The sequence below is a fragment of the Pipistrellus hanaki genome (genome assembly GCF_964339955.1).
Source record: "Pipistrellus hanaki genome assembly, chromosome: 2".
NCBI lineage: Eukaryota > Metazoa > Chordata > Mammalia > Chiroptera > Vespertilionidae > Pipistrellus > Pipistrellus hanaki.
The window spans coordinates 132,829,726-132,901,349 of NC_140504.1; the positions used below are offsets into that span (position 1 = coordinate 132,829,726).

The following is a 71,624-nucleotide window of genomic DNA, read 5'->3' on the forward strand; positions in this document are numbered from 1 at the left end:
GTTTAGGCTCCGAGCACCTTAGGTGCTGTGGGAAGCTTTCTCGGTGATGCACCGGCCCCGAGGTGTTTCTTTGGGCGTTGGCAGGTGCTCCCAAGGTGAGAGGTGGGCCTCTGGGGCACTTCTCCCCGCTCTGGTGCTGGGCTTGCCTGGCACTGCATCTGCTTCCCAAGGTGTCCTGCTGCACTCGTCCAGCGCTGCTCAGGGCTCTCCTAGGCGTTGTGCAGGGCCTCACGCTCACTGCTCCGGGCTTAGACTCTGGAGCTAGACTGCCTGGATTAGAATCTCAGCTAGCTAGTTATGTGACCCAGGCAAGTCACTTGACCTTGTATATCTTAGTTCCCCATGTATACAATGGTGAAGATAACAGTTCCTACCTCATAGCATGGAGGAGATTAAGTGCATTCATATATATTGTATGTTGTATGTTTATGGCTAGTGCCCAGTAAGTCCTATATATAAGTTATGATGAAACAGACAATAAAACACAAGTGCTCTCTATAGCAAGCTTAAGTGCAAGATGCTTTAGGAGGACACAAGATGGGTGCATAACCCCGACTGAGGAGAAATTCCCAAAAGACATCATGCTCTAAACAGAGACTTAGAGTTTCAGTTAGTCATAGTAATAAGATGTAAGGACAGGAAAAAGAATGTTCTAGGGTGACGAAACAGCACGTGAAAAAGCATGGAGGCAAAAGTCCATGCTTTCTTTGGCAAGTTTGCTTCATTTTAAAAAACAGTAACTCAGTCACTAAGTAACAGTTATTACAGAATTTGTAGTGTGCCTTCTGCCCACTGAACTATTCATGTCCAAACGGCAAAGAATTCAGAGTCAGATCACAAAGAGCAAGTCTGAACAAAATTCATCTCTAAAGGTTAGACCAACAAAGTCAAAATGGCTCACATGGTCTCTATTTACTTTCATTCAGAAACCAACATTTATGAATCTCAAATTTTAGGTTAGTGGGATCATTCTTGGAATATTTCTGATCTCTGGAAGCCCTAAGACATAACATGGTGCAGTCTTGGCTTTTACTATCCCCTCCCACCACCGCCACCACCACCAACCCCCAGCACAGAACCTTGCACATGGTAGCTACCCAACAAGGGCCTGTGTCGTCTTTTTCCTTTTATATTCAAATACACTGAATTTTAGTTTGCATCTTGATTTTTTTTTTTTTTAACAAATTCTTTTTCAATGTGAGTGTTAAGATGAAAGCTGCAATGCCCACTGGTTCTCTATCCACTCGGCTTGTAGAAAGCAAGTCTGAGCCTGCCTTGGAGTGGCACGCTGATCTCCGGGGTGACCTCACTGCGGAGCTGTTTTATAATCAGCCAGCAAACCTCAGCATGAACTGAGAGCAGAAGTTGGAAAGACAATAAAAGTACAAGCAAGCCAAGATTGTACAAGTCAGTCCAGAGAACCAGTGAACCTAGGATTAGATTTCAGGAGTTAAAAAGGGCAAAAAAATCCTTTTCAGAAGACCACAGAAGCCTATCCAGATTAGTAAGATTGTTAACTGTGGTTCCTGAGATAATAAAAGGGGCAAGGGATTTTAAAACTCATCTATTCAGGGATTTTAAAACAGGTTTTAACTGAGGAACCTTTGCTCAAATGAAATATTACCAAGGTGTGTAAACAAAACGCACCAGGACAGAGCTGCTCTGGCTGAGGCCAGGTCTGGGCCCCAATGACAGCTGTTGCACCTCTACCCCTGAGAATTTCAAAAAGCACTCATTTTAGTCCAGTGGTCGGCAAACTCATTAGTCAACAGAGCCAAATATCAACAGTATAAATAATTGAAATTTCTTTTGAGGGCCAAATTTTTTAACTTAAACTTCTTCTAACGCCACTTCTTCAAAATAGACTTGCCCAGACCATGGTATTTTGTGGAAGAGTCACACTCAAGGGGCCAAAGAGCTGCAGTTTGCCGACCACTGTTTTAGTCTAACCCACTGCCACTGCCATTTTAGAAAAGAAAAACCTGAAATTAAAAAGGAAAAAAAAAAAATACTTATCTTGTTCAGGACCACACAGCTAGTTGCTAGCAGAGGTAAAGGAGTTCCTAGGTTTGCTCACTCCAAACTCAGTGACGCTTGCACTAAACCACGCTTGCTGACGTGGAGAGGGTGGCTGATGAGAAGTAGATGGCACTCAAGAGGAGGAGGATTATCCTGTCAAATGCACAGAGGAACAGGGCAGGACAAAGGCACGCGGTGGCTACTAGCTGCTGGGGAGCTTAAAGATGCCTACTTAAAAGAGAAGATAGCATATTTCATCTCTCTGCTGTATCACCAGCCTGCAGTGATTAATTTGCACAATTAAGTCAACAGACGTGAACTGAGCATCTGCTATTAGGTGCTGGGCAGTATGCTGGGTCCAGCAAAACGTGAGTAAGCCACAGTGCTTGCAGTCCAGTACTGACATCCATACAGGGTTTCCAAGAATGAAAACAGGAGAGGCAAACAGGAGAGGAGTATCATTTCATTGGGAGACAGCAGAAACAGAGGCAAAGGCACTTATTTGCAGTTTAGAAAAACCACCAGGTGGCGCTGTGAAAATCCACAGCAGGAAGAGGCTTCCACAATGGTGGAACATAGTGCTGAAAGCAATGGTGGTTTTCATTAGGAAAACCAGTATGGGGAATGGCAGCAATAAAGGAGGGCAGGGGGCCTCTGCTGGTTTCCACGGTTCCTGGGGAACTGCTGGAGGTGGTGCCACTGAGTTAGATAAAGAACATGTGAGGAGGAGAAGCCAAGATGGCGGCCTAGGTAAACACCTAAACTGCTGCCTTATACAACAATTTCAAAACAACAACTAAAAACCAGAACGGACATTATCCAAAACCACAGGAAAGCTGGCTGAGTGGAAATTCTACAACTAGAAGGAAATAGAAAAGCTCACATATCAGAGGAGCCACAAAGCACTGATGTACAGAGATGTGAGCAACAAGAGGAAAGGCAGCTGAGTGTCTGGCTGGTGGGAGGGGAAAGGAAGCACCCGACTGCACTGAACTCCAGTTCTGACTGCACTGAACCCCAGCTCTGGCCAAAACTCCGTGGACCCAGGCTCCTATGGGTGGGATCTGGACTGTAGAGAAAGGCAGATTGAGACTCAGAGACTCAGGGGAACTGCTTTGGGAAGGGGTCTGGAGGCACGCAGAGAGGTCTGACTGCAGAGGTTGTCACAGCCTCTCCATAGTGGAAGGAGTCAGAAGCTCCTGACTGCACTGAATCCCAGTTCTGGGCGAGCCCCTGGGGGACCCACGCTCTTACAGGGGGAATCTGGGCTGTCAGGCATAAACTCAGGGGATCCATGGAAGGAAGATATCTGAAGGCACATATGCAAGGGCAGGGCTGATGGGAAGCCAAGACTGTCTGCTCAGCCCTGAGATTCTGCCCCATTCAACCTGAGTGCAGAGGCTTTTGCAATTTTGCAATTCTGATCCTATAAGGGTGTCTCCAATACAGAATGTATCTAGGCATAGACATAGCTGATACTCACAGCCAGTTGGCCTGGAGGTCAATTCCTCCCAGTGATACTAACAACAATCAAGACTTAACTACAACAAGGCTGTACACACAGTCCACAAAGGGGAGCACCAAGAATGTACCACCTCAGGTAACTGGGGAGGCTGATCCACCTGGCCAGCAAAAATGCAGAGTCAAAAAAACAGACCACAAATGAAAGAAATGGAGGAGAACAAAAGACTGAATATAGAGTTCAAAACCACGGTTATAAGGTTTTTCAAGAATTTCCTAGAAAAGGCTGATAAATTTAATGAGACCCTCGAGGATATGAAAAAGAACCAACTAAAAATTAAACATACATTGACTGAAATAAAAAATATTATATAGAGACCCAACAGCAGACTAGAGGAATGCAAGAATCAAGTCAAAGATTTGAAATGCAAAGAAGCAAAAAACACTCAACTGGAAAAGAAAAAAGAAAAAAAGAATCCAAAAAGTTGAAGATAGTGTAAGAAGCATCTGGGACAACTTCAAGCATACCAACATCAGAATTATGGGGGTGCCAGAAGAAGAGAGAGATCAAGATACTGAAAACCTATTTGAAAAAATAATGACTGAAAACTTTCCCCACCTGGTGAAAGAAATAGACTTACAAGTACAGGAAGCGCACAGAACAACTAACAAAAAGAATCCAAAGAGGACCACACCAACACACATCATAATTAAAATGCCAAGGGCAAAAGGCAGAGAGAGAATATTACAAGCAGCAAGAGAAAAACAGTTAATTACCTACAAGGAGCTGACTTCTCAACAGAAACTATGCAGGCCAGATGAGAGTGGCAAGAAATATTCAAATTGATGAATGGCAAGAACCTATAACCAAGATTACTCTACCCAGCAAAGTTATCATTCAGAATTGAAGATAAGATAAAGAGCTTCACCGATCAGAAAAAGCTAAAGGAGTTCCACCAAACCAGTATTACTATATGAAATGCTGAAAGTTATTTTTTAAGAAAAGGAAGAAGAAAAAAGTAAAGATAAAAATTATGATCAACAAATTCATATCTATCAACAAGTGAACCTAAAAATCAAGTGGATTAAAAATCTGAGAAACAGAATAAACTGGTGAATTTAATAGAATCAGGGGCAAAGAAAGGGAGTGGAATGATAATTATCAGGGGAAAAGGGGTAGGAGGGGTGCAGGAAGAGACTGGACTAAAATGGTACACCTATGGATGAGGACAATAGGGGGGTAAGGGCAGGAGAACTGGGTGGAGGGGAGCTAAGGGGGGGGGGGGGGAAACAATTGTAATAATCTGAACCATAAAGATTTATTAAAAATAATAACAATAAATAATTTGTTTTGTTTTGTTTTTAAAAAAAAAATGTGAGGAGGGAAGCAAGGAGCCAGCATTAGCTGTCAAGAGTTCAAGGTCGGCCGAAACCGGTTTGGCTCAGTGGATAGAGCCTCGGTCTGCGGACTGAAAGGTTCCAGGTTCGATTCCGGTCAAGGGCATGTACATTGGTTGCGGGCACATCTCCAGTAGGGGGTGTGCAAGAGGCAGCTGGTCCATGTTTCTCTCTCATCGACGTTTCTAGCTCTCTATCCCTCTCTCCTCCTCTCTGTAAAAAATCAATAAAATATATTTTAAAAAAAAAAAAAAAAAAAAAAAAAAGAGTTCAAGGTCGCCGAAACCGGTTTGGCTCAATGGATAGAGCGTCGGCTTGGGGACTGAAGGGTCCCGGGTTCGATTCCGGTCAAGGGCATGTACCTTGGTTGCGGGCATATCCCCAGTAGGGGGTGTGCAAGAGGCAGCTGATCGATGACTCTCTCTCATCGATGTTTAGCTCTCTATCTCTCTCCCTTCCTCTCTGTACAAAATCAATAAAATATATTTAAAAAAAAAAAGAGTTCAAGGTGCTGGTGGGTCCTCCAAATAAAATGTCCAGCAGGGTGATGGGTGCAGGGATCGGAGGGTATACACAGCACAGGGCTGGGCCGGGCTTCAGCTTAACTAAGGGGAAAGGCACTGCCTGTTTCCCCTGTGGGTAGAGAGCTTGAGGACCTTTAAAAGTAGAGTTTACTGAAATTGTGCATTGGATGTTTTCTTTTCCCTAAGTTATCTAATAGAATCCAAACCCTATCAACTTTTACCACAAGTTAGCTGGGGAATGCAACCACACCCCAGAGAAACTGGCTTCCTCTCAATTAAGAAGCAAATTTATTTTAAGCGATAATAACAATATACGACATTGAAAAGTATAGAGCATCTGTCCAATTTAGCTTTGTCCCATTCTTTTATGGGATAAAATCATCACCATTCTGCAACTGAGAAAAGTAAGAGATGACGAAGGTACAAGTGCAGTTGCCTAAGCCAGGGAACCCTGTACTTACTCAGCATTGAATTAGGTACATGGGTAGTCATTCAATCAACATGTCTTCACTAAGTAGCCTCTGGCACTGAGACACAACGCTCAAAGCCATGGGAGAGTAACATAGAAGTCTAAGAAATAGCACACCAGCTCCAAGAACTGGTCATCCCATTGGCTAGAGAAGCAAATACACAAAGGAAAATTTAAGGACATTTGTGACCAACGTGAATAGAAATTAAATGTCACAAAAGTTCAGAGGCAGGAAATAGAAGGTGTAACCAGAGTAACGAGGAAAGGTTCCATGGAGAAGAGGTGCCCTCTAAACATAGTGCACAAGGACGAGCTGGGTTTCAATATGCAAATAAAGGAGAGGGCAGGTAGGGTGGAGGGAGAGAATGCACTGGAGGTGTGGCCTGGGTACCGCCCAGTGCTTCAGACACAGAGAAGAGGAGATTCTGCTTGGAGCAGAGGGTTCACACGTGGGAGTGACCCGAAACAGGACTGAACGGAGACTTGCTGGCCTTAACCCCTGCCAGGCCTCATCATGGAGGTCACGGGCAATCCCAGAAGGGGCTCTGAGCAAAAAGGACATAGGGAACTGGTGGGGTGGAAGGGGGGCAGATAACCAGTCAAGGCTGCTAACTGGTCACACCCTCGGGAGAAGTGGGGCAGAACCAAGGTGAGGTGCTTCATGAAGAGAGCATGAGGCCATGAAGAGAAGGCTGTTTGGGATGTGGAGGTGGGAGAACAAAGGAAGGCTGGAAGGTTGTTCAGAAAGGAAAGGCACAAAGTTCAGCTGCCCTGAATGCAGGCTTGTGGGCAAAGGCAGACTGGAGCCCGGAAGCTGGCCTGCAGAGAATTTGGACTTTACCCAACAGGCAGTGGGACGCCCTGAAAGTGGATGATAAGTGGACTTACAGATGAGAAGTGTGTGAGGAACACTTGGCAATGATAGCTCCACTGGTGATCTTCACGGCGTTTCAAACAGGTAGTAAGGATAGTGGAGAAAGACCAGAGAAAGCTGCTGAGGCTGGGCAAAGGGGGAAGGAGCAGGCACAGGCACTGTTGGAGGTGGGCATTTAGCAATGCGACAAAAAGGAACAAAACTGTGAGGAGGGAAACAAGGGCCTGACTTGGAAGTCTGAATGTCTAATGGAAGAGGAGGTGTGAGGTTGTGAGCAACCACCCGCAGAGATCTCCCACTTTCATGAACTGTGAACCGTGCCGGTGTGACGTCTATATTGACAGCACGGAACCTACCCAAGTGTAAGGATCCACTACTCTTGCTATTTGTAAAATCCTCTTTACAGACTCTGAGTATAGTAAGAACTTCTAAAAACATTCTTAAATTGTGATAAATTGTCTTTACAGAGAAAATAAGTAAAACATATTGGTGCTGTTTAAAGAATTACTATAAAGGTGAACTAACCCTTGTGTGACCTCCCTCAGGTCAGGAAATAAAATGTTGGTAGCACCCCAGAAGCCAGCTGTGTGCACCTCCAATTCACAACCCCACCCTCACTCTCAGAAGTAACCACTCTCCTGAATTTTTTTACTACAATTTTCTTCCTTTACTTTCTACTTTTAATACTTGCATATGCATCCTCAAATGGTATAGCATCATTTTATCAGTATAAATAAAATCATACCATGAGATTAAAATATTGATAAATGAAATAAAACAGCACAATAGTGTGCTACTGGATAGAAGATAGAACAATGTAAGAGAATTGAAAGACTAGAAACAGACTCAAGTATGTATACAAATTAGATAATATCTATTTCATATTCTTTATAAAAAATAAATTCCAAATGGAGTCATTTTAGTGTAAAAAAATGGAAATAATAAAAGTACTTAAAGAAATAGAGATGGCCGAAACTGGTTTGGCTCAGTGGTAGAGCGTCGGTCTGCGGACTGAAAGGTCCCAGGTTTGATTCCGGACAAGGGCATGTAGGTTGGTTGCGGGCACATCCCCAGTGGGGGGTGTGCAGGAGGCAGCTGGTCGATGTTTCTCTCTCATCGATGTTTCTAGCTCTCTATCTCTCTCCCTTCCTCTCTGTGGAAAATCAATAATATATATATATATATATATATATATATATATATATATATATATATTTAAAAAAAAAAAAAAAAAAAAAAAAAAAGAAAGAAAGAAATAGAGATGTACTATCTTTAGGTGGAAAGGCATTTCTAAGCATAACACCAAAAGCTGAAGCCATGAGGACAAGTGTCAAACTTGTCCATAAAGAAATAAAAAGCTTCTGTAAATCAATAAACACAGCAACCAAAAATAAAACACTAAAAAGGAGAAGATTTATATGACGTAAGACCAACAAGCAGCTCCGTTGGTTGGAGCATTGTCCCATACACCAGAAGGTTTTGGGTTCAGTTCCTGATCAGGGCACATACCTGGGTTGCTGGTTTAATCCTCGGTCTAGGCATGTGTGGGAGGTAACCAATAGATCTCTCTCTCAAAACACAACAACAACAACCACCCACAAACAACAACAAAAAAGTATATACCCTCGGGTGAAAATTGAAAAAGATAAAAAAAAGACTAACAATGCTATTATGTCTTTAGTTCTTACAAATCAGCAAGGCAGAAAAAAAACACTGAAGTAGAAAAGTGGCTGGGGGGTTATATCAGTTTGCTATTTCCACAAATGATTAATAATAAACACCCCCAGAATTTAGTGGCATAAAGCAACTTTCATTCTCACTTACGACATGCAGGTCAACTAAGGAACTAAGGTATTTTGGGCATTGGGCTCAGCTGGGCTTGTCACAAGCTGAAGGTTGGGTCCAGGTCTGTTTCATGTTTCTCATCCTTTAAGCCAGCAGGATGCCAGGCATGTATATCTCACAGTGATGGCAGAAAACCTGCAGCTCACTCCTCCATCCACTCAATAGCTTCTAATGAGAACACATTTCTCATTCTATCTTTAAATATTGTAATAGTGTTCCTTCCTTTATCTCTGAATCTCAATCTTTATAACAAACCTTTGCTTTCCCAGTTGCCAGTTATTCAAAAAAAGTCCTCTTTTTTTGGCAAATGGGTCAGTCGTTGGGAAATAACATGCTCCAATTCAGTTCCTTCACTTCACAAATGAGATTCTGACAGGAGAGAAAGTTACCAGCTTTCCTGAGTTTCGTTCATTGCTTATCACTTGAGCCCCTGCCCCTGGGCTCCTGATTTCTCAGCAGTGAGGGTGAGGGATTTCCAACCCTTCTGGGGTTTTTTAATGGTAATTCTTCATTTAACAGCAAACACACTATCCTGACTTCAGTTCGTGTTCATCTTGGGATGGGGTCATCACCAGGGACAGTGAAGACAAGGTTACCACATTCCACTGTGCACTGAAGTTTAGACTTGGTCCTACAGTCCACGGGTACCCATCCACATCTGGCAAGTTCATGAAAACCCAAAGTTGGCTCAACACTAGTCAGATTTACAACACAACTTGTACGGAATAGCAAGTATTAGCAAGCTGTGAATACATTTCTTTCATCATCGAGTATTTCCTCAGGGATTTTGGATGAATCTCTAAAGAAAGCAGCCAGCATACCATAAATTATGTAAAACTAGAGGCCCGGTGCACGAAACTTGGAGGGTGTCTCTCAGCCCAGCCCGCACCTTCTCGCAGTCCAGGAGGACATCCCTCGGGGGATGTCCAACTGCAATGGAGGCAGGAGAGGCGCTCACCAGCCATGAGCCTGGCTCAGTGCTTCTGGCTGAGTGGTGGTCTCCCTGTGGAAGTGCACTGACCACCAGGGGGCAGCTCCTACATTGAGCGTCTGCCCCCTGGTGGTCAGTGCACACTATAGCGACCAGTCCTTCTACCATTGGGTCAATTTGCATCTTAGCCTTTTATTATATAAGATAATTTACAGAACTAGCTAAAACTAAAAATTAATAAGTATAGTCTCCTTGCTAGAAAGTTTTATTAGTCCCAAAAGTCTTGTGCTTTTAGAGTAAATCATGCAAAATAATTTAATATATCTGTATACCGTATTTTCCGGCGTATAAGACGACCCTCTAATTTTACAGTTAAAACATAGGTTTAGGCCTATATTCGCTGTATAAGACTGCCCCCCACTTCCGAGGCAACACCAGTTCTTTTTTTAATAGACTGCCTCTCTGACTCTGGCCAATCTGAGCAGGCTTTTTACTAGAACACAGTGTCGTCTTATACGCAAGAAAATACAGTATATCTGTTCCTATGACAGCTAACATTTATTGAGCTATATGTGTCATATACTATGCTAAGAATTTTACATACGTTTATTGTAAGATTTCCACCAACTAATAACTATATGAGTTGAGTGCTAGAATTACCCTCAATTTATAAGAAAACCCAAGCTTAGAAAGAATAAAAAATTACCCAAAAGCATGCTGCTGGCAAGTGTTGGAGCCAGGATTTGAACTAAAGTTGCCTGATGCAATGATCTTGCTTCCCCAACAATTCTACTGCAATGCTTCTGTCACCTATCATTTATCTATGACTATGATTCTCAAAAATGCATATCAGAATTATGAGTTTTCCCCTATTTTTAATCTTCCTAGAACTTAATATTTTTATATAAAAGTGAGTTTTAAATATGTGTATCATAATTATGGGTACTCTTTTATGTATGTAATTGAAAACTGTAGTTAACACATTGCCCAAATGTGTGAACACTTGTATCCATGTATATTTAAAAATTATAGAGTGATGTTGTCAAAGATGAAAAAAATTTCATTACATTTTCAGTAGAGTAGTACCTTTCAAATGTGGTAATAAGAACAGAAATGGCATTAGTCAGGGTTCAATTGCAGGAAACAGCCACCGCTCTATTTTAAGCAGAAGGTATGCTCACAAAATTGAAGGTTGGGAAAACAAGCTTTGGACTGAGCCTCCAGAAATAACTCCCAGAATGACACTGCTCAACTGTCCGTCCAGGAGAGCTGCTCTTGTGCCACAGTAGGAGGGTGGACAATCCGGAGACTGCCATTGAACCTGCCGAGTTTCAGAGCTTATGGCCATCACTGTGGTCCAGGGATCAGAAAGTGGCCTTAACTGCTCCCTGGTACCTGTGTTACAGAATTTGCCAGACGAATTAAAAATATGCAGGAGTACTGGAGACACAGGGAAACCCCATTTATTTTCAGATGTTTCACGTGTACTAGTACAGTGACTCAGGGGAGACTGTTTCTCTCCAAATCCTGAGCAAACCAATACGGAGGAAGCTCTCCCTTTATACCCTTTGGTTTCTTTGTCCCCCAGATATGGATGGACTTCTGGACCTTTCACTGGCTTTGCATAAAGCCCAGTGTGTTGGGATGGGGGCCTTGAGACCACACCTAAAGGCGTGGCCTGGCGCCAGCGCTGACAACGGCCTCTGGGGGTTGTGGAATGTTCACACTTTATGGCCTCTGTGAAATGGGAGTTCTTAGGTAAACAGGTCTTGCAAGACCAGATAATTAAGGAAGGGGCAGGGACTAGATTATAGGCTAACAGGAATGTGCATTCAGGCTGCTAGCACAGATTCAGTTTGCTAGCGCCCCCCAAAAAATGTCTTATTTTTCCTATCACCTGCAGAACTGGGGATAGGACATTGGAGCGGGCTGCAACAAAACTCAACAGCTGAAGACCCAGGAAGATGCTCTGCATTGCATTCCTACCTTGAAGTCTAAAACTAGTAGCTGGAATTGATATAATCTAATGTGTACTAGAATGAGAGCTGCAAGGGATTGAGAGTTACAGCGTTTAGCTTCCAGGTTCTGTCAGACAGGAAAGACACTCTTGGAAGGAATTTGGTGATTGAGTGCCATTTTAAGATTTCCACCACAAAGCACATTATTAAGTAATTTCGCATGGAATTCCTATGGCTGTGAGACACTGTGGTCTATGTCCCACTGCAAACCAACACCTCAATTGGACAGCAGTCTCCGGTGCTTCATGTAATGCTGTCTAACATGTGTCACTGAAATTGCTACTGACACAGTAACCGAGGGAGAAAAAACTTGGCTTGTGAATTTTGTAAAATGTGTCAAATTACTTTGATAAGAGCTTGTTTGTCTTCAGGGATTACATACTGCCAATAGATATGTGATAGCTACCCTGATTAAACATGCTTTAAGGCCCAAAGGATATGACAAGAATTATCAATGTTCTTGTCTGTGTTTATACAGACTAGAAAATAATATTGTCTAATAACATGAGAAAATGCATATGTACAATATTAATTTTAAACAGATGTAAAATTATATAGACAATGATTGCAATATATCATAAAACAATAAATCTTATTAATAATCAAGAAATAATGAAATACCACTTACTGCCCGTCAGATTGGCAAAAATTGACAAGACAGATAAATACCTAGTGTTGATGACTTTGGGAGGAAATGCATTTTAGGTTTGAGTGTAAATTGATTCAGTGGTAGCTGTTAAGTTAGAAAATGTGCACACCAAGACAGTGATACTTACACCTAGTCGGAGGAGCTTTTCCCCTCCCCTCCACTCATTCTTACCAACTGGAATTCAACTTTTTAAAAAATAATTTTTTTTATTGATTTCAGAGAGGAAGGGAGAGGGAAAGAGAGATAGAAACATCAATGATGAGAGAGAATCATTGATCGCCTCCCTCCTGCACAACCCCCTCCTGGGGGATGGAGCCCACAACCCAGGCATGTGCCCTGACCAGAATCGAACCCTGACCTCCTGGTTCATCAGTAGATGCTCAGCCACTGAGCCACGCAGCCTGGGCTCATCTTTCTTTTTAATGGCAGTTTGCCTTTTAATATAGCTGATTACTCTCAACAAAAGTACAAGTTTCTTGAAGAGAGCTCAATAAATGTTCAATCTGAGGTGCATACTAAGTCTACCATAAGTGAAATTTAATAGGAATAAATAATCTGAAGAAAGGGACGATAAAATATTTCCCCGGTCTCGCCGGTTTAAGTGTTCTCTTTCATCAGAGCTCATCTGGAAGCTACCTACTGCTGCATAGGACATGCTAGAGGCCTTGTCTCCGGAACTACAGTGTGAGCTCCTCATTGGCAAAGATTCTCCCTCTTTGACTTCACACACTGCCCGGCCATGGCTTTATGTCAACAGGCCTTTAATTAACGACATGAAAAAGGGGCCTTTTGGAGGAAAGCCCTTGAGGAAGGAGATGGGCCAAGAGGGGAGCACAGCAAAGGGGCGGGGCGCCTGTGCACTCACACCGGCTTCTAAGAGCTGAAGGCTGCGGGCTTTGCAGTCTCGGTGCGTCCCGCCGGGTTTTTAAGAGGCGCGAGAGGAAATCGCAGCGCGGCCGCCCATTGGCTGCGGCGAGACCCCCGTGCCCTCTTCGGCCCGCGGCCGATGGGCGCCATCCTGCGAGCCGGCCTCTGACCGGCAGGGGGCGCCCTGCGAGCGGCGGCTCCGCCCCGCCCCGCCCCGCCCCCCGCCTCCCGGCGCCACGCCCGCCCCCGGCCCAAGGCCAGTGCCTCGCGGGCCCGCGGCCCGCAGCGCGCTGGCCGCCCCCGCCCCACCCCGCTCCGCCCCGCCCGGCTCCGCGGCGGGACGGGTAACGGTTACGAAGCACTTTCGCGCCGCGATTTCTGCTTAGTCATTGTCTTCCAGGAAGCGCTGCCTCAGTTGGGAGCCAACTCTCCGCGGCGGCCGCAGCAGCCGGAGCCGCAGCCCCGGCGCGTCCTTCCTCCCGGGCCGCCGCCGCCGCCGCCGCCGCCGCCGGCCTCCCCGGGCCCGAGCGCAGGCCGGGCTCCTGCCGCGCGGGGCAGGCAGCCGCGCGCCCGGCTCTCCGGCCTCGGGCGCCGTGTCTGCGGGGCGGCCTCCCTCCCCGCCGGCGGCCGCGGCCATGGGCACCGACAGTCGCGCGGCCGGGGCGCTCCTGGCGCGGGCCCGCACCCTGCACCTGCAGACGGGGAACCTGCTGAACTGGGGCCGCCTGCGGAAGAAGTGCCCGTCCACGCACAGCGAGGAGGTGAGGGCGGCCGGGCGGGCGGAGACGCGGGGCTCCGGGCAGGCCGCGCGGGCCGGGCGGCCCCGGGGCGGGCGGCGCGGAGCGCACCTGGGCTCTGCCCGCGGAGGAGGCTGAGGCTGCGGCCCCCGCCGCTCGGGACCCACAGCTGCTGTTGGCGGCGACGGGTCTTTACAAACTTGGCAGGTGCAACTTTACCCCGAGCGACGCCTCCGCCGTGCGTGCCTGGGGCTGGTGTCCCGACTCGGAGGTATCGGGTCCCCTCCGGGCCGCGGGGTCAGAGGAGGCCAGTGCGGCGCCCGGCCCTGCTCTCCTCCCACGGCGCGTTCAGGTGGATGATAGTTTAGAGACTCGTTTCTTTTGAGAATTCAGATGGAGTAGTAAGTAACCCACTTAGCCTGTAGGATGTGGACAATAGTTTCTCTGTGGCTGTGAGACACATTGACTAAACACTCCAGTTGGGCTTTGAAACAAAGTATATGTTTTTCTTGCCCAAGAGTAGTCTCAGTTTCTTTGCCCAAAGACTGATCACTGGTTTGAAGTGGCGGCGGTGAAGGTGGAATCCTATGCTCCTTACATTTCAGAGCGGACAGTAAGTAAGTCATTGACTCCGCACGAATGATTGCGGAGGCATATTGGTGGTATGGGACAATTCCATAACAGACAAACGAAATAAAACTTCCATTTAGGAGCTCTATAACTTTGAGAAGGTTACTCTCTCTGACTGATAGCTTTAAAGTTGCATAATATCTTCTTCAGCAGGCTGTTGTGAAGTTGAAACTATATGTGAAAACGCTCACCATGCAGGCATTTTATCTCCCTTATTTTCTGGTTCCATCGGGAAGATGAATATTTTTTTAATATATTATTGATTTTTTTACAGAGAGGAAGGGAGAGAGAGGGTGGAGAGTTAGAAACATCGATGAGAGAGAAACATCGATCAGCTCCCTCCTGCACACCCCCTACAGGGGATATGCCCGCAACCAAAGTAAATGCCCTTGACTGGGATAGAACCTGGGATCCTTGAGTCTGCAAGCCGACACTCTATCCACTGAGCCAAACCGGCTAGGGCAAGATGAATATTTTCTAATAATTGTTTATTTTTCTATTACAGTTGACATACAATATTATATTAATTCCAGGTGTACCACATAGTGATTAGACGTTTATGAAGTCACTTATGAAGTGATCACACAGATAAGTCTGGTACCCATGTGACACCAATAAAACAAACCTTGATTAAAAGAAAAAAAATGCCCTAAACTATATCAGAATGTGACGTTAACAGTTGTGTTCCTAGGCAGTTTCTGCTGTTTAATATAAGATATTGGTGATAAACTCTACAGCAGCACATGACATCCATCCAAGTATGTGCCAGGCCTGTGCACAGGTCTGGTATTTGGAGTGAGTGTTGTCCAGAGATGAGAGCACTGGTTGTAATTTAAAAGGAATCAGAATCCTGTACCATACTGTGTCCAGGTTCCAGCTCAGTTTGCATGTCTTGTTTTGTTCAAGTTGGACTATTTCTCCCAAAGATAAATATTTCTATATTTAGTTCTAGACCTTTAATTTCCTCCAGTGCTGCTGGCTCAGTATACTATTTTACATGTATATTGATAATATTAAGTGAAATTTTCTCTTATCTCACTACAACACACTCTAGAGTAGTGGCTTTTTACTGCAAACCCAGTAAGAAATGCATTTATCTTGCAATACAGTTATATACAGACACACACGCACACGCACACACACACACACACACACACACACACACATGCGCGCGCGCATGCACACTAGTACCTTGGTTGGCAAACTGGCTCAGGAGCCACATGTGGCTCTTTGGCCCCTTGATTGTGGCTCTTCCACAAAATACCACAGTCTGGGTGAGTGTATTTTGAAGAAATGGCCTTAGAAGAAGTTTAAGTTTAAAAGATTTGGCTCTCAAAAGAAATTTTAATATTTGTACTGTTGATATTTGGGTCTGTTGACTAGTGAGTTTGCTGACCACTGTACACATATTGGAGATGTGCCCGCAACCAAGGAGCATGCCCTTGACCGAAATCGAACCTGGACCCCTCAGTCTGCAGGTCGACGCTCTATCCATTGAGCCAAACATGTCAGGGCGACCCAATTCTTTATTGTAATGGTAGTTGACCAGTTGAATTATATGCTATTTTTTAAACTCTTATACAACTGCAGATTTAATGATACACTACATTATAATGATACTTATCTTCAGTGATACTATGTAGGGGTGTGTGTAGTGGGGGAGGGGTAAGAATGAAGAAAGCAAAGAGCAAACAGTACCAGGTTAATGTTCAGTTGATACAGATAACATGTAAAAGATTAAAAATCACTAGGGATATGATATAGTCAATGAATTTCTTCTATTATTACATTGGACTGTTCTATGACATTTTTCAGAATCCAATATTTATTAACGAAATGGTTTCAATGCCTGGCCATTTTGGCTCAATGGTTGAATGTTGATCCATGAACCTTTGATTCCTGGTCAGAACAAATGCCTGGATTGTGGGCTTGGTTCCCAGTAGGGGGCATGCAGGAGACAGCTAATCGATGTTTCTATCTCAATCCCTCTTCCTTCCTGTGTCTCTAAAATCAAGGGGGGGGAGAGAAAAAAATAAAAATAAATAAATAAATATATATATATATATATATATATATTTAAAGAAATGGTTTCAAGAAGGGAGAGAATACCCAGAAAATAGATTTACCTTCCTGAATTGGAATTCACTAGGAAAGCCTTAAGTATGCAAACGAGCCATTCTTCCAAAGGAAAATTTCATCAAATTCTCCCCTGGTTTGAGCCAAAGCACTCCTGATAGAAATATTAAATTACAATCTGTCCTGCTGCCTCAGCTTTTACTACTTTTTTAAAAGAATATTGACTTGCAATTATCTGGAATAATTATCAACTAGTTTTTATCTACAGACTTAAATTTTATTATAAATATACTTTCTATAAAGATATAAACCTTGTAAACTGAATCTATGTGGATTATTGTATTGTTGTGGATTGTAAATCTTAACATAGGTGACTGAGCTCTTCAATTGATAAACCAGTTGTTCCTTGTAATTATCTGCACTAAGATATAAGCAATAAAGTGTATATATCAGTTTCTATCATAAGCACTCATAGATCAGATAGTCTCTGTTATTGCTATTAGGAAAGTGCTTTTGCAATTCAGGGACCTGCTGCTAGATACACGTTTATTTTTTCATTGATTGTCTATAGTAGGGGTGTTGAACTCAATCAGAGAAGGGGCCAAAATCTAAAATCCAGCCTAAATCGCGGGCCGAATGGTTTACTGAACAGTCATAAACTGACAATGTCATAAACTGACAGCGGAGTGCAGTGATGACAGCACGGTGCGGGCCACATTGCAAGGCCTGGCGGGCTGGATTTGGCCCGCGGGCCTTGTGTTTGACACATGTGGTCTATAGACTGCAAGGCACTGTGCCCTTGGATAATTATAAGGCAGTGATTTCAAACTGCTAGTGTTGCCCATTAGTAGTCATAAGTCAATTTAGTGAGTTATGGAACAGCATATTTTTTCTAATTAAGAAAAACAAACAGTGCACTTGGCATGTAGTGAACATAAATATTGTTTTTGCAAATTTTCTATTATATGTATGTAGTAGGTGCTCCAGAGGTGAATTATGTCTTGCTTTACCACTATCAAATAAGTTTGAAGTATACTGACATAAGAGATAAAAGAATATAAACACTTGAAAGAATTTATAACATACCATAATGTTAGTATAAAATTTTATTTGCTTATATAAGAAAACATTGAAGACAGGTTGGACAGTCTGTAGATAATGTCTGTTAGGAAATGACATATGAACTGACATGCACATTGACTTCTGTAAGATACGACTGTGGTGGTTCTCAGACTTCAGAGGACATATCAATTGCTAGGGATGCTTGTTAAATAAAAGTTCTGCCTTATAGCCGAAGCCGGTTTGGCTCAGTGGTAGAGCGTCGGTCTGGACCGAAAAGTCCCAGGTTCGATTCTGGTCAAGGGCATGTACCTTGGTTGTGGGCACATCCCTGATAGGGGGTGTGCAAGAGGCAGCTGGTCGATGTTTCTCTCTCATCGACGTTTCTAGCTCTCTATCTCTCTCCCTTTCTCTCTGTTAAAAATCAATAAAATATATTAAAAAAAAAAAAAAAGTTCTGCCTTATAGAGTGGTTAAGCAGGTCTATTATGAGGCTTAGGAATTTGAATTTTTAATAAACACCACAGGTGAGTCTGAGGTAGTAGTCCCTCTGGCCACATTTAGAGAATCGTGTGTTTGTTTTTGAGGACTATAACAATAGTTAATATTAGTTCTAGTCAGGCTGCCTGGACATGAACCCATGTTTCTCCATTATAAATGTTACTGATTTTTTTGTTTGTTTCTTTATGTATGTTTTTACGTCTTAACAGTTTACTTAAAATTTTATTGGTACAAAAATACTTTTTATATATATATATATTTTTTTTTATTGATTTTTTTTACAGGGACGAAGGGAGAGAGATAGAGCTAGAAACGTCGATGAGAGAGAAACACCGACCAGCTGCCTCTTGCACACCCCCCACCGGGGATGTGCCCGCAACCAACGCACATGCCCCTGACCAGAATCGAACCTAGGACCCTCCAGTCTGCAGACCGACGCTCTACCACTGAGCCAAACTGGTTTCGGCCAAAAATACTTTTTAAATAATTAGATTACTGCTTTAGGTCATCAACATTTGAGAATTAAGAGGAAGATAAAATAGATATAAACTTACCTTTGTTATAGAGAACAAATAACCTTGTAGAACTAAAATTTTGGTTTGCATAGCATTTCCTATTGATGTCTTTTTCTACTTATCAAACCAATACATTCTTATTTTATATGTACAGAAAAGTGTATAGAGTTTGATTAACAGTTTCAAAATGCATTCCTTTTGCAGCTTCGAGATTGCATCCAAAAGACCTTGAATGAATGGAGTTCCCAAATCAGCCCTGATTTGGTCAGGGTGAGTAAAATGTGGGCCAAGGAATCATGTAGTCCAAAAGGGAAGGGAAGTAAGCAGGAAATCAGTTTCCTTAGTTTTAATAGGGAAGTCAAATAGATAATTAGCATAAAACTCCCTGTGGCTGATATTCTGAGATGGCAGTCTGAGTCAGTATAAGCTTAAGCTTTAACAGAAAATCTAGACTGTGTAGTCAACTCTTCAACTATTCAAGATACTAGGATTCTTTGTACTTAATTCCCACCAGAGTTTTCTCATAATGTATTTTGTTCCAATTTGTATTTGACTTGATAAAGCAATAACCATTATTAAGTACAGTGGTGCCTCGCATAAAGAACGCCTCGCACAGCGAACGCTGCACACAACGAACTTCATTTCATGATTCATACAACGAACTTCGTTTCACACAACGAAGTCGCCCGAGCTTCCACGACCGCTTTGCCCGAGCTTCCACGATCGCTGCCGATGTATTGCATCCTTCCGCGCAGGCACTGCAGGCAGTCGTTAGTCACTGCGCTTAACTTAAGCACGTATCGCGGCAATCGTTCTTCATTACGAATTAAATCACGCACGTATCACGGCAGTCGTCCTTTTAAGTTAAACTCAATATTTTTTTTATATCATGGCTTCTAAAAAAAGCAGGAAGGTGATTTCTGTTGAAATGAAACAGGAAATGTATCTAAATAAAAATAATAACAAAAAATTTATCTTTTTTTATGTCATCTTAGCATATTTTATGCTACAGAACGAATTATTTTTTTTAACATGTATTGTTATGGGAAAACGCGTTTCACATAACGAACTTTTTGTATAACAAACTTGCTCCTGGAACGAATTAAGTTCGTTGTGTGAGGCACCACTGTAGTTTTGATTGGTAAATTGCTTTCCTAGAATATCACCCCAATAATATAGTCACTAGAAATAATTTTTTAAATGTCATTTTCTGCTGAAACAGTAAGGAGCTGTGTTTCATTAAATGTCAGTATATAACAATATACAGAACACTTGGCTCTAAACCACTCTTTGGGATCCATATCAGCCAAAGGTATATAACAAATCACACACAGACTGCTTTAAAAGAATGGAGGAAGTTGTATGCTGGATATACTTGATCCCTGGGCATACTGCAAGTTTTACAACTTGATAACTGCTAGACATGCATTGATTAATGCCTATTATCAGTCTCTGTTTCTCTAAAATTACCGTTTACCTTATTTATGCATCATTAGAAAACACTTACTGACCAGGTATTGTAATATGCTCATGACTTGTGAGAAAGACCTCACTGTTTACTTTGTTTGAAATGTTTGTGATTAATGAAGAAAGTTTTTAGCATGTCATTATTCAGAATGGATAATAGTATTTTTCATTGGTTTCTTTTCTAAGTAAAATTACTTACGGTATTAGTGGTTCTAACTTTTTACATTCTCCTGCCCTCCGCCCCCATTTATTTGTGTATGTGTTGTGATCTGAGCACCTGATCAAAATGAGACACTTTTCCCCAGAAAATGAACTCACACATACAGTGTTTTACCTGCATTTCAGGGCTTTCCAAACATTATGAAGCCCATTCAGACCTCAGGTAAAGAACCCTGCTATCTTTTGGGTTCCCTGCTGCTAAAGAGCTTTATGAATAGTAGAAAATATATAGCTTATCTAAAACATTTTATATTTATTGTAAACATCATGTGTTTATTATAGGAGTTTCCAGATGTCTTGGAATGTACTGTACCTCATGCAGTTGAAAAGATAAGTCCCGATGAAAGAGATGAAATGAAAGTTTCTGGTAAAGTCTAGCTTTTCCAATTCGTATGTCATACAGCAGAAGTGATAGTTTTTATTGGGCATGGCAACAAGCTTTTCTTTGCTTCTGGTAATGAGTGACTTGGTTACTAAGTGTGATACATAGAAATTTTAATGTCAGCTCTTAGAGGGTGTTACAGGAGGTCAGTGTTGGCTACTTCAGTGGAGTCACAATATAACTTTACCGTACTGTTCTTCACAGTCATTTATTAACTTACATTCTGGACTTCAGAGCAGTGGGATGACTAAGCTGGAGGAAATGGAATGAATAAAGGGGAGTCTTAAGAACACTGTCTTCCCAAAGAAGACATAAGCCCTCCCTTCCTGGTGGGACCCTGCCAAACAGTGGCTGGGATGGCCTGGGAGTATAGAAGTCTGGGCAACAAGTTTCATGGAGAGAAATAAAATACATATTATACCCATTCAACAAGTGACTACTTGCCAGAGACTGTGTGAAGCTCAACAAATGAAAAGGTGCCCCGTTCTTGCACTCAGTATAGTCAGCATAACACAATAATGAAAAGCTTGAACTTGACTAAATTGAAATTTCTGGATGTGCAGGTTATTGACTCGGATCATCTTGGGTTAACAAAATATTTAATCTCTCTGACTCTGTTTCTTCATCTATAAAATGGGGATGCATCTGTTTCACAGGCTTATTTGTAAGTTACATGAAATTACAAAAGCATTTACCACAGTGCTTGGCATAAAGTTAAGTGCTAGGTAGCTATTATTTACTACCATTTGTGTTTGTTGTGGTGTTTCTCTTTTTTTTGTGTCCCGCACGGAAAAACAACAGGTTCCTGAGGGGAGGAGCTGGGGATTAAGAAATTAGAGAAAGAAAGAGACAAAGAGGCAGAAATAGATTTATAAAGCTGGGAGCCAGGTGGGTGCCATCTTTCTGATGGAGAGACAGTCACACTCACCACAGACAACACAGCATATTTATTGGCTTCCAAAGGGGAGTTTAAGGTCAAAAGGAGTTTTGGGTGTGCCCAGATCCTATTCATCAAAATCTGGGTAAGCTCCTTATTTTTTGGTATAAGATTTAGCATATCAAGGCCTGGATGAGTCAAGGTCCTATTTGTTCCTCATTCCAAGCACATGGATTAAGAAATCAGTACTGATAACAGGATTCTGCCAGTGCCCTCGGGCTCAGCTGATAAGAATTAAAAGAATGTCCAGGTGCCTTCTCAGGCGTCTCTCCACAGTTTGTGTTGTGGTTGTTTTTTCTTGGGGTCGGGGATGGACATATGAGATGAGATTTGTTGAGTCTTACTTTGTACCAGGCATTGTGCTTGTCCTTTTTTATTGTGTTTCTTATAATTCTCAAAACACTTCTATAAGGTAGGTCTGTCATCATCATTGCACAGGTGACATTAAATAACTTGAAAGTTGTCATACAGCCAACCCAGTAAGTGGTTGAACCAGGAATCCATCCAGACTCCAAAACCCATTTCTTTCTGTTAGTTTCACATTGCTGTTTGTCTTGAAAAGGAAGTGAAAACAACATTTTCCCTGTGGTTAATTGCACTTCATTATGGTTTAGATCAGCGTTTTTCAACCGCTGTTCCGCGGCACACTAGTGTTGCCTGGTGTGCCGTAGGTGCAGACAAGACAAGAATTTTATAATTTTTCACTATTTTGTTTACTTAATATTTCATAATAAAGTAATTATAAAATACTTTCTTTGTGTTTATTTGATTCCTATTCAAGAGAATTACTTTATATATAGTCAATATAGGCACAGAGTTAAATTTTTTAACATTTTCTAATGGTGGTGTGCCTCGTGATTTTTTTCATGAAACAAGTGTGCCTTTGCCCAAAAAAGGTTGAAAAACACTGGTTTAGATTCATCCTGGATCTCTTACAAGTTGTCCTTAGTTCCCGGAGAGCTTCAGTACCCAAATTCTCCCCATATGAATAGCTTTCCTCTCTCTACTCATCTAAAAATGCCGCTTTGAGAGAGAGAAGACCATTTCAAATGTCAGACATTAATGGTCAGAGGGACTGTGGTGGGGAGGGTTTGCAAAGAGTATGATTATGGGAGCTAAGGTTGGACTAAGTGAAGATTGACTCACCTGGCAGAGGAGCTGTGCTGGCTTTTAAATAGAGAACGTGAGGAAAGCGGTGTTTTAGGAAAATTATCTAGTAGTGGAAAGGAAAGGAGAAATAAAAGAAATGTATAAGGAAAATTTGTGGTATACTGATATGTTGAATCCCAGGCATTTTATTAGCCAGTTTTCTATTCATTCTCCTTTTGGATTTTCTCTTCCTACTAATCCATTTATCTATTTGAGTGAATTTAGTTTTTTTTTAAACAGTGAATTTACATCAAGTAAATACAGACATGTAAAGTTGAGTTGATCTCAACCAGTGGCTCAGTGGTTGAGCATTGAGACCTATGAACCAGGAGGTCACAGAGAGGATTGTTTGCTTTCCGATTTCTTCTCATTACAAGCAGTTTTAGTCTCTCTATATATTATAGTTTATTGGAGAGCATAAATAATATGCTCCATTAATGTTTAATTCACTAACTGTACATTTTGAGTAAAAAGTTTCTATTTATCTGACCTACCTTCTAACTAATGGGTAATTAATATTTGCTTTTTTTGTTTTGACAAACGTATTTGTTGGCAACTAGCATATAATTTAAAAAGTACAGTGAGAATATACTTTTATGTCTTAAAATGAAAACTATAAAATAATGTTACTAGAAAAGAAAAAACAATCCATTCAGAATTATCTGTCATCTTAGTATTGGTAGCAGTATTAATACTTTATAGTACAATGTTACCCAAATGTAGTAATCAGTTTTATTTTCTTTGTTACCCAGCAAAACTGTTCATGGTAGCATCAAATTCTTCATCATCAACTAAAAATGCAGTTGACATGGGTAAGCAAAATATTAACGTTTTATCTTTATAGTGGACTTTAAATTAGTGTAGGTGTTATATTAGTTATATCTTTTTTACAATTTATCTTTAGTTGAAAGTGTTACAGATGTCCCCTTTGTGTTTTTTTCCCCATTGAACCCCTCCACCCCGTCCCACTCCTCCCAGACCTTCACCACACTATTGTCTGTGTCATGGGTTATGCATATGTCCATATAAGATTCCTGGTTAATCACTCCCCTCCACACCCATACCCCAGCCATGTTCAGACCCACATAAAATAGAAAATGAACTCATTCCAATTTTACCTTTTATTTTAAAAGATTTTTTTAAAGTTGAATTTTTGAGAGAGGGGAAAGAAGAGGGAGAGAGAAACATCAATGTGAAAGTGAAAATAGATCAGCTGCCGTGCACGCCCCCTCCTGGCATGTGCCCTTACTGGAATCAAATTGGCAACTTTTCAGTGCACAGGATGATGCCCAACCAACTGAACCATACCAGCCAGGGCAGCTGATTTTACATTTTAAAGTGCTAACCTAATTTTCTAAAGCTTCTGTAGAATCATATTAAATCATGGAGGGTCATATTTTGATATATAAGAGGAATATAAAAGATGTAACATTTAACTGTTAACTATGTGTTTGGAAATAGAAATTTTCCTTAATCATATTCTTTGCCCTTTTAATACTATAGATGAAATCAAAACAACAACAAACAAACAAAACATTTTTTACCTATTTTAGTACTTGGTTTAGGTTATTGTATTATTACAGTTATTCAGTATCTACCCCATTCCCCCCATGTATTGATTTAATATATTCATCACAGGGGCTCAACCAGACTTAATTTAAGAAACAGACACAAAACAAATACAGCACCACAGCTAAAGATACAGGGTCCTATACAGAAATCAAGGCAAGGACAGACTATCTAAAGAAAAAATAAAAGGACAGCAAAGAAGAGAGGCTGGACAGCCCAGGTCAGGGCTCTTGGCCAGAGACCTGCTTTGTGTAGGTTTCTTGCAGGCACTTCTTGAAGACTGTGGGGTTTTCCAGAGCTCTGCAGTGTGCGTGTCCAATGGACTATCAATGTTGGGTTCTCCTAGCAGGCTTGGATGGAGAGCAGGATGGTCCTGATAGAATACAGAGCAGACCACTTGTCCTTTCGGTGTCCAGGCAGATGTTACCCTGGATATCTACGTGGGGATGAGGGATTTCACCGTGGGCACGTTTTACTGGTAGTCACTGAGGAACTCCAGGGAGAGCTTACCCCTCAAGGCTTCCTGTACTGTGCTAGCTGTTCCCACCCATTAGAAAGGGTTGTCACATTGAGAGAAGGCAGAAGTTCCTTTGTCACCAGACACCATAGGGGTCAGCTCTTGCTCACTCGGCCCGGCCCGGGCAGGGCCCACACTGGGCTCGGCTCCTTTACAAGCTGCAGTGACGCTGGTGGCAGCTGGGTTGCGGTTCTGGGAGGCCATGCGGGCAGCGCTGGCAGAGACATGGGAAGTCTGAGAACTCGACTGTAGCTGCTAGTATTTTTTTCTTTTAAAACATTCTTCCAGTATTTTCATATGTTGAATACTTAAATAATTAGCTCTTTAATAAAACTGTGGAGTACACAATAATCATTAAAAATAAACTCAAATGATGTTTAGAGAAACTAAGAAATTATTAGTATTTACCTCTATAAATATAGATTAAGACCATACATTCAGTTTTTCAGTCTCAAATTTATTTTTTGCTATGACCACCAGTTGCAGAATATTAGGTCAGAATTCTCATGATCATCTCTGTGAGATACTAGTAGAACTAGAGAAGAAAACGTTATAAAGCTAAGGAAGGCACCAAAAAATCTGGCACCCAGGAAACCAGAGGGTTTGTTCTCCCAGAGAGAGGTGGGTTCCCCAAGAAGAGAGAGGCCAAAGAAATCCACTTACCTGCGGAAACCGGTTTGGCTCAGTGGTAGAGCGTTGGTATGCGGACTGAAAAGTCCTGGGTTCGATTCCGGTCAAGGGCATGTACCTTGGTTGCAAGCACATCCCCGGTAGGGGGTGTTCAAGAGGCAAGTGGTCGATGTTTCTCTCTCATCGACGTTTCTTGCTCTCTATCCCTCTCCCTTCCTCTCTGTAAAAAATCAATAAAATATATTAAGAAAAAAAGAAAGAAAGAAATCCACTTACCTGCTACATAGACCAAGTAGGTGAATGAACACTTACACTTTCCTTTTTTAATCCTCACCTGAGGATATGTTTTTATTGATTTTGAGTGAGAGAAACACCAATCGGTTGCCTCCCATTTGAGTCCTGATAGGATTAACTCTGCAATCTAGGTATATTCTTGGTCCGGGAATCGAACTCAAAACTTTTTGGTGTACGGGGCAATGCTCCAACCAACTGAGCCACCTGGCCAGGACTGCACACTTAATTTTTTTTAGAAAATGGAAATATTCTAAGGAACAGATAAATTGTGAAACGGAGCAATCTCTTATATAGAAAAATAGTGAATATATGGACAGAATTCAGTGGGATGTTTGAAGCATTAGAAATACCTGTTTTATTATGTAACTAACATTTATCCTCTGCGTTTTCCTTCACATCAGCCTGTTCAGTCCTTGGAGTTGCACAGCTGGATTCTGTGATCATTGCTTCACCTCCTACTGAAGATGGAGTTAATCTTTCCTTGGAGCATTTGCAGCCTTACTGGGAGGAATTACAAAACTTAGTTCAGAATAAAAAAATTGTTGCCATAGGTACCTCTGATCTGGACAAAACACAGTTAGAACAGCTGTATCAGTGGGCCAAGGTAAAGGACAGCTAGATCACGAGCACTAGGGGGGAGGGGGAGGGGGGGTTTCTCTTACAGTCTTTGTTGTATTCTGTTGTGTATCGTGCATATAGTGGACACTCACTGTGGAGTACCTATTCCAAATGTGGAAGTTTTGAGACTGATTTTATATACAGAATTGGATTTTTTTTCCCCCTCAAATATATAGGGTGTCTCAAAAAATACGTACACAGTGTTTATTAAAATACATTTCAGTTTCAAAATTGAAATTGAAGTGTGTATACATTTTTGGGACACCCTATATGTCTAATTGAACTTAATATTAGTCTCATTTAAAATGAGTGACAAAAACACTAGAAAATGTGTATTGAAGCGTTCATAGCCAAATGAATTAAGTCAGTTTTCTTCTGTTTAATTATGTGATTAAAATATTACATTTTTCATGAGCTATTATTAAACCATGGTTCTGATTTCCTAAAAGTAAGGGGCTATTATATATAACAAATATTTTGCTGACTATTATTTAAAGTTACATTAGGCTTAATTTATATACTTGATAATGGAGTCACAAATTAATCCCCCCATGTTCCTCCTCTCCCCTCTCCCCACTATCTGGCCTAATAACATACAAGCTATTAGTGAGGTTGCTTACTCTGCTATTTTACCTTTACTCTCTGTATCTCTATTCCTTTTACTTCAGAGCTTTCAGTTTCTTGTTGACAAGAAGACCCTAGAGAAAGTGTTGCCTCTTCCTTTGACGTGGTGGCAGCTGGAATGTGACTGAGGCCCTGCTAGAGAGCCTTGGGTGATCCAGAATGTATCTATAAAGTAACCAGAGGAGCTATTAAAAATGATCTCTTTTCAAAATGTCTCTGATTAATAACCATTTTATACTTTAACATTAAATGTACTTGTCGTTTGTGTTTGATCCTCTACCTTTAAGACATATTCCCTCTGTAGTTGGAACCATCAAGTCTGTTTCTGAGGCAGATGTATTAGATTGCAGGTTCTAGCAGGAGACATTTTAATATTGTAGTACTATATTGGCTTTCCCCCCACCTAGAGCTATTTTTCCTTTCCCTGTTACTGCTAACATGAGTTAGAAAACATACATTAATAAATATATTGATGTAAAAGTAATTTATAAACTTTAAGTGCTATAGAATGTGATATTTCATAATTTCCAAATTGAGTCCTTGTATCATCATCTACTTTCAGTAGTACTTAATTTAGTGGAGATATCATGATTTATTTATTTATTTTTTCACTTCTAGGTCAAACCAAATAGTAACCAAGTTAATCTTGCCTCCTGCTGTGTGATGCCACCTGATTTGACTGCATTTGCTAAACAATTTGACATACAGCTATTGACTCATAATGACCCAAAAGGTGAGACAGATTTTCTTTTCTTTTTTTTTTCTTGTTTTTTTTATTAAGGTATTATATGTATACATATCTTACCATTGCCCCCCCAGAGTTTTGCCCTCACCCTTACCCCCCAGAGTTTTGCGTTCATTGGTTATGCTTATATGCATGCATACAAGTCCTTCGGTTGATCTCTTATCTCCCCCATATCTCCCAGATTTTCATTTATAGACTTTGATCACGAGCTTTTATCTTAAAAGAAACTACTTGTTAAAATTCAATTTCTAATTGTGTACAGTGATAGGGGCACAATGCTATTTCCAGAACTATTGGTAATGGCTATTTCAAGACCATATCTGCCTTTTATTTTTGTTTCAGAGAGCTTTAGTTTTGTCTTTGTACCAATGGGGGAAAACGTGAAGGGATTGTTTCCTGAATATTGGCCTATTTAGATTTATAAGTATTAAGCTACACAGAAAAGATCTTTTAAGTTATTCTAAATAGTATCATATATAATTTTACCAAGTACAGCAAAGATTGTACCAAAGAGGCACTTAAAGAGGATAAATATCTGGAAAAAGAGGCAGACAATTTAATTTGAAATGTAAGCATTTTAGGATTGGTGATTGAATAGGTATTTTATTAAGACATATATATTTGGTTCTAATAGAAATATTATTTGATTAATGAGAATGGCTTGTCTGCCTTCTGTAGAATAATTTTTTTGTCAACTTTTATATGAGAACTAGAGAAGCTGGGGAGAGAATATTTTACACTTGATACTGTTGTTTATTCTGTTCTATTCTCATTTTATTACTGTTTTGTAGGGAAAGGAGGTGGCATTTTACTCAGTAAATCTACAGGCTGTATGAAATAGTATAATATTTTTGGTGTAGTTTTGGGGTTTCTTTTTGTTTTTTAATCCTCACCAAGGATATTTTCTTCCCCATTGCTTTCTAGAGTGGAAGTGAGGAGGGAGGAAGAGAGAGAAAAAAAAAATCTACTGGTTGGCTCTTGCTACTGAGGTTGGGAAACCTACAACTGAGATACATGCCCTTGAGTGGGAATTGAATCCACAACCCTTCAGTCTGAGGGCAATGCTCTAACTGTTGAGCAAACTAGCCAGGGCATTTTTTGGTGCAGTTTTAAGTGACAACTGTCTTGTGAATTTTAAATATCTATATTGGAGGTAATTACACTTTATAGATTATCATTCTTGGAGAAAAAACAATGGGTTTTTATTTCCATGTCTAAAAAGATGGCATTATATTAGTGTTTTGATTCAGTTAATTTTTAGGATGCTTATGGATAACCTCTTAAGACTTTATACTACTTTTGTTAGCCCTCTGTCTCATTTTTTACATTCTGGGGGAAGCAGAGAAAGAGCTTTTTTGTTTTTTGTTAAACATATTTTTATTTATTTCAGAAAGGAAGGGAGAGAGAATGAAAGAGAATGAGAGAGAGAGAGAAATTTCAATGATGAGAGAGTATTATTGATCAACTGCCTCCCTCATGCCCCACACTGGGGATGGGGCCTGCAATACAGGCATGTGCCCTGACCGGGAATCCAATCATGATATTCTGGCTCACAGATTGATGCTCAACCACTGAGCCAGGCAAGGAGAAGGAGTTTTAATAGTTTTGTTCCTCAGATGCCGGGCATCCTGCTAAATGCCTCAGAGAGAGTATCTGTAATCTTCATAACAACTGAAACTAGGCATTCTATTGATGAGAATGGAAGCCTCGGGGGTTAAGAAACTAGCCAAGGTCACTCCACTGGCCAGGGTAAAGTTTGAACTTGACCTAGGTCCTAGCTGAATTTAGAGCCTTTCCTCACTATGTTATACTGTCTCTCTGATCTGAAACATTTTAAATCAGCCAGTACAACATAGTGCACAGATTCACTTTTTTAAAAGTCGTTTTAGTGAAAATCTAACAAAGAATTGCTACTGACTCATTCTATAATATAAACCATTAAAATTTTAACTTTCCATAGGTTGGTAATATTATATCAACTTACGTTTTTACTTTGGGTTGGAAGCTCTTTCAACAGTAATTATTACCAATAGCAGTTGTTACCAGTAGCTCATAGATGAGCCTGTACCCTGATTAGTTCCACTTGGAAAAAACTATCCTTTTTCTAGTAGGAAAGGAAATAGGAAAAGACTAAGGTGTCTAGTATTTTGTTTCCATGTTATTTAAATGTTGGCGTGTGGATTATGTGCTAATACATAATAGTTATGGAAAAATATAGTGCATATGTATCACAGAAGAGAAATGTAATCCTTTTTTTGTATGTCTTTGTTTTACTGATATAATTTGACAGTTGGATGTCTTATTTTTTTAATCTTTACTGTTGAAAGTACTACATATGTCCCTTTTTCCCCCCATTGACCCTTTCTAGCTCGCCCCCACACTGGATGTCTTTTTAATTTTAATTCTAAACCCTTTGATTAGAATATATAGACTGATCCTGCATATGCCATTAATGAATCTTCATACACTTTGATCTAGGAATGAAGCAATTCTTCTCTTAAAAGATTTGTCATGTTTACTGATTCTAAGGAGTTAACATAGTTGAATCAAAAGTATGTAGTTAAACCCTGGTCAAGTGGCTCCGTTGATTGGAGCATTATCTCAATTTTTATCCTTCTTCCCTCAAGATAGTCTCTTCTCCTTTAGACTGTCTGATAAACAAATTCATGTTAATGTTACTTTTCCTAATGAGACATTTGTTTTCTACTTATGAAAACTAGATGTTTCCTAGCTGTGTGATCTTGGGCAGGTTATCTAACTTGTCTGCTTTAGTGTCCCCTTGTAAAGGGGGATATTACCTATCTCTTAGGGTTAGTGTGTGGATTCAATGAGTTAATACATTTAAAATACTCAGAAAAGTGCCTGGTGAATAATAGATTTACTGACTATTCAAATATCACAACAGTTCATTGGAGCAAACTGGTCCTCTAGTGCTTCCAAATCATCGATATAATAAAGAGCCAGGGACATAATGACTGTTATGACTGAAGGCTTGACCAGACCAGAAGTCAGTGCTGGGTTGCCTAGGGGGCTGTGGATCAGGCCTGGAAAGAGGCCTGCAGAGAGAGTGGCAGGCTCTGATCCATAACCTCTGTGGCAGCCATTGATGAGAACTTGCCTCTCTTTCTCTCCCAGCCTGGCCAACAGCCCCACCTTCAGTTCTCTCCAGGTCTCCACCGGGGCTTCTGAGGAGCTCCACCTTTCTGATCAGGCCCCATTGATAGGCCCAGCGACACTGACTGGCATAGAAACTGACCAGTCAGAACCAAATCAGGGTGACTATAAGGAACCAATGGCTGTCTAGGAGGCAGAGCTTTTGATGCTAACTGGCACAGAAACTGACCAGTCAGAACCAAATCTGGGTCAACTGTGAGGAGCCAATGGCTGCCTAGGAGGCAGAGCTTTTGATGCTGACTGGCATAGAAACTGACCAATCAGAACCAAATTGGTCAGTAGAGGAGGGCAGTTGGAGGTGAGATCAGACTGGCAAGGCAGGGCTGTTAGGGGCGATCAGGCAGGCACAGGCAGTCGGGGGCAAGATCAGGCAGTCAGGCAGGCAGAAAGAGATAGGGGTGATCAGGCAAGCAGGCAGAGGGGTTGGGGCAATCAGGCAGGCAGGCAGGCAGGTGAGTGGTTAGGAGCCAGTGGTCCCAGATTGTGAGAGGGGTGTCCAATTGGAGTGGGTGCAGGCTGGGCTGAGGGAATACCAACCCCTTCTACCCCCCCCCCCCCCCCCCCCCCCCCCCCCCGTGCATGAAGTTTATGCACCAGGCCTCTGTTATATAAATAATATTTAACTGTATGGTTGTTTCTGACCCAGTGGAATCTTTTCATATTGATTGATTGATTCAGCAGACACCTACTCTGTTCCAGGCATTGTTTTTAAGTACTAGAGATATACAACCAAGTCAGACAAATTCCAGCTCTCACCGAATTGATTTTCTAATGGGCGGAGACAAACAATAACGTAAATGATAAATGGTGATAATATAGTACAGAGAAAATTGGGCTAAGGGAGAAGTGTGCTCAGGTCAGGGAGGCCTCACGGTGCCCGAGGCTGACTTCCAGGAGGCCAGAGGCAGCACTGTCAGGATAGTGCCAGCGGTGCCTGGCCCGTTCTCCAGAAATTGGACCTACAGGACTACTGAGGGAGAGAGTGGCTGCCACCAGGCTGATGGGACATTGGGAAGGGTCAGTCAGCTGAGCAGTGCTCCTGCTGTGGGAGTGCACTGACCATCATTCCTACACTGAGCATCTGCCCCTGGTAATCAGTGTGCATCACAGCAACTAATCTACTGGTCATCTCATTCTTTCAGATGGTTCAATCCTAATGATCGCTTAGGCTTTTGTATATATAGATGCTTACCTACATAGTATGTGCTTTTGTTTTCAAATTTAACTCTGGTTTTTATTTGTTGTTGTTTGTTTGTTTTAAGAACTGCTCTCTGAAACAAGTTTTCAAGAAGCTCTTCGGGAAAGCATCCCTGACATTCAAGCACATGAGTGGGTGCCACTGTGGCTACTGCGATATTCAGTCATTGTTAAAAGTAGAGGAATTATCAAATCAAAAGGCTACATCTTACAAGCTAAAAGAAGGGGTCCTTAACTATGACTTAGGATCATAACCTACTGACTTGTATTTTCTTTGACTATAAGATAAAATTGAGATATGTAAAAATCTATTTACTGTGGTGTCATTGAGGCAAATATTCTTTAGTAATATTTGACATGTTACCTGTCAAGTTTTGAATACTTCTCTTGCCTCCTATCACTTAACTCACATGAACCTCTGTATTGTTTTCATTAAACTATTGTTTTCTAATTGAAATCATCTACAAAGAAAATATTTGCAATATATTTTGCCTTTATTTTTATGACTAATAGAAATTAAGAATGTTTGTTGTTAGGTATATTTTGGCCTAGGCATCAGGATAATGTATAGTAGTAGGTACATATTTTTTATTTCAAAAAAACTCATTAATTGCTTCTTACTCTAGTATAACTAAGCAATTTGGTTATAATTGTTAAAACTGCTGAAATACTGGAAGATATTTTTCCTGTTGATAAGATTATTATATCTCAGAGTAACTGGAGTAGCTGGGATCTAGTAGTAGTGTAAATAAAATTCATGTCTTCAGTACATGGATAGAAACAATTTTTTATTAAGTTTACTTAATAACCTTGCTGGTAGTTTACCTATAATGACTTAACCTTGTATTCCTGTGCCATATTTTCTCTTGCTGTTATTTACAAAGACAAACCAAAGTAAATCTAAAAAGGAGACTAGAATCACCCCCAATAAATTCAACTTAAAAAAAGAAAAAAAAGAAAAATGAGACTAGAAACTTTGAAATAATTGTTTGGAAGTTTTATAAAAGCTACTTATTACCTTCAGATTCTTTTTAATTCTTGATTTATCCTTAATATCTTGCTATTCATTCAAGAATACCCAATAAATATTGAGCAATTACCATGTGCTGGGCACTGTGGGCTCTGGAAAGAGGAGGGGGCTCAGGGATTAAGAGTAAGTTGCTAATTATGATATTTGTTCCCCACTAATAACTGACTATGAGGGACTAAAAGCAAGGAAAGAGGTATAAAAAGCCTTACTTATTTAAAAGCAAAACAATATAATCAGAACTTTAGAGCTAAAAGAGACTTTAGATCATTTAATATAATTCCTCATTAAAGAGCCAGAAAATAGCAAATAAATAATCTTTGACCTATGATATTTACTATATATCTCCTTAATTCTATAAACTTGGAAGTTCTTTAAAAATCTCTTTTCTCTCAATACTTTTAAACCATGCATTTTAATATATGATTTATAAATATAAACATATATATAAACTAATATATAAAACTAATTTGCCCAACTTTTTTCAATGTAGGGAAAAAAACTATGGTTCCATATTCAAAGTAAATACACTAGACTCTTTTCTTATCATAAATAAGGTTTTGAGTTTAGTGGTTAGATAATTTGATCATCAGAATTATATTGTTAAATCGATTGATTTACCTGATAAAACTTATTTAGACTTTGAGCTTCCTAATGCCTTATATAGCCTTTATATTAATTGTGTGTAATGTTATTAAATGTATATAATTAACTTTTTTATTTGGAAACATACATTTTTCATATAATGTAAGTCTTTAAACAAATGCTCGTCTTAATTTAAGCCTATATACAAGTTGTTCAAGATACTTTAAGAGGAAATTTTAATATCACATTTATTGTTTTCTTTTAACCCTCATCTTACAAATAATGGATTGTTTGAAGGGTTATTTTGAAAATGGGAAAAAATGTATGCTGTTAATGTATCCAAACTTAAGAGGAGCCTTTTTGTGTTCTTTCCCCCCCACTCCTGACAAAGAAGATTATAGATTCATTTTGTGAAAGGGATCATGTTTGAAATATTTAAATGAGTGGTTGTTTCATTTCTCTATCTTTAATTAATTATTAAATAACTTTTTTTTTAAATCTATTTTGATTTCAGAGAGGAAGGAAGAAGGAGAGAGAGAGAAATATCAATGATGAGAGAGAATCATTGATAGGCTGCCTCTTGCACGCGCCCCCTACTGATTAAGCCCAAAACCCCAGCATGTGCCCTGACTGTGAATCAAACTGTGACCTCCTGGCTCATAGGTTAATGCTCAACCACTGAGCCACACCAGCCAGGCTGAATAAACTTTTTAAAGAAAAAGTTGATTTTTTAAGACTATATAATTTTTCAAGCTGATGTTCACATCTTTTTTTTGTGTGTGAACTATCACAAAATAGTGAATACTTTTCAAATATTTAAGAACTTAATGTTTAAAAAGCCATAAAATAAAGAAGCGGTACTACCAAATAATTGCTTAAAGCTGAAAGCTAAGTTATCAATAGTGTCTACAACAGATATATTTTCTGGGGAGATGAGTATCCAGGGACCAAGACAGAAAGAATTCATCAAATTTTTTTTTTTTTCAGTAAACATGAAAAAAAAAAAAAAAAAAAAACACTGCAGCTTATCATTACATTTCCAAATTACACTGGAGCCTTACTTTAGCACAATATACTGTAACTTGGGAGTTTGTTTTGTGATAAGTCTATCTTGAATTCCCATCCAAGAAACTGTAGTCACCAGAAGGACCAAGGTGTCTTATAAAATATGTCCACATAGTGTAAATTCTGAAGACCACTTGTGCCAGTACACTAGTAGATATTCACTTAGGGATAACCCATGCTAGAATTTGAATCACAAGTAACAGCTAATAATTTTTTTAAAATATATTTTACTGATTTTTACAGAGAGGAAGAAAGAGGGATAGAGAGTTAGAAACATCAATGAGAGAGTCATCGATCAGCTGCCTCTTGCACACCCCCTATCGGGGATGTGCCCGCAACCAAGGTACATGCCCTTGACCGGAATCGAACCCGGGACCTTTCAGTCCGCAGACCGACGCCCTATCCACTGAGCCAAACTGGTTTTGGCAACAGCTAATAATTTTTTAGTACAGCCTAATTTCTCAAGAAAGATTAGACAGCTATGTGTGAAAAAAAAGTCATTCTATTTTGAATGAATAGTTCAGACTTTTCTCTACCAGAGCCAATTAGTAACTGAAATAGAATCTTAATTATATCTCTTCAGACAAGATTTCTGTTCTAATATTTCCACCCATCATTTTCAATATTTGGAAATGTAAGCGACAATATATTTATTGTATATTGGCTGACAGTTCATTTTTCTGCCAATTGTACATTTAGAGAAATTTTAAGTTGTTTTAATGAGAACTTATTTTGTTTTTTTATCCTCATCCAAGGATATGTTTAGTATTTTTTCATTGATTCTAGAAAGAGGGGAAAGGAAAGGGAGAAAGAGAAACATAGATGTAAGAGAGAAACATCAATTGGCTGCCTCCTACACATGCCGCTACTGAGGACCAAACCTGAAACCTGGGTATGTGCCCTGGCTGGGAGCACCAATACCCTTCAGTGCATGGGACAGTGCTCTAACCATTGCAAACATCAGCCAAGGCTGAACCTATTTTTTTTAAACAACTTCCTAATGTATCAGAATTTATACCTGTTGTTTTCCCATAATGTTAGTGGGATGTCAGTTTTATTTTTGAAAATATGTAACATAACTTTTCCCTACCAGATAATTCTGTCTATAGTAATGTACTATAAAATACAGACAAAATATAAAGCATTGGGTTTTTTTTTAATCCTCACTTGAGGATATGTTTTCATTGATGAGAGAGACAGAGAGAGAAACATATATCAATTGCCTCCTGTATGCACCCTGACCAGGAATCAAACCCACACTTTTTGGTATACGGGATGCCCTCTAACCAACTGAGCCACTTGGCCAGGGCAAAAATATAATACAGCGCCATCAGCGCGTGGGAACAGCGGGGCTGCAGCAGATTGGGGACTGGAGCCACAGCATGAGGGGCTGGGCAGGGGTGCGGGGATGCGCCAAAACCCACCCCTGTGCCCACCGCAGCCTTGCCACCCACAGTTCCTTTCGAGGTGCAGAAATTCACGCACTGGGCCCCTAGTTCATATTTATAATAGTTTTTAATTTTGCTTATGAATTTAAAGTGTGAGTATATTTTAATTGAGTTGCTTTAACAGTTGAAAACATCCTGAAACATTATACTGATTTTGAACTCAAACTAAGTATATGAAAATAAATAACAAATAATTTTTAAATATCCAAGCCATAAAGCTATTCATGCATTCATTCAACAGCTATATAAAATGCCTGATATGTAACACACTGTACAAGGTATTTGGCAGGTAAACACAGAAATATAAAGATCTGTACATGAACCAGACCAATAAAAACCTGCATCTATTAATGATAGCTATGGGGAAAAGAGATTGGGGGATACGTGGAAGGAAATGGGGCTTGGAAGCACTGTTTTTAGAAGACTCCTCTGAAGAAATTAGCTTTAGGACAGGATCAGAGGAGGAGGAATGGGCAGGCATTTTGCACAGTTTATATGTGTGTTTTTATTGAATGACAGTTTATAATGTAAACTTTAGAAATTTAGTGGAAACACTTTAAGATCTTGTGCTCACCAAAGAGAAAGGAATGACTTCTGATGAGAAAAGAGTAGGTAAGGTTGGGAAAGTCAGGTTATATAAAAGGGAGACTAAAACTTGCTCAAATCCCCCGAACATATCAAGATATACTCTTATGTAGTTTCACTACCAGAAAAGTCAAAAACTTAATATGTATCCCTCAGTAATGAATAAATGTATAAAATGTTATATAAGATTTTTGTGTGTTGGTCTGTTATTTTAAGAAGATTCATATTTTATAATATGCATTACTTATTTTGACTGAGCACTATTTTTCTTGTTTCTTTACTCACTGTTGATTCTTGCATCCTACTCCATTTATGTTCCCTTATTTCTAAGTCTGTCCTTAGTAATTAGCAAAGGTCTTTGGGCAATAAATGTTTAGGCCCTGTTTGTCTGAAAATGTATTTATTTTGTTCTCAACTTTAATGGTCATTAGACACTAAAGAATTCTAATTTTCCAAATACTTTCCCTCAGCAACTTAAATATTCCACTGACAGTATATATACTCTTGCTAATGAAAATCTGGATTTTCTTCCCTAGAAATAATGTCTTTTTCTCTAGTTGCTTTTTTTTATTTTTAGTTGAGATTTCAACTTATTTTGATATGTATAGAATTAAAATAAAGCAAAATAATTAAAACTGGCTGCAAAAGTTTTTTATAACAAAAAAGTGTAATCATATAAGTAAACTAATTAGATTTAATCAAAAGTTGAATCTTCGGTTCTTCAAAAGACAGTTAAGAAAATGAAAATGTGCCCTGGCTGGTGTGGTTCAGTGGTTGGAGTGTCTGCCCAAGCACCAAAGGATCTTGGGTTCAACTGGGTTGCAGGTTTAATCCTGGCCTCTAGTCAGGGAGTGTCTGGGAGGCAACCCCTCCCTCCCTCCCTTCAACTTTCTCTAAAAGCCAATGAAAAAGCATATCCTCGGGTGAGGATTAACACTCCCCCACCCCCACCCCCCACCCCCAATAAAAAAAGGACAATGAAAATTGAAGCCATCAACTGGGGGAATATTTCCAATACATATTTCTGATGAAAAATAAATTGGACATAATCAATTTTTTTAAATTGTATTTCAAATGACACCATCATGAAAGTGAAAAGACATCACAGAATGGTAGAAAATATTTACAAATCATATCAGATAAGGATCTTGTATCCAGAATGTGTAATACAACCCAATTAAATACAGCAAAAGATGCCCAGCTGGTGTGGCTCAGTGGCTGAGTGTCAAACCATGAACCAAGAGGTCACTCGTTTGAATCCTGGTCAGGGTACATGCCCAAGTTCCGTGCTCAATCCTCAGTAAGGGATGTGCAGAAAGCAGCCAGTTGGTGTTTCTACCACTCTATCTCTCTAAAGTCAATAAAAACATTTTTAAAAAATAAAAATAGCAAAAGATTAAAACATTTTTCTCCAAAGATAACATGAATAACTAGTAAGAACATTAAAAGATGCTCAACACAGCCGGGTCAGGTGCGGCCAGGCCCGAAGCAGTGGCTGCCAGGCTGGGAGCGGCCGGGTCGGGTACGGCCAGGCCCGGAGCAGCAGCTGCCAGGCTGGGAGTGGCCAGGCCCGGAGCGGCCAGGTCAGGTGCAGCCAGGCCCGGAGCAGCAGCTGCCAGGCTGGGAGCGGCCAGGCCCGGAGCAGCCGGGCCCGGAGCAGCCGGGCCCAGAGAAGCCGGGTTGGGTGTGGCCAGGCCCGGAGCAGCAGCAGCCAAGCCCGGAGCAACCAGGTTGGGAGCGGCAGTGGCCAGACCTGGAGCAGCTGGTTGTGGAATGGACCAGAGCAACAGAGGCCAGGCCCGGAGCAGCCAGGTCTGGAACAGCTCGCTCCTCGCCTGTCCCTGCCCCAAGGCTGCCTCTAAGACATGGCTGGAAACTTTTGCAGGAACTTGAGGGTCTGCTGAATCAAGTGATGAAGGCTTAGATCTGGATATGTTGAGTTAGTATAGCGCTGGGGTGTTGATCTGTGAGTGCCTTGTGTGGGGCCTGGATGAGGTTGGTTGACCTATTTGGAAGTGTCTTGTGTGTGAAGTGTACCTTTGGGCATGTGGAGGTATTATTGATATGAGAAAATGCTAAGTAACTGATTTACTATCTGAAAAGGGATTTACTATCAGGGAAAGGGAGGGAGGAAGAGACTGAACATAAACTGCACCTATGGATGAGGACAATGGGGGAGGGGAAGGGGGGCGGAGGGTGGGGTGGGAACCTGGTGGAGGGGGGAAGAAATGAGGAACCTTTGTAATAATATGAACAATAAAGATTGATTTAAAAAAAAAAAAAGATGCTCAACATCTTAGTCGTCAGGAATAATTACTTTAAAACTACAATAAAATACCACTAAAACTTTAAAAGACCGAGAATACCAAGTGTTGGTGAGGATATGGAGCAAACAGGACTCTCATATTGCTGATAAGAATGTAAAACGTCGCCAAGACCGGTTTGGCTCAATGGATAGAGCGTCGGCTTGGGGACTGAAGGGTCTCGGGTTCTATTCCGGTCAAGGGCATGTACCTTGGTTGCGGGCATATCCCCAGTAGGGGGTGTGCAAGAGGCAGCTGATCGATGACTCTCTCTCATTGATGTTTCTAACTCTCTATCTCTCTCCCTTCCTCTCTGTACAAAATCAATAAAATATATATATTTTTTAAAGAATGTAAAATGTCATCACTCTGGAAATTTTTATATTTATTACAAAATTAATGTACACTTACCCTATGACCAGCAATTCTAGATATTCACTCAAGAGAAATAAAAACATGTGTCCCAAAATATATAAATGTTTACAGTACTTTATTCATAAATCTGAAAACTGGAAACCCAAATGCTATCAACAGTTGAATGGATGAGTTATATTATCAATTAATGGAATACTACTCAGCAATTAAAAAGAATGAAGTATACACTACACAGTAACATAGATGAATCTTAGAAATATGCTAAGTGAAAGAAGCTAGATATGAAAAAGTACATATTGTGCTAATTCCTTTATATAAAATGTTAGAACACAAAAAATATGTCTCAAATGGTTGCAAAGTGTCAGCTGAAATTAATCTTGCCTGTATACTGGCTTGAGGTTGGTCTGCCTCTAACCTTGCTCAGTCTCTCAACAGGTATAGGCCCTCTCCATAGGGTAGCTCATAATGTGCAGCTAGCTTCCCACAGAATGAACAAGTGAGATTACAAGATAGAAGTCAGCCATTTTTGTAACCTAATCTTTTTTTTTAGTGACTTTCAAACTTTTTAAATGCTAACCCACAATAAAATACAGATTGTATGATGCAATCCAGACTGACATATACATACATATATAATCTGAATAAATGCATAAAAATTAACAAGTTTCAAAAAACAATACTTTTACGTTACATGTAATGCTTGTGGCTATGTTTTATCTAGTTTTATTTTTTTTTGTGGTTTTTTTTGTTTGTTTTGTGTTTTTTGTTTTTTTGTTAATCCTCATCCAAGAAAATTTTTCCATTTATTTTTAGAGAGATTGGAACGAAAAGAGAGACAGAAAAATATGTGTGAGAGATACACATCAATTGGTTGCCCTTAACCAGAATCAACCCACAACTCTTCAGTCCTCAGGCCAATGCTCTATCCACTGAGCCGAACCAGCTAGAGCTCTTGTTTTTTAAAATGCCAGTTATGACCCATTAAATTGTATTGACCACTAATGGCCACATCCTATTTGACCATGACCTCGGAAATGCTTTTGCAACATTTCTAATGTTTAATATCACCTAGAAACACAAAAGAAGTACTATCACCATTAAGCATACACTGACTGAAATAAAAAATAGTATACAGAGACCTAAAAGCAGACTAGACGATTGCAAGAACCAAGTCAAAGATTTGGAATACAAAGAAGCAAAAAAGACTCAATTGGAAAAGAAAAAAGAATCCAAAAAGTTGAAAATAGTGTAAGAAGCCTCTGGGACAATTTCAAGCGTACCAACATCAGGATTATGGGGTTCCAGAAGAGAGAGAGCTAGACATTGAAAACCTATCTGAAGAAATAATGACCGGAAACTTCCCCCACCTGGTAAAAGAAATAGGCTTACAAGTGCAGGAAGCACACACAACCCCAAACAAAAGGAATCCAAAGAGGACCACATCAAGACACATCATAATTAAAATGCCAAGAGCAAAAGACAAAGAATATTAAAAGCAGCAAGAGAAAAACAGTTACCTACAAGGGAGCACCCATACAACTGTCAGCTGACTTCTCAACAGAAACTATGCAGGCCAGATGGGAATAGCAAGAAATATTCCAAGTGATGAATAGCAAGAAACTACAACCAAGATTACTCTATCCAGCAAAGCTATCATTCAGAAATGAAGGTCAGATAAGGAGCTTCACAGGTAAGAAAAAGCTAAAGGAGTTCATCGCCATCAAATTAGAATTATATGAAATGCTGAAAGGTATTCTTTAAGAAGAGGAAGACATATCTATCTAATACATATCTATCAATAAGTGAATCTAAAAATCAAGTGAATAAAAAATCTGATGAACAAATAATCTGGTGAATATAATAGAATCAGAGGCGCAGAAAGGGAGTGAACTGACAATCCTTCGGGGAAAGGGGGTGCGGGGGTGCGGGAAGAGACTGGACTTAAACACCTATGGATGAGGACAGTGGGTGGGAGGTAAGGGCAGAGGGTGGGGTAGAAACCTGGTGGAGGGGAGCTATGTTGGGAAAAAAAAGAGGAACAATTGTAATAATCTGAACAATAAAGATTTATTAAATTAAAAAAGAAAAAAGAAATGACAGCTCAATGCACCCTGAATCTGTGGACTTTGAAAACCTACCTCTTCAAACAGAGAGAGGACTACTCAGGATGTTAAGATTAGGGATTTCCGGTGTTGACAAATGCAGTTATGGAGGACAGTTTAAGCAAGGATTTTACAGAATTACAGCGTTTGCTCTGACACTGGGATCTGGGGATTTACAGTTGGCAACTTCCTTCCTGGGGGATATCTCACACCTTCTCTCCTCCCCCAAACTGGTTGCTTTCTTTCCTCTTGGCTACTAGCTCCTGAGGGTGCATCCCATAATACTTTTCACAGCTAATAGAACCCAAACTGGAGACTTCCTGTCCAGTTAACAAAGCATTTCTCTGCCTTCGGGACACTCTTGCCACAAAACACTAAGAAAATATTTTGTGCCTCCCCAGAGGTTCACAGAGCATGTTTGCCTATGAGAGACTGAAAGGTCCCGCAGTAGAAAAACCTTTTTAAAAAACAAAATCTTAGGATTTTACAATGATTTGTCCACAGACACTTCCTCCCTGTTTTTCCTCTACCCTGCCCTACGGCCACCCCTGGGAATAATTGTGGAGTAAATGAAATGGGTCTTTGTTTGAACCACCAGGTAACACATCTCAGACTCCAGGAACCACCACCCTCCCCCTTCTGTCCTGTCTGGTCCATCTTCCTGGAGCCAGTGCCTTCAGGCCCAGGGAGAAGAGGACTGAGATAGAAAACAAAAGGTCTGGGTCAGTGGGTTGCCCCATTGGAAGAATTGGCACAGTTCTCAGTACTTAGCCAAGAACTGATTCTAATTCAGGCATTGCAGTGAGTCCTTGGCGGAAGGGGGAGCGGGAGGGGGAGGAGGAGTGAGGAGGGATGGAGGTGGTGCCCTGAGACTCTAGGAATTCCCAGCCTTCTTATCAGAGAGCCATCATGTTCGTTCTTCTTCCTTTTCCAGCTGATGCCCATGTGACAAGAACAGAAACTCATACCTCACCCCACCCCCATACCATTCCCCAGGATTGTCCTCTTCCTAGCACCATCTCTGGAGGCAAAAAGTTCCTTCCACCTTCCACTGGAATTTTCACCACCTGCTCCCATCCCGTTCCCTCTCCCGCGATCACAAACACTTTCAGTCCCAATTAAGTAAAATTTCCCAGCTGGCCAAGGCAGTTTGGGCGCCCAGTGTGGCAGGGCCACAGGACAAACACCCTGTGCTGGGCCACGCTGAACAGGAGACTAGAGCCAAGGAGAAACGGTGTTGTTGCCCGAGGCTCCCACTCCCCGGAAGGAAGGCTGTGGAGGTATTGACTGGCCTCGAGGTGGTGGTGGCCACCTCCTCCACCAGGGCCCCCGGCCAGCAGCTTGGAGAAGAGGCGGCTGAGCCCGTTCACAGTGGTGACGACTGGCTCTGGGGACTGGCCTGGTTGCATGGGTCAGAGCCCAAAGGCCACCTGACTGATGTCCAGGCTGCCACGGAGACCAGGGAGGCACACTGGCGACAAGCTCAGAGCTCTCCATCCAGTGCCTCAGCCTCTGCAGGCAGCAGTCACAGAGCCGAGCTGGAAGCCCTGGGGGCTGGAAGGCTGCCCAGATGAGCACAGTGAGGCGCTGCCATTGAGGTGCAGAATGAGGAGGCCCAAGAGGTTCTGGAAGGCGCCCTCCCCCACCAAGGCGGTACTGCTGCAATCCAGGTAGAACAGCAAACCAGACAGGCGCCAGGAGCTGCCACCCAGGTGGGCCTGGGGAGGTGGTGCAGCCGCTGAAAGCATTTGCGGGCAGCCGGGGCCAGCCCAGCCGGGCCCGCCCAGCGGGTTGTCCTTAAGCAGTAGGTGCTCCCTGGCACCACAGTTCGGGGGGAGAAGGGAGAGTGGTGTTTGCAGGAGGTTGGAGGCCACCGCGCATGGGTCAGGTGACCCATCACTTTTGTCATCCTTTTCATTATACCCTGTTTCCCCGAAAATAAGACAGTGTCTTATATTAATTTTTGCTCTCAAAGATACGCTAGGTCTTATTTTCAGGGAATGTCTTATTTTTCCATGAAGAAGAATATGGTACACATTTATTGTTAAATGAAAATAAAGAAAATTTATTACCTATATACGGTACGGTAGTACGGTCGTTGTCAACACAAACCAGACAAACTGTGAATCCTACAGTATCAAGAATTTACTTATTTATTCAATGACAATCATGTCATCATCTGGAACATCATCATAACAATCCAATTCCTGAATTTCCTGGTGAATTTCTTGTGACTCCATTTCTTTCAGAATCAGTGGACCAAACCTCTCATGTTTAGCCTGTGGTGGTGGTGGGGGGGGGGGGGGCTTATTTTCAGGGGATGTCTTATATTTCACTCAGAAGGAAACCTGTAAGTAGGTCTTATTTTCGGAGGATGTCTTATTTTCGGGGAAACACGGTAGTAATAAGTAAGTCACCAGGTCCAGTCCACACTCCAGGGTTTGAAACCAGGAGATGGGATTCTTTGGGAACTTCTTACAAAGTCAAACTTAATTTGAAAGTAATGTTTCTGTATAATAACATTGTATAATATCTACAATGTTATACCATGTATAATAAATATCTACAATGTTATACCATGTATAATATCTACAGTTAGAAGACGTCCCGCTGCGGCGCCTGTGGGCTCGGGAGGAGGAGCCGGGCTCAGTCTGCCCCGCCGCCCGAGCTCAAGTGCCGCAGCCGAGGCGCGTGAGCAGCCGCTCGGTTCGTGGGGACGCCCGGCTTTTCCAGCCTCTGCCCGGGGCTGCCCTGTCTGGGGGCTGCCCTGTCCCGGGGCTGTTGTCCCCGGCGGCTGCCCTGTCCCGGGGCTGTTCTGCCCGGCGGCTGCCCTGCCCGGGGGCTGTTCTGTCCGGCGGCTGCGGAGGCCTCGGTGCCCGCCGCGGGGGCCCCAGGGCTGGCGCTGGTTCACCGCGGGGCCCGGTGACGTGCGCCGCGGTCCGGCTCCCCGTTTGTGCGGTGGTGGGGACGGCCGGCCGTGCGGAGGAGCCTGAGCTTCAAACGCAAGGAGTTGATCCCTAGAGGAGTTTAGGGGTGGGCGAGGGGGCCGCACGGTGTTCCGGTGGGTGTAGCCTTTGTGGGGTCCGGAGGGGAGGAACCTGATGGAACTTTCCTTGTGATGTGGCTGGCATGGAGGGGTGGATGGCACGGTCTTGGGACGGAGACTTGGGTGGAGTGAGGACTCAGCTCCCCGTGCTGCCCGCCTCCAAGAGGACACTCGGCTTGGGGGGCACCCGTCTTACCTCCAGAACCTAAGATTTCAAAGCCCGCGGGCGGCCCAGTAAGTAAGGCAGCGGCGGGCAGCACCAGCGCGGGACCATGCAAGCGCGCGAGCTGCTGCGGAACATCCGGATCCCAGAGCTGGCTGACTTCCAACAACACCTCCGCACGCTGCCCACCCACTCGCTCCTGGCCTTCAGCAGCGCCTTCGCGGCTCTCACCGCCATGTGGTATGTCATGAGGTCCAGGCGCCCCGAGCCACCGGCCGGCCTCTCCATGCAGTCGGTGGAGGTGGCGGGCACCGGCGGCGCCCGGAGATCCGCGCTCCTGGACAGCGACGAGCTCCTGGTGTACTTGTACGATGACGTCCGAACCCTGCACGAGAGCTTCCAGAGGGGCGTCCGCATATCCAAGGACCGCCCTTGTTTGGGCTTTCGGAAGACAGGCCAGCTCTACGAATGGCTTTCCTACCGGCAGGTGGCGGAGATGTCCGAGTGCGTGGGATCCGCCCTGGTCCACAAGGGCTTCAAGGCCGCACCCGACCAGTACATCGGCATCTTCTCCCAGAACAGGCCCGAGTGGGTGGTCATTGAGTACGGATGCTTTGCTTACTCGATGGTGCCCGTTCCCCTCTACGACACCCTGGGTAGGGAAGCAGTCACTTACATAATCAACAGTGCTGAACTCGCCCTGGTCTTTGTGGACAAGCCAGAGAAGGCCAACCTGTTATTGGAAGGCGTAGAGAATACGTCGACCCCAGGCCTCAAAATCATAGTCGTCATGGACTCCTATGAGAGCGATCTGTTGGAATTCGGCAACAGGTGCGGGGTGGAGATCATCAGCATGAAGGCCATGGAGGACCTGGGAAGAGCCAACAGACAGAAGCCCAAGCCTCCGGCTCCTGAAGACCTTGCAGTAATTTGTTTCACAAGTGGAACCACAGGCCACCCCAAAGGGGCAATGCTCACTCATCGCAACATAGTGAGCAACTTCTCAGGGATTTTGAAAGTGACAGAAGAGGCCGCTGGCCTGAACGCCAGTGACACACTCATTTCCTTTTTACCGCTTGCACACATGTATGAGCAGCTCTTGGAGAGCGCGATCCTATGCCAGGGGGCGAGAATAGGATTTTTCCAAGGAGATATCAAGCTGCTCATGGATGACCTCAAAATGCTTCAACCCACCATCTTTCCTGTGGTCCCGAGGCTGCTGACCCGCATGTTTGACAGAATTTGGGGAGAGGCAAACACCATACCGAAACGGCTGCTACTGGACTTCGCCTCCAAGAGGAAACAAGCGGAGATTCGCAGAGGCGTCATCAGAAACAACAGCCTGTGGGATACACTGATCTTCCGCAAAATACAGTCAAAGCTGGGAGGGAACGTCCGGCTGATGATCACGGGGGCTGCGCCCTTGTCAGCCAAGGTGCTGACGTTTATGCGAGCGGCGCTGGGCTGTCAGTTCTATGAAGGATACGGAGAGACTGAGTGCACAGCCTGCTGCTCCGTGACCGTTCCCGGAGAGTGGACTGCAGGCCACGTCGGTGCCCCGGTGCCTTGCAATCTGATAAAACTCGTTGACGCGGAAGAGATTAACTATCTGGCTGCCAACGGCGAGGGCGAGGTGTGTGTGAAGGGAGCAAATGTATTTCAAGGCTACCTGAAGAACCCGGCGAAGACAGAAGAAGCTCTGGACGGAGAGGGCTGGCTGCACACAGGGGACATCGGGAAATGGTTACCGAATGGGACCCTGAAGATCATCGACAGGAAGAAGCACATATTTAAACTGGCACAAGGAGAATACATAGCACCCGAAAAGATCGAGACTATCTACCAACGGAGCGAACCCGTCGCGCAGGTGTTCGTCCATGGAGACAGCTTCGAGGCATTTCTCGTAGCCGTCGTGGTCCCTGACGCGGAGACGCTGGGCCGCTGGGCGAGGAAGCGAGGCCTGGTGGGATCCTTCGAGGAGCTGTGCCGCAGCAAGGAAGTCAACAAAGCCATCCTAGAGGACTTGGTGAGGCTGGGGGAGGAGTCTGGCCTGAACTCAATGGAGCAGGTCAAAGGCATCACTCTCCACCCTGAACCGTTCTCTGTCGAAAACGGCCTTCTGACCCCGACAATGAAGGCAAAGAGGCCAGAACTTCGGAGTTATTTCAAGTCACAGATAGAGGAGCTTTATTCCACCATCAAAAATTAAGGGAGGAGGAACGGTCAGAAGAAACCACACACCTCCACAATCTTCTTCTCCTGGTGGCTTTCACGTTGGCAATTTGACTACACGAGCATAGGGAATAAAGGGCACGCCTTGTTGGACGTGTGCATTGGATTCTTGTCATAGGAATATTAGAGGAAGCGGGGCTCTGCCTTGCAGTCACCTCCATGGCAGATCGTGTACCCACGTGGTGATGCACCATTTCCAAAACGAGCCTTAACAATAGCCAAGGGAAACTATACCTGTGCTAAGTTATTTTGTGACTTCCTTAGTTCGGAAGGTGGATGTGGAACTTTTGTCTCCCTGTTTCCCTAACCAAGGGACTAGGATTTACTATTCCTGAATGTCTGCTGCTTGCTGCAATCTCTGCAGTCGATGGCTGCTCGAAAGAATATGTGCACTGGAAGGAAACTGTCCCTTACAAACAACCAGCCCAGCTGGAGAACGTCACAAGTGGACCAGAGATTTTTTTTTTTTTTCTCCTCCCTTTCAGCTCCCCTTCCCCACCCCTTCCCCACGCTCATGTCTCTTTGAATGAAGGCTTCTTAAACGCCTGCTCTTCCTCTCACTCCTTTATTGTTCCTTTTGGAGCCAAAGGTTCCCAACAAAGTGCAGGACAGACCAATTCGGGACAATCCCAGGGTGAATGGATTCTGGTGCTCTCGGGACCTTCTCTCCAGACTCTCGTTCCCTCTGTCCCTGGGCTTAGGAGAAAATCTGCCTTACACTCGACAGTGAAGACAAGCATTTCAAGAAAGAAAGAATCAACTGTGAAGCCTAAGTAACTGTCCACTTTATCTCCACTGAATATCCCTCAGTTTGTAATGGCCAACGGGTTTTGAATGTGGTTTTCATATCAGAAGTTCCCATTGTGATTAACTGGCTTTCCCCCAGAATAAACTCTCAGGCAAGGTGCGTCTCCAAGGCAAGAAGGAAGTGCATAGATGTGGGTACTAATCAAAATGGATGCTAATAAACTTGCTCTCCTGCCATCATGCTTCCTGGCTCCTGTGAAATGTTTCGGCAAGCCACATTCTTGGGGGTGGAAGTCCAAACGCTCATTTCCTGGGAGTCATTCCTCCCAGGATTTCTTTAAGGTAATTTGGGAAATTAGCAGCATTTCACGTACCGAAAACCTTTGCCACATGTGACTGGAGTAAGTTGTCATGATGCACTTGAAACAGTCGCTTCTGGGTGTGAGTACACGTGGTGTACAGCACAGGGGTTTGCACTCAAGTCATCATCATAGCCTAACTGCGTGTGTGTGTGTGTGTGTGTGTGTGTGTGCATAAACAGTCAATAACTTGCCACATTGGTGGTTTTGAATGTTTGCATTACTGTGTTGACTATTTCTGTTTTATAAGCCAAAACAGAATTTCCGAAAACAATGAAGGAAACCAAAATATTTCTGCATTTAAAAAAAAGAAGGCTCGTGCACTAAAACTTCCATCTTTTAGTTGATGCCTAAAATTCCAGAGGGCCAATCTTTGAGTTTAAGGGTTTAGTTAGTAAAATATAGACTATCAGACTGTCAAGGGAGAATTTCTCTTTGGGACTGAATAATAACTACTATATTTTTATACTGTACTTATCTAAAAGTGAGAATACTGTATTTGCTCCAAATCCACTTTGGGTAAAGAGAGTAGGCAGAGAAGGTAGAAACAGGGAAACAGGACAGACCTGGTAAGTACACATAAAACAAAAACAGAACATTTTGTAATTGGCCTAGCATCAGACCACCTGTTGGTGGTAGATTAGCTCAATTTTCTCAGATTACAAATATGTACTGACAGTTTAATTTTGGTACTATTTGTTTTTTGATCTTTTTTAGTTAATGTTTGGGAATTTTTTTTTTCTGTTTTACATTAAAAGGCCATGATTGCAAGTGAATATCACAAATTAATTTTCAATTACTTTTCCTCATTTTCTATACTTACTCCTGTGATCTTAATTTCTATTTTTATGTATTTGCTCATGCTAATGTAAAAACATTCAAACGTGTAAAGAACTTTTGTGAGTTTATTTGAGCCAAAATGTCCACAATTGCTGGGAAACAGAATCTCAATGGATCGGGATAATGGCAGCTTATTGCCTTGTTTTGTACATTACAATCAAAGGAAGAGATGTAAGTGGGTTAGGTGAAATCCCTTGGTGATAGATTAGGGAGGCGGGAGAAAGCAAAGGGGTGGGGGAATCTCTGGGATTGGATTAAAAAGTAAAATGATAGACACATACTTCTTTTACATAGGTGGGTATAGGATAGTTAACAGTCAACAGTTAGCAATAATGAAGGAATTTATAGTCTCAAGTCCTGGCCGCCCAGGCATATTTGGTTGTGCCCTGAGTGGTCCTGAAAAAAGGAAGTTATACGTTACCCTGACATTTCACAAATATGTTATCTTAGATACAAAAAGACAATAGGCTCAGTTAAGGTAAAGATTGACCTTAATCAGGGAAGATACTGGCCTAGGACATCTATATAATAAAAGCCCAGCAACCATTACAGGGGAATGGCTAAAACGACTGGTTGCTATGACAAGCTGGCCACAGGAGTTGCCACCAGCGCCACTGCTGAGCCCAAGGGCCCCCAGGGCCAGTTGCGCAGCCACTGCCAAGGCGCTGGTAAAGAAAAATGTGAAGTTGCCGAAACTGGTTTGGCTCAGTGAATAGAGCATTGGCCTGCAGATTGAAAGGCCCCAGGTTCGATTCCGGTCAAGGGCATGTACTTTGGTTGTAGGCACATCCCCAGTGGGGGTGTGCAGGAGGCAGCTGATCAATGTTTCTCTCTCATTGATGTTTCTGACTCTCTATCCTTCTCCCTTCCTCTCTGTAAACAAAAAAAAAAATCAATAAAATATATATTGAAGGAAAAAAAAAAAAAAAAGAATGTGAAGTTGGCCAGCATGAGCATGCAGCTAGAGATGAAGGCTTTTTGGGACGGATTTAATCAGCTGGGGACCGAGATGACTGTCACCAAGGCTTGCAGGTCAGGGTGCCTTTCTCCCCTCCCCGCGTGGTGCCAGTCTCGGGCAGCAGGCTTTGGCTGGATCCACACGAGTAAGTGTGCGAAGTGGGATGTGGGGTACAGCCTGGCCATCTGCAGGTCCCTCTTGGTGCAGGCCAGCTTCTTTGCTCTTTGAGTCCCAGCTCTAGCAACAGCCGCCTGGCACACTGGGTAGGAGGGGGGGCAGGTGGTGGAAAGAAACCCTGTGGACCTGCAACCCAACCAGCAGCCCAAGACCTGGCACTGCCAGAAACAGGCCGGCTCAGAGCACACCGAGCTTGTGGGGAAGGCAGCCGCCTGTGAGGGGCCTTGTCACCAGCAGGCTCCCTGTGGATCCCACCTCAAAAGAAACTCGGTCTTTGGTTACTTTAGTTCAGTCTTTCCTGGCTAAAGAGGAGCAGTAGTACACATTTTAGGGGAGAATTAAGACTCTAAAATAGTTCTGTTCCATGGAGATTGCTACCCAGTTGTTTTAGGCCTAAATTCCAAGTGATTGTGGGGCCTGGCTCTGTCACTGGGGCCCGCGTCTTCCAATTGGCCTGTATTTGCTGTAAGGGCTCAAAGAGGAGAAAGTGAAAATCACCAAATAACCGTGGCTTAAAAAAAGACAAGTGTTTTTCTCACGTGGAACAGGTCTAGAACTAGTCTAAGACTGATATGGCAGCTCCACCAGTTGTCTGGGACCCATGCTTTTTTCTTTCTCGGGCCTCTGCCATCACTAAAGTGGCACAAACTTGCTGCTTGCAAACCAGATAGCACACACTACTTTTCAGGGTGTAAAATGAAGTTAAAGAATGCAAGGGAAGACCTCGCCAGTTTGGCTCAGTGGATAGAGCATCAGCCCACAGACTGAAGGGTCCCGTTGGCGGTGCCAGGTCTGGGCTGCTGGTTGGGTGGCAGGTCCACAGGGTTCCATTCCGGTCAAAGGCAGGTTCCCCTGACCTGATCAAGGTGCGTGCAGGACGCAACCAGTGGATGTGTTTTTATGTTTCTCTCACATTGTTGCTTCTGTCTCTCCCTCTCCCTTCCACTCTTTCTAAAAATCAGTGGACTTAGGTAAGGATTAACCAAAAGAAGAAGAGGGAGAAAGAGGAGGGGAGGGGGGAGGAGGGAAAGGAGGAGAAAGGTGGGAAGGAAGAGGGGAGAGGGGGAGGGGAGAGGAAAGGGTGAGGGGGGAAGGAAGGAGGAGGAGGAGGCAAGGGAAGACATCCTAGCTTTTAAGATGTTCCTTAAGAACTACACAACACTCAATTTATATATAATTGCCCAAAATTTAGCCACATCTGGCTGCAAGGGAAACAATGAAAGGAGCTATTTAGCTGAGTGGCAGTGTGCCCACTGAAAAATCTGTGTTTTGTAAGGGTGGAAAAAGGTTTTCTGTTACGAATGTAGAAAAGAATACATTTAGTGAGGCACTCATCCTTTCTCACTTCCAACAATATCCATCTACTTCTTCAATCCCTTTCCATTCCCCTCAAACTTTCTAGCTCTCCATCCTTCATCCTAAAAGAAATCCAAAAGCTTCTATTGATTCAAGTCCTTCTCTCCCCTTCCCTGCAAGACATTTTTTGTCACTCTCCTTACAATTTCTATAACATTTCTTCTTTTCTGCTTATTTCCAGTCCCTAGTCACCATCTCCCCTTTAGGTTATATATCTTCCTAACTAGTCTGAGTTCCTAGGAAATTTAACAAACATCTTTACCGCAACCAATCCTTTGAATTTAAATTTTATTTTATTTATATTTAACTTCACAAATACAAGATTTTTTTTTTAAGTGTACGTAATGCAAACCTCTCTCTCGGCCACACCCCAGGCTACATTAAAACTTTAGAATTTGCCAAATGCATGGAGAAGGGGAAACGGGGACGAAGGCCTCTGTCACGGCGAGTGTCACCGCGCCCACAACGTGCCCTCGCTGCGGAAGGATGGGACGCGCGGAGAAACGCCCAAACCCGGTCCCCGGGAATCCCGCGGAATCTCGGCACCGCCGGAACTCCTCAGGCGGGCGGAGGTTGGGGAAGAGGCTCTCGCGAGATCCGCAATTCTCGCGGGAACCGAGAGCGAGACCGTTCTCTGACGCACTTCCGGGGCTCCGGAACCGAGACCGGCCAGGTGGCTGCCAGCCGGAGAGATGGTGGTCACCAGGTCCGCGCGGCCTCGGGCCGACATCCAAGCTACGTCGCCCGAACGCTCCAGGCGGAAGGTAGGAAATTGCGAGGCTCCCTCAAGTCTGCTCGCCGCTTCGCAGAGTGGCTCCCAGTGAGGGGCAGGGGGCGGCGTCAGTGTCCCGCGCAGTGTGTGTGTGGGGCGGGGGGCCTGATGCTGGAGCATCAGGACGGGCCGGCCGCGCGTAGCTGCGCACCGGCCGCCGCTGAGCTTGTCACTTCCTTGGCTGTCTTTAAGGCGGCCCTTAGTGTGGAACCGAGAGGTTAGTTAACTTGCTTCGGGTAGCTCAACTCCAATGCACATGAACAGCTCAGACTTTTTAACTTTACTGGTAACACCGTACTAAGGATTTATTTTGGCCACCAAGCGTGAGCTGATTTAGCGGGTTTGGAGTGAAGGGCTCCTTTTCTCATGGGGAGGCCGGCGGTGACCCCACAGCACCCCCTTTTGGCGTGGGGAGGTCTACGGTGATGCCGCCTGGTGGCGCTAGGTGTTGCTGCCTCTGATTCTGTGATGGAGGAAAATTCTGTGATGAACGTTAAACGTATGCAAAGGTGAGGGCAGCGACCAGTTCTATTGGTGTGTGTTCCTAAACATATCTTTGCCCAGAGATAATAGTCTCCTTATTTCCTCTTCCCCATATGTTTCGGAATATGGGTTCACCTAGAATATTTGACATTTTTAGGTGTAGAAATATTTTCTATTATCATTATTATTATTATTATCATCATCATCATTATTTTGCTCTCTAAAGCCAGACTCAAGGACTTGGGTGAGGCGAGTGAAGCAGGGCCCTGCAAATGCAGGGACAGATACAGCATGTAAGTTTTTTTTTAAATAATGGATGGTGGTGTTGGGTTTTGTGTTTATCTAGTTTACTGAGGCTTTTTTTTTATTGCTTCTAGTTTACTTAGTTTTTTTTAGTGCTGTCTTAAAATTTGCTCCTGAGGGTAGCACCTCACTCACCTTTCCCATGTCCTGTTAACAGTGTGCCTTCTCTGGCTTACAGAATTCTGCTGAAAGAATTCAGTCGAATCCAAAAGGCAGGAAGGAATCTCCATCTGATGAATTAAGTACTGCTGAACCACAGAGCAATAGGAAACAAAGACCAACCCCTAAAACTGGGAAGAGGAAGAGCAGAACAAGAGCCTCATTATCAGAAATGAACAAACCAGATACTGATGGAGAGACCTCTGAAGCAGAGTCAAGTTTTTGTTCTGTATCTGAGCCCCAGAATTCCATTTTAAGAATAACTAGGAGGAGGCAAATCTTAGTTGCATGCACCCCAGTGTCCAGTGTTAGGAAAAGGCTGAAAGTAACTTCAATAAGTGAGTCTCATACTGAAGAAGAAGTCTCTGAAGCAGAATCGCATGTTTCAGGTATTTCTAGAATTGTGCCTTCTACGAGAACCAGAAGTAAGGCTAAATCCCTAACAGAGCCAAGCCAAGAATTACATTCAGAAGCTATTTCTGATGCTGAATCATCATGCTCAGAAATGTCTACATTTTCTGGAATTTCGACTAGGACAACAAGGAGTATGCAGAGGAAATTACAGGCACAAACAGAGGAGAAAAATACTGAAATTATACCAGGAAATGACAATCAAGTAATAAATACATCTATGAGTTCAGATACTAAACAAACTTCTTGTTTACAAGCAAGATCTCTTTCTCAGATAAATAAGCCAAATTTCTCTAATGAAATCTGTAATGACATGGATAATGATTCCTTCCATGGAAAAAAAACAACAGTGCAAAAATGCCAACGTCTTAATATAAAAAAGGAAAAACAGGCCAATGTTGCACCTCTCAAAGAAATAACAAAGCAGAATTGTAAGAGTTTAGATGAAGAAGCTGAAGGAAGGATAGATAAGGGGAAAGAAATTGAGAAAAATTCTGAGTTGAGTTTTCCTGAACTTCAGGACGCTGGCCTTCAGCAGTTAGTTTCTAAAAGGCATTCGACCCCCCAAAATAACAAAACTACACCAAAGCCCTCAAGTCTGAACTCTGAGGCTATAATGAAATCATTATCTCAAACATTTGCAGTTGTGGAAATAGACAGATGGACTGAAGAGAGAAAGAGCACCCCAAAAAGAAGTGACTTCACATCTAGCGATGACGGTGGTAGTGATGAAGAAGAGTGCACAATTATCGCTAATAGTGAGGACGTGAATGAGGAAAGAGAAGGAGATTTTGCGGGTGATACCAAACTGGACAATTCTGAGCTCAACACATCCCAGGATGATTCTGTTTTGTTACTTCTCAGCAGTGATGAAAGCCAGCAGTCTGAAAACAGTGAGGTTGAAGAGGACACTGTGTGTTTTGTTGAAAATAGTGTTCAAAAGGGCTCATTACATGGAGACTCAGAAAATAAGTTATGTGACAATGCATTGTTTGTAATTGACACAACTCCTGGATTAAGTGCTGATAAAAATTTTTACTTGGATGAGGAAGACAAGGCAAGTGAGGTTGCCATTGAGGAAGAAAAAGAAGAGGAGGATGAAAAAACTGAAGAACCATCAGACCAAGATGAAAATGAAGATGAGTTTAGTGATGAAGATGACTTACTAAGTGGCACAACGTCTAAACTGTAAGTCTTGCCTTTATTTTAAAAAGTGAGTTTTTGATACATATTTCAAGTGGCTAATTTACCATAAAAATATAAAATATTAAAAAGCCAGGGAGTTGAGAAAATTATTGCCTCGAGTTCTATATGGAAGTGCTCTTTTACCCAGAATTTCCTTCATTTATCTGGATGCCTATGTTAATCATATTTTCCCCAACAGTGATAGCTAAAAGTGCTTCTTTTGGTGATACATTAAAAGTCATTTGTTAGTATTTTCCTGCATGATTGTTAATAGCAATATAAAAGGGAAGAAAAAGAATTTGTTTTTTACTATATGTTGATTGTAGAGAAGCTGAAAAATAAAGAAAAGCCGTCTATCACCCACTGAAAGGCATTAATGTTTAGGGCTACTTCTTTAGTTTCTTTTTCTCTGCTCTAAATTTGTTTTTTCCAAGTGCAGGCCGTGGTACCAGTGTATCCATAAAATACAGGCATCCTAATAAGGAATTACATATTAATGGATGCCTAGTGAAATCAGTCTGAGGATAAACTTAGGCAATTTTATTTTTTAAAAGCCACGGTCCTCCATAGTAGTATAACGTACATTCAGGGTTGAGAATTTAAAGATGCTGCAATAGAATGATTTCACTTTCCAGTAAAGGTTGATTATCAAAACTTTTAGCTGCTCTGTTTATATGAATAATTAGGAAAGAAAGAGACTTAAGTCCAAGTATACTTGCTTATAAAAAGGACTTCTTGCCGAGACCGGTTTGACTCAATGGATAGAGTGTCGGCTTGGGGACTGAAAAGTCCCGGGTTCGATTCCGGTCAAGGGCATGTACGTTGGTTGCGGGTACATCCCCGGTAGGGGGTGTGCAAGAGGCAGCTGGTCGATGTTTCTCTCTCATCGACGTTTCTAGCTCTCTATCTCTCTCCCTTCCTCTCTGTAAAAAATCAATAAAATATATTTAAAAAAAAAGAAAAAAGGAAAAAAAAGGACTTCTCAGTAGTATAAAGTAGAAATTCTCATTACATTAATATAGTAGGACCCCAGGCCAACAGCAGAAGAATAATTTGTTAGATCTGGGGAAAGACATATTTTTTTAAAAGTTCCTGTGGGAAATATGGATGCTCATCTGTTTAAAACTTCCTTGGTTTAGCGGCACTACCAAATCCTTTGGTTACCCAGAATATTCTAAGTTTGGATAACTTGGAAATTCAGAGTAGAAGAATCTTTCTCATTGGTTTTATTTTTAATTTTTATCAGAGTTATTATTTTCATGTATTATCTCACTGGTTTTAGAGATGAAAGTATGTACATTTATTAACTCACTACCTACATATTGAGTTGAGCCAAATTGCCAGTGGCAACTCATCTTCTTTTCTGTAATTCTTTTCTTTATAAAAATCCTGTTAAGAAATCTATTGGCATATTATATGGCTTAATCCTCTTAAAGAAAATCTGGAGAATAAATTTGCATGTGCCCCCCAAAACTTTTTTGTTTAATTTATTATTCATCCCAGAATTTTTTTAAAAATATATTTTATTGATTTTTTTATAGAGAGGAAGAGCGAGGGATAGTTAGAAACATCAATCAGCTGCCTCCTGTACACCTACTGGAGATGTGCCCGTAACCAAGGTACATGCCCTTGACTGGAATCGATCCCGGGATCTTTCATTCCTCGCTATCCACTGAGCCAACCCAGTTAGGGTCCAGAATTTTTTTCTTAATGTCTTTTACTAGATTATGTATTTTTCATATTTTTAAAACTTAATTGTGAAGATAGGATCTGTTTTGATCATCGACAGTAAAAGGGGAGAGAAGGGGGAAAAAGTGATTTTTGAGCCCTGGCCAGATTGGCTCAGTGGATAGAGCATCAGCCTACAGACTGAAGGGTCCTAGGTTCGATTCCGGCCAAGGGCACGTGCCTGAGTTGCGAGCTCGATCCCCGGTGGGGGGTGTGCAGGAGGCAGCTGATCAATGATTCTCTCTCATCATTGATGTTTCTATCTCTCTCTCCTCCCTTTCTCTCTGAAATCAATAAAGAAATATATATATTTTTAAAAAGTGATTTTGAAATAGTCTCAATTGTTTCCATTTTGATTTAATTACTTGATCTTTAAGTGATTGTTTCTCTTTCAGTCTGAAGTTGACAAGCAGCAGCATAGACCCTGGTCTGAGTATCAAGCAGTTGGGTGGTTTGTATATAAATTTTAATGCAGACAAACTACAATCAAACAAGAAAACCCTAACACAGATCAAGGAGAAAAAGAAAAATGAGGTCAGTTACATAGAACCAGCCAATTACTTGTAGAAGTGATTAGTCCTTGATAAGTTACCAATTTTCCCACAGTGAAATCACAGCAAGCCTGCTGTGCTCCTTTTTTCCTTCTTTCCAGAACAATTGTTACTCTTTTTTATGAAGTCCTACTTGCAAAGGGTGACTCTCTTGCACCCACCAGTTATGATCCCAGGGGGAGTTATATTTTATTTTCTTGCTATACTTTTAGTTCGTAACTGTTCTGGACTGTGATGAGAATCTGAAGGCTGTGAGTGCCTGCCTCCCTCACCAGAAAAATACTTAAAATTGTACATTTAATTTCAGAAGAAAATCATAGGGTAGCTTTAGCCATCCCCTTGCACAGCTGCACATTTGTATTTTCTAGCCTTGCTGCCTCTTCAGGTCTTTCTTCAAGACTTTAAATCCAGGTGCCTGTTGTCTGTTCTTTCATATGTGCTCAGGCACTTGACCTCAAGAATTGCCATACTTCTTTATTTCCTGCCTGAACCAGCTCCGCCTCTTGTATTCTCTATCATGGTTAATGATGCCAAAATCTTCCCATTTTGCAATCAGAAAACATAGGCTACGAGGCTTCTTACATACTTTCTACTCTGTTCTCTCCTTTCACCCCAGTGTCACTGGCGCATGCAGGCCTTTAGACTACTGCAATAGCCTTCTTACTCATTGTTCTTCAAGCTATTCTCCATATTCTTCCTAGATTTCCTAAAAACATAAATCTGAGCATAATATTCTGTTAAGTTTTTTAGTGGTTCCTCAGTTTTTAAGGTGCCTTTATTACTCCAACTTTATTCACTTGCTGCGTTCTTGCCATCAAAGACTTCTATAGTTACCTAAACATACGGCAGTCTTTCCCAGGATAATGGAGAGAGAGATCACTGTCTTTGAGAAACATTCTTTGACCCTAGTGCTTCCCCTAACCTCCTTTGTGTGTCTGCAACACCCAGTATCAATTGAATCCATTATTAATTGTTATTTTATTATTAATTTAATAGTTATACAATTGTTATTTTATTGTCTTTTATTTTTGTATTCCTAAAACAGGATTTCTCAACCTCAGAATATTTGCATTTGGACTGGATAATTCTTTGTTGTGGGAGAGTGCTGCGCATTATAGGATGTTTAGCAGCAGGCTTGGCCTCTACCCACTAGGTAGCATCCACACCCCACACCATGTACACACACATTCACAAACACCAAAAATGTCTTCAGACATTGCCAATTGCTCCCAATGGAGAACCACTGTCTTAAACCCTAGTATGATACTTGACACACAACAAGTTCTTAATAACTTGTTAAACAGCTGCTCTCTTTTCTGAGTGATAGGAAAGTCTAGACTGCTACTGAACTATCCAGAAACTTCTAAACCTAAACCTGAATTGGGGATGTCTGGATTAATAATTGATAATGTTACATGTTATTAACCAAATTAATATATTCTGTATTCCTATAACTAGTTTGAGAACAAAGGAATAGTCTTTTTTTAGTTCTTACACTGGGAGAAATTACTAATTACCCTAAGGTTTCTTTTAGTCACATAAATGGTATTTATTATAATATTTAATTATCCTAGGCAAAAAGACAAAAAATGGAGAAGTAATTTAGGAAAGATTAACAGATTTGACTGCACAAAATTTTTTATAACTTAACATGTTAAGCGCCATGTCAGTCACCAGTGACTCACACTGTACTTTCATCCAGACCTCCTCAGTCACTGGTGCAGCCAAAATATTGGTGAAATCAGATATCATGGGCCAAAGGGAAAAGAAGACAAAACAGGTTTGGCGCTTACTATGGTAAGCAATTAAAAGCACCTTAAAGACAAGTAAAGGACCACATTCATATCACTAAGATACAAAATACATTTCTATAAATTAGTAAGGACACAACCCTAATTTAAAATTAAAAAACAAAAAAACCACTACAGGCATTCCCATAGAAGAGGACTTGATGTGTAAAGATGATCAACAATAAATGAAAATAGCCAAGAGACATCACTGACAACATACAAGAAGATAATACCCAGTGTTGGTGGCAATACGAAGATAAGGGCTCTAATTAACTGTTGGTACAAGTTTATACTATTTGAATGCAAGGCAATTAGCATTACCCGTATAATTTTTAAATAACACATTTTTGAATTTGTTTTATAGAAGTAATCACAAGTGTTCAGAGGTGGTGTTTATAATGACTAATGGAAAAATTTTTAATAGAATCGGTTAAAACTAACTGTCAGAAGGATACCTGTGTTGAATACAGCGATTAAGAAAATTGTTAACCTGTGTATTCATTGACATTGAAAGATACCTGAGGTAATCTGAGATATACTGAGTTGAAAAAAGCAGATTTGACTAGATAGGATGATCTCAATATAACATAAAAAGTATATGTTGTTGAATCAAAATCTGTATCACATGCTTAATAGTCTAGCCCTGTGGTCGGCAAACTGCGGCTCGCGAGCCATATGTAGCTCTTTTGCCCCTTGAGTGTGGCTCTTCCACAAAATACCACAGGTTGGTCTATTTTGAAGAAATGGCGTTAAAAGAAGGTTTAAGTTTAAAAATTTTGGCTCTCAAATTTCAATCATACTGTTGATATTTGGCTCTGTTCCCTAATGAGTTTGCCTGTTTCCTCAGATTACAAGCTGTTTAATAACATCAAAAGAACTTACTAAAAACCAGTCAGGTTTTCTTTAGGGATTTCAAGAGCCATTGTGGTATTGTTCCTATTATTTTTATTTTCCAGTTGTTGGGTCCAGGTGGCTGGTTGCACACCAATAAATACAAATGGACACAATGTAAATCCAATATGTGCAAATTCAGATTAGTAAAAGAAAGTTTAACTGATCAATTTCATAGATTTCCTAAAATAATCCTTCAATTTGCTTTCTAAAACATTTTTATCTGTAACAATAAAAGCATCATATGCTAATTAAATGGACGTCCTTCCGGATGACCCTCCAGCAAAGCCGGGGCTGCAAGGGAAGCCCCGTCCCCAGTGCCAGAGGGAAGCCATGGCTGGCAGCCAGGGGAAGGAAGGCCTCCTCTTGCAAGAATTTTGTGCATTGGACCTCTAGTTGTAATATAATATACAAATTTAAAGACAGGTACAACTTTGCATAAAAAAGGTTAATATAGCCCGGCCAGTGTGGTCCAGTGGTTGAGCATTAACCTGTGCCCCAGGAGGTCACCAGTTCAGTTTCCTGGGCAAGGCATATGCTTATGTTACACACTCTGCCCCCAGTGGGGGGCGTGCAGGAGGCAGCTGATCGATGTTGATGTTTCCGATGTTTGTATCTCCCTTCCTCTCCCCAAAATCAATAACATTTTTTTTAAAAGGTGAATTTATTTGGAGTAGTCTTCAGTCTGAGAGATGTTTTCGTAATAAGGCAAAAATGATGAAAAAGTTATATGACATTTTGTAATTTTAGAACAAATTTAATATTTTCACAGATTATGCAGAAAGCCATCATTACTCCTGATTTTGAAAAAAACTACTGTGTCCCACCGTATCGTGAATCAAAACATCAGCTTCAAAAACAACGCAGAGTAAGTACAATGGCTCATTATTTACAATGTTTAGATATGTTCAATTCATGTATGACAGGGTTATACAACTAAAATATATATATTTATTTTTTTATTTTTTTTTTATTTTTTCTTTAAAGGAAATTGTTACGGATACCCAAGGGCTTATAAAATGTGGTTCCATAAACATGTTTTATATGGATTTTCACAAAGTGAAAGTGCACTGAATGGTGCACATAGGTATAACTTTTTTTCTTAAAAACAATGGCAATTACCATGCAAGATCACTGTCTATTCCTCTAGGCTTACGCTACCATTCACTAAAGGCCAAGAACTGTTTGTCTGTTGTAGTATGTTGTAGGGGACTTAATGTAGCAAGCTAAAAATCTGGTCTATTTAATCTACCAAATGAACTGGTTTCTTTAATAGAATATGGTGGGATGGGGGTGTTTTCTTCCATCTGACATTTCAACTGATAAGCATAAAGAAGTTATCAAGGGAGTTTGGAGGAAATTTAAGGAAGGTGCTCCAATAATGTCACTAATATTATATGATACACCTAGGCACATGGTAGATACTTGATAATATTGGTTGTATGAATGCAACAAAAAATTAAGCAAATCACTTGCTAGGAGTTTTTAGAAGAATAATTTTTTAATATTTTCTTAAATTGATTTTAGAGAGAGATATATATCAATCAGTTGCCTCCCATATGCACTCTGAAGGGGACTAAACCTAAAACCTGGGTATGTGTCCTGACCAGGAACTAAATTGGCAACCTTTTGGTGCATGGGATGAGATGCCTAACCAACTCAGCCATACTGGCCACGGCTAATTTTTATTTTTATTTTTTATTTTTTATTTTTCAAAATATATTTTTATGGATTTCAGAGGGGAAGGAAGAGGGAGAGAGACATAGAAACATCAATGATGGGAGAGAATCTTTGATCGGCTGCCTCCTATACATCCCCCACTGGGGAGCAAGCTTGAAACCCTGGTATGTGCCCTGACTGGGAATTGGAACTGGGGCCTCCTGGTTCATAGTTGGACTCTCAACCACTGAGCCACACTGACCAGGTTACTTTTATTTTTTAAGAAGTAATACAAATTTCTGGACTGTTGGAGTGAATAACTTTGAGATACCTGACTCGCTAAAGAAAAGTGTTAATGTTTACATTTAAACTTCAGAAGCAAAAACGTTTTTATACAGTATCTCTTGTGTAGGCTATTTTATTTTATTAATTTTATTTATTTTTATTTTTTTTAATTATGTATTTTATTGATTTTTTAGAGAGAGGAAGGAAGAGAGTTAGTTAGAAACATCGATGAGAGAGAAACATCGACCAGCTGCCCCCTGCACATCCCCCACTGGGGATGTACTCATAAGCAATGTACATGCCCTTGACCGGAATCGAACCCGGGACCCCTCAGTCCGCAGACCGACGCTCTATCCACTGAGCCAAACCGGTTTCAGCTGTGTAGGCTACGTATTTTAGACAATAGAAAATAAGCTGTGGATTATTCTCCTAGTAAGTCAGTAATTCTTACTAAAATACCAACAAATTTAAAGTATCCCTCATGTATGAAATTAGTAATGCTTTACCTAATTTACCATAGAGATCACTTGTGGTTTCATTCCTTTTATACAAAATAAATCTGGAGACTAATACATTCTGTAAAGTAACACCTTATTTGTTTTAATGAAATTTTCTGTGTGTACAATTTTGGGGGAAATAAGGTATAGTTTATACACTTTATTAAAGTTAGAATGTTGTTTATTTTTGAAATCTGAATTTCAGAAAGAACGACAAAAAACAGCAGGTGATGGCTGGTTTGGTATGAAAGCTCCAGAATTAACAGATGAACTAAAAAATGATCTCAAAGCACTGAAGATGAGAGCTGGCATGGACCCAAAAAGGTTTTATAAGAAAAACGACAGGGATGGCTTCCCTAAGTACTTCCAGGTATGAAGCAAACGGAATAGTGGTGGTGACATTCTGTGGATTTTAGCTTGAAAAGCATTATAGTGTGATCTTTCTGTCTACTCTTAGATGAATATTTGCAATGCACATCTGCTCAAGCCATAAAACAGTCAGAACCCAATTCATACAGCCACCAGCTTGTGATGGCTTTTCATAGAGAGAGACAGTGTTGCAGATGGTAACTAGTTCCTAGGTCAGCTCTCTAAAAGTTAAGGAACCTATAAGGTGAGTGTTCCATCTATGAATCCTACTAGCTTATGAGCAAGAATTCTTTTAGAATGGAGGGGGAAGGAGGGAGTCATTTGTACCAACTCTTCTTTTCAAGGTAGAGGGATATCCCCACGCAACTAGAAAACAAATTTAAAAAATTGGTTTTCAAAGTATTTTCAGATGAAAGCCCAATGGAGTCATGGAGTCATCCTCTGGAGCTCTCAAGTTCATTTAGTTCTTGACTACCTTTCATGTCATTCATCTGGATTATTAATTAGAACAATCTGTTCTCCCTTCTAGTACATCCTCCATGTTGCAGCTATCGATAGTTGTTCTAAAAAAGGGGCAATCTGTTCAGTGATAGCACAAATATCACTTAATGATACCTTCAGTGATACTTTGTGGCCTTGATAGGGCCTTTCCCAATCTGCACCCAAACCAGTTCACCAGCCCTCACTTTGTCACATAGCCCTCTTATGCGTGAACACACTCAACTATTCAGTCTTCTCGGAATATACACAGACTGTTGTTGGCATGTGCTTGGCTCTGCCATGTTTGCTGGTGAAATTTTATCCATATAAGTCCAAGCTAAAATGTCATCTTTTGTGAAACCTTAGACACAATTGTGTCTCTCTTAGACACAATTGGTCACTCAGTTTTTAGAGCATTGTAATCTTTTGTTAAGCATAATACTGTGGTATGCTTTAATTTTGTAGTTACCTATCTGTGGATCTTCTAAGACTGAGCTACTCATTGCCAGGGACCATAAGATCTTTATCTTTGCTTCCCTATTCCTAGGACAGTGCCTGGCTGTCCTATATAAAATTGTTTGAATCTATGAACTAATGAAGAATGGTCAGTAAAAAGGTTCTAAGCTGACAGGATTTATAATAATCTAGGACAGTGGTTGGCACACTGCCGCTTGCGAGCCACATGCAGCTCTTTGGCCCCTTGAGTGTGGCTCTTTCACAAAATACCACGGCCTGGGCAAGTCTATTTTGAAGAAGTGGCATTAAAAGAAGTTTAAGTTTAAAAAATTTGGCTCTCAAAAGAAATTTCCATCGTTGTACTGTTGATATTTGGCTCTGTTGACTAATGAGTTAGCCGACCACTGATTTAGGAGATGAAATAGATGTGAAGTAGAATTTATGTATCGATTTCATTAAATTGGGAAGCTAAAACAGGAGTTTATATTATCTGTCCCACTTTTTTCCTCTAATTACACTGTTCATCAAGAACTCACTTTACTGTCTAACACTAAATTATATAAGGAATTTTGGGTTTTATTATAAACTAATGAAGAAATGTCATTAGGACCTAATGCAGATTGAATAGGTGATTTATTTTTGCTCTTAAAAATAGCAAAATTAATTTTAATGTTGGTGTAATGTATGTTTATGTTTTTCACTTCTATAAATAAGAGCTACTCTGAAATAGGAAAGCAGCATTGCATTCAGGTGTCATATGACTTATTTTATCAATTGCTCATAGATTGGCACCATTGTTGACAATCCAGCTGACTTCTATCATTCACGAATTCCCAAGAAGCAAAGGAAGAAAACTATTGTGGAAGAACTGCTGGCCGATTCTGAGTTTAGAAGGTAAAGGAATTTATGTTTCACTTTATAAAATGTATGCTTTCCTTTAGAATATGCGTAAACTTAAAATTTCAGATATTTTTAAATGCTTTATTTTAGCATGCTTTCTCAAAAGCAGCACTACTTAACATTTTGGATGGGATAATTCTTTATTAGGAGGGCCTTTCTTGTGCATTGTAGGATGTTTAACAGCCTCCTTGGCCCCTTCCCACTGTATGCCAGTAGCAATACTCCATTCATAACAATAAAAATGTCTTCAGACATTTCCAAATGTCCCCTGCAGAGCATAAGCATTCCCATTTTACTACTACTGCTTTAGAGAGATGAAAATATTTGACTGGCTAGAGATGAATGAGCCTGCAAAAAAAGACTAGGAACGAATAACCAAGGGGATATTAAGAAAACCAGGAGGACACAATGACATAGAAGTCAAGGAAAGAATGTTTTAAGCAGGTATAAGCCAGAGGGAGTGATTAACAGAAATGCTGCTGAGAGATAAGAACTAAAAAAAACTTCCTTTGGATTTAGTTACAGTAACTTTGGCAGGGGCTTTAGGGGAGTGATGGGGAAGAAAACAATTGGAGAGTGAGCTGAAAATGAAGAAATGGCGTGGCTGTTGTGGCTTAATGGTTGAGTGTCGAACAGGAGGTCTCTGTTTGATTTCGGGTCAGAGCACATGCCTGGGGTTTTAGGCTCGATCCCCAGCAAGTGGCATGCAGGAGGCAGCCTATCAGTGATTTTTCTCTCATCATTGATGTTTCTTTCTCTCTCTCCCTCACCCTTTCTGAAATAAATTTAAAAATATATTTTTTAAAGTAAGACTTTTAAGAAGTCTCAGCAATTTAAAAAAAGAAAGTGAAGAAATGGACATAACTCTTTGAAGTTCTGTTGTGAAGAGGAAGAGAGAGGCAGGGCAGTAGATGTGGAACAATTTGAATATGTTTAAAGCTCCTTGAAGCAGCTACTTATCTATACTAATAAAAAGGGTAATATGCTAATTAAACAAGGTCGACTGGGACATCTTCCAGTCGTCTGGTCCTCCTTCCAGACAAAGCCACAGTGGTGGGGCCAAAGCAGAGGCAGTTAGGGGCGATCAGGCCTGCAGAGGAGCAGTTATGAGCGATCAGGCCGGCAGGCAGAGGGGTTAGGGTTGACTAGGTAGGCAGGCAGGTGAACGGTTAGGAGCCAGTAGTCCCGGATAGTGAGAGAGATGTCCAATTGCCATTCCCTGAGCGGTCCCGAATTGGAGAAGGTGCAGGCCTGGCTGAGAGAGGCCCCCTCCCCCATGCAGGAATTTCATGCACTGGGCCTCTAGTATATTATAGGAGATTTAAAAGCATACCTCTGCTAAAATTCCAGATTGGTTTAATAGCAAAAATGAAAATATTTATCAAGGGTTCTAAAAATAATATAGATTGTGGGTATGAAAAATGTGCTTTTCTTTGTTAGGTGGTTTTTGGTTTTGTTTCATTTTTTTCAAATTATTTTTGTTGATTTTAGAGATAGAGGGAGGGTAGGGGGAGAGAGTGAAACATCAATTTATTGTTACACTTATCTATTCGTTCGTTGGTGCCCTGACCAGGGATCGAACCCAAAACCTTGGCCTGTTGTAATGATGCTTTAACCACTGAGCTACCTGGTCAGGACTGGCTTTGTTTCATTTTTAATCTAACCTTAGATTTGTTAGAAAGTCTGTATAAGTTGTATTTTGGGCATTGAATGAGCTGTAAAGTTGTAAAGGCTTAAATAGCTTCTGTTTTAGAGAGAATTTTAGCTAATCCTCGGATTTAGTAATGTGATATCCTGTTTCCCCAAAAATAAGATAGTGTCTTATATTAATTTTTTCTCCCAAAGTTGCGCTATGTCTTATTTTCAGGGGATGTCTTATCTTTCCATGCGCTAGGTCGTATTTTCGGAGGATGTCTTATTTTCGGGAAACACGGTAACATTTAACACAATGAATGTGCTTTAAAACAAAGGAATTTTGTGTGTTTAGAGAATTTTTTAACTTCGTAATTAACTGTGGACTGACAGCTTCTAGCTACAACAGCATTATTTTTCTGCAATAAATTGTGCTTCTGTGTTTCCAAAGCTCAATGGGGAAATATAGTCTATAGTAGCAATTCTCTGGTCTGAGGATGCCTTCACACTCTGAAGAATTATTGAAGACCCAGAGAACTTGCGTTCTGTGGGTTACATTTATCAATATTTACCATAATGGAAATTAGAATTTAGAAACTTATTTATCAATTTATTTTAAAGTAATAAACCCATTGCAGATTAACATATTTTCATGAACAAAACAAAAATAATTAAATTTAAATATCTTTAATGTCTGGCTTAAAGATAGTTGGAGCCTCATACCTGCTTCTGTGTCAGTCTGTTGTGATACAACACATTGTGTGTGTAGCCTTAAGAAAACTTCCCTGTACACTCATGCGGTAGGCAACAATGTCAGTATACTTGTAAAATAGTGTTTACTTAACGGACTCCTGGAAGGGTCTCCTTCCCAGACCATATTTTGAAACCATTGGTCTTTGGAATATTTCTTAAGGTTCTAAGAAGTATGTTGTGTGTTTACAGGTAAGTGCAAACTTTTTGTTTTACTTAATCCTTTATTTACATTTTTATCTCACAAAAATACTTAAAGCATTTGATATTAGCTGGATGTAGTGCATGAGTTTCTAGTGTCTGAAAGTTTTCAAAAGCTTCCCTATATAGTTGTCACTTTTTCTCACTAGACTATAAGCTCCATGAGGGCAGAGAGTTTGACTGTATGGTTCACTCCTCTGCCCTAACTCCTAGTATGGCTCCTTACACATAGTGGAATTTAGTACAAATATAATGAATAGATGATAAAAATACAAACACAGGAACTTAGTACAAATGTGATGAATAGATGGTAAAAATGCACACACAAAAAAATTGAAATTTAAAAGCGGGTTTCACCTCCCCAAAATGTTACATTAATGTCTAAAGTCTGATTTGTCATACTTTAGAACTTAAAAGTTTGGGTTTTATTTTTAGATATAATCGAAGGAAGTACTCAGAGATCATGGCTGAAAAAACAGCAAATGCAGCAGGAAAGAAGTTCCGAAAGAAGAAGAAATTTCGCAATTAAGATTCGCCAAGCAAGCCACAGTATTTTCACTCTCTCCTTTATTTATTTACTAAAGATGTCTTTCAAAACTAACACCATCACAAAAAATTAACATAGACTGGCACTATTTATTTATAGGGATTTTTCTGTTTGGAAAAGTTGATTTGAGTGAGATTCGATCATGTGCCCATTGGAGTAAAAGTAGATGGGTCTACAAAAACCCAACCCATGTTTAGACCCATAGAGGGGGGAAAAGGAAAAGAATCTTAACAGATTTAATGGACATTTTGTAAAGTTTTCAATGCTTGGTTATTAAAGAAAATTGAATTAAAAGAGATTTAGAAAGTATAATGTTTGTTAACATATTAAAAAAAAACTTGAATATGATAAAAAATAATGTAATTGTATTGTAATTAACAGTATTTTAATTAAAGATGTGGGGGATGGGGTGTGTGTGTAAGGGAAAGATAGTAGACAGGAAATGGTCTTTTGTTAGCTGTAAATTTAGGTCCAAAAAATAGAGTTCTGGACTGAGATACACAGATCTACTTGTGGCCAGTGTAAAAGTCATAGTTGAAACTAAAGGAATAATACAAAAGGACTTAAAACATAATTAAGACTACCTAGAAAGGTTGGATTAAAGCTGATGAAGGACTTTCAAAATACCTTAAGATTTTAAAAAAATATATATTTTATTGATTTTTTACAGAGAGGGAGAGAGAGGGATAGAGAGTTAGAAACATCGATGAGAGTCATTGATCAGCCGCCTCCTGCATACCCCCCACTGGGGATGTGCCTGCAACCAAGGTACGTGTCCTTGTACAGAATCGAACCCGGGACCTTTCAGTCTACAGGCCAACGCTCTATCCACTGAGCCAAACCAGTTTCTGCAATACCTTAAGATCTTGAACGATTTATAAAATGGCCTGTCTTGTTTCAAAATGTTTTTAAGATAGCTTACTTAAAAAATGCATACAACACAGCTATTTTTTTAAGTGAAGAAATTAGAAAAAGGAAATTGAGGATGGAATAAATTAGATGAAGCCAGGGTGAAAGTTAATAAAACAATTCTGTGACACATGGTAAAGGTGGGCTGTGAATTTTCTAACATCTAATAACAAAAATCAGTTCCATGTCAGTGTTCTGCCAAAAAAAACTACTTTAAAGAAACATTCCTATTAAGACCTGAGAAAACGTCCTTGGGTCCTTCCCATAACAAGAATGTGAGATGAGAGGCAATACTTGGCAATCGAGACCATAAATGGCAGAATTTTAAGAAAATGAAAAGGGGTAGGGGGCAGGAGGCTGTATAGAAAAGTTCACTAGAACCTTGAGTAAAGTTTTGGGATAAATTCATGGGATCCTACTCTTAGAAATAGCAAGTAAAGAAATGTTTCCTGCTTTAAAAGTAAAGAAGGAATGCTTCCACTTACTAATAAGAGTCCATGAAGCAGGGTCAACAACATGACCTGTAATTAAATGTCATAGCAGATCAGTGTTTTATCAAAGAAAATAATCTCAAAATGAAATGCGAAATTAGGTATGGGGAGTTTCTGATATGGAAAAGGTTATTAGTAAATACTAAACACCAACTGCAAGACAAAAACTGTTTTAGCCTCAGGTGATGGGTGGTTCATCATGCATGTTCATTCCAGTTATTACTGCGTTACAAATTACCCCCAGAATCAGTGACTCAGAATAACCGTTGTTTTCATTGTATCTCGTGATTTGATGGGGCACGGCTTGTTGCTTTTACATGCTATTGAATTAGAAGTATTCAGCTGACAGCTAAGCAAATCTGGAAGGTTCAAAACGCTCCCCAACATGTCTGGCACCTTATAATGTTCTCTTAAAAGTAGGATGATAATTGAAATTTTTCTTAAACAGTATAGCATAAAAATTGCTATGAAACCAAAACAAAACTCACAAGTTTTGTGTGGCACTGAAGGTTCTAGCATGGTTAAATGGCCTCAGCACGTAGTATTTAGGACTTTTTACTTCCCACGTACCTCCTTCATAATCGCTCTCTAAGGTAAGGAGTGAATTGAATAAGGTTGCTGTGTTAAGAGGTCACCCTGTGTAGTCCTATCGCCCTACCAGGGAGAAGCCTGTCACCCTCTTCCAAACAAGCGGAAATTGAACTTGTGGCATTCCCGAGCCAGACTTTTTCTATTGAAGGTAAGGGATGGTGGATTATTCTTCATGGCTTACCTGAGAAGTTCTGCGGCCAGGGTGCTCTTCTAGAAGTTTGCAAAGCAGGGACTGGTAGGACTCGGGCACCAAATTTCTGACCTCAAACCCCATGCAACATTCTGAAATTTTGACATCTTGTTCATTAATGAAAGAGAAAATGAGTTAGTAGAAGAATAAGTCAGCTTACCTCTAGAATGTGAACCTTTATCACAGCTTTCACTACAGTCTTCAATACGTGGTGCTGGAAAAAAACAGATAAATGTAAAAGAGAAATTGGACCACTTTCTTAGACCATATATGAAAATAAAATGGGTTAAAGACTTAAATGTAAGACCTGAAATAAAACTTATAGAAGAAAACAGGCAAACTCTGACATCAGTCTTTTATCTTTTTCAATATGTCTCCTTTGGTAAAGGCAACAACAAAAATAAAAACTATATCAAATTTTATAAGATTTTGCACAACAAAGGAAACCATAAACAAAAAGACAACCTACTGAATAGGAGAAAATTATTTGCAAATGGTATCCCTGATAAGAGGTTAATACCCAAAATATATAGGGAACTCATACAGCTTAACACTCAAAAACTATCCAATTAAAAATGGCAGAGGACCTGAGTAGACATTTCTCCAAATAGAACATCTAGATAATCAATAGACAAAAATAAAGCTCAAAATCATTGATCAAGGAAATGCAAATCACAATGATATACCACTTCATACCCATCAGAAATCATTAAGTGCTGGTAAGGATGTGGAGAAAAGGGAACTGTTTTGTAGGGATTGTAAATTGGTGCAGCTATCATGCAAATCAGTGGAGATTCCTCAAAAAAAAAAAAGCTGCCATGTGATAGCAATTACATTTCTAGGTATGTAGCTGAAGAAAACAAAAATAGGATCTCAAAAAGATGTATGCATCCCTATGTTCACTGCAGTATTATTTACAATAGCCACGATACAGAGCAACCTTGGTGCCCATTGACAGGTGATAAATGGGGATAAAGATGTGAATTAACACACAAACACACACACACAATGTAATATCCTACTAGAGGGGCTCAGTGCATGAATTCATACACAGGTGGGGACCCTATGCCTGGCCAGCAATTGGGGCAGATCGGGGCTGTCTTGCGCAGTCCCCATGGTAGGTTGGCCAGCTGGGGAGAGACTGCAGGAGAGCTCCAGGGCACGTCCAGCCCTGTCTTGCCCAGTTCTGATTGGCCATATCCCAGCAGCAAGCTTAACTACCAGTGGGAGCGTCTGCCCCTTTTAGTCAGTGTGTATCATAGCAAGTGGTTGCTAATATGCTAATGATATAGCCTTAGCATATCATTAGCATATTATGCTTTGATTGGCTGAATGGTTGACTGGATGACCAGACACTTAGCATATTAGGCTTTTATTACATATAAGGTATATAATAAAAGCTTAATATGCAAATTGTCCCCGTGGGTGGGAGTTCAACTGACCAGGAACTAGACGTGTGCTGATCACCAGGGGGCGACGTGGCACTGGTAGCAGGCAGCAGTGGAGATGCTGCTGGCCCTGATGGACCCTAATGGAAGTGGGACCATGGTGGGATGGTGGAGCAGGTGAGTGGGCGGCGCCAGGCCAAGGCGGGTGTAAGCTGGGGCCCTGGTCACCCCACAGATCAGCCCTAATTGCTGGCCAGGCCTAGGGCCCCTACCTGTGCATGAATTTCATGCACTGGGCCTCTAGTTCAGCAATAAAAGGTATGAAATCTTGCCATTTTTCAAGAGCATGGTTGGACCTAGAGGGTATGATGCTAAGTGAAATGAAAGAACAGCCTGGCCACCGTGGCTCAGTAGTTGAGCCTCAACCTATGAACTTGGGTGGGGGTGCGGGGTCACCGTTTGATTCCAGGTCAGGGCATATGCCCGGGTTGTGGGCTCGGTCTCCAGCGTGGGGCAGCAGGAGGTGGCTGATCAGTGATTCTC

The 71,624-nt window shown here is 41.3% G+C and overlaps 3 protein-coding genes and 1 pseudogene across 5 annotated transcripts; 3 read left to right on the top strand and 1 right to left on the bottom strand.

The window, feature by feature from the left end:
* The first annotated feature begins 13,366 nt into the window (after positions 1-13,366).
* On the top strand, positions 13,367-34,199 carry GCLM (glutamate-cysteine ligase modifier subunit). Its single transcript, XM_084873441.1, has 7 exons — positions 13,367-13,816; positions 18,778-18,843; positions 20,542-20,626; positions 23,480-23,539; positions 26,139-26,341; positions 27,598-27,712; positions 32,161-34,199. Exons 1-7 carry the CDS (start codon positions 13,691-13,693, stop codon positions 32,328-32,330), a joined length of 825 nt encoding a protein of 274 aa, XP_084729567.1. The 5' UTR covers positions 13,367-13,690; the 3' UTR covers positions 32,331-34,199.
* LOC311617164 (ubiquitin-conjugating enzyme E2 C-like) lies at positions 23,549-26,132 on the bottom strand (annotated as a pseudogene). The gene has a single exon. The product of its transcript is annotated as a ubiquitin-conjugating enzyme E2 C-like (transcript).
* Positions 34,200-44,428: 10,229 nt separating the features above from the next.
* Positions 44,429-48,126, top strand: LOC311616895 (long-chain-fatty-acid--CoA ligase 1-like). Its single transcript, XM_084872838.1, has one exon. The coding sequence runs from the start codon at positions 44,904-44,906 to the stop codon at positions 47,001-47,003; it is 2,100 nt and encodes a 699-aa protein (XP_084728964.1). The 5' UTR covers positions 44,429-44,903; the 3' UTR covers positions 47,004-48,126.
* A 3,950-nt stretch (positions 48,127-52,076) lies between these two features.
* On the top strand, positions 52,077-67,824 carry DNTTIP2 (deoxynucleotidyltransferase terminal interacting protein 2). Of its 2 annotated transcripts, none has more exons than XM_084873417.1 (7): positions 52,077-52,227; positions 53,200-54,779; positions 56,900-57,038; positions 60,509-60,604; positions 62,383-62,547; positions 64,267-64,376; positions 67,401-67,824. In XM_084873417.1, exons 1-7 carry the CDS (start codon positions 52,156-52,158, stop codon positions 67,492-67,494), a joined length of 2,256 nt encoding a protein of 751 aa, XP_084729543.1. In that variant the 5' UTR covers positions 52,077-52,155; the 3' UTR covers positions 67,495-67,824. The 2 variants fall into 2 exon arrangements, with proteins under 2 accessions (XP_084729543.1, XP_084729542.1); XM_084873416.1 differs by having other exon boundaries at positions 52,081-52,227; positions 53,179-54,779.
* Positions 67,825-71,624: the final 3,800 nt, after the last annotated feature.

Coding starts and splice junctions, on each gene's coding strand:
- GCLM (XM_084873441.1), top strand. CDS start 13,691: ATGGGCACCGACAGTCGCGCGGCCGGGGCGCTCCTGGCGCGGGCCCGC. Junction 13,817..18,777: donor CGTCCACGCACAGCGAGGAG/GTGAGGGCGGCC, acceptor TTCCTTTTGCAG/CTTCGAGATTGCATCCAAAA. Junction 26,342..27,597: donor AGCTGTATCAGTGGGCCAAG/GTAAAGGACAGC, acceptor TTTCACTTCTAG/GTCAAACCAAATAGTAACCA.
- LOC311616895 (XM_084872838.1), top strand. CDS start 44,904: ATGCAAGCGCGCGAGCTGCTGCGGAACATCCGGATCCCAGAGCTGGCT.
- DNTTIP2 (XM_084873416.1), top strand. CDS start 52,156: ATGGTGGTCACCAGGTCCGCGCGGCCTCGGGCCGACATCCAAGCTACG. Junction 60,605..62,382: donor AGCTTCAAAAACAACGCAGA/GTAAGTACAATG, acceptor TCTGAATTTCAG/AAAGAACGACAAAAAACAGC. Junction 64,377..67,400: donor GCCGATTCTGAGTTTAGAAG/GTAAAGGAATTT, acceptor TTTTATTTTTAG/ATATAATCGAAGGAAGTACT.